Raw genomic sequence first — 53,012 nt, 5'->3', positions numbered from 1 at the left:
ATAAAGACTAAAATATTTGTGGAAAGTCACTGTTTCTACAAAAGATGTTAGCAAAAATGTTATCTCCCATAATGAGAAGTAAATCATGCTAAATTTCCCAATTAAAACATTTTAAAGAGATGTTCATTTGATTTTTTAAGTATCTTTCATCACAAATTTTCCAATTTACTTTATTAAAGACCTCTTTTTTCAAAGACATTTAAAATGTTAGTTCCTTATTCCATCAATCTGGCGTTAATTAATGAGATAGAAATTAACTTGTTTTAATTACAATCTTTTTCACTAGATAACCTTTTTTATGTCTATAAATTATGTATTTTCAACTAAATGAAAAGGTAGAGTTTCTTCAGATGATAACTCTTATAGTAATTTTCTTTTGGAGAAACCATGCAGAAACAATAAGAGTTGCTTGTTTTGAGTCCAATCTTGAAAAGAATCCTAGGTGTCCATTTAGTGATAGAAGGATTTCACAAAACTTGATGAGTATTGATGATATCCATTTTATGGTGATATATTGGTAATATACCTGTCATGCTAATATGTTTTTCAAATTAGTCATCCAATTTAGGTGCAGAAAAATCAAGACAAACCACAACATCCTAAAATTTCAGCGATGTGAATACACATTCCATTTCTCAGAAAATAAATTAATAAATTTGGGGTGCTTTGTTTTCCAAGTGCTAAGTATTTCTGAGTAGTTGTGATTCAGAGTTCTCAGTTCAGTTAGCCTCCCTATGAGATGAGCAAAATGCTGTGGGTTTTCTGCATGGTGAATTTTTGAATATTTATACAAAATTTGTAAAATTGGTTCTTGTAAATTCTCCACTTGTTGCTTATTTTCAAGACATGGACGATCTGAAAAACATTATTATATTCATCTTAATGTATATTGGAAAGTGGTAGAAGATAATTAATTCATTTTAAGACAATGCAGTTTTTAAATAACTTAACCTTTAACATATGCCAAGCATTAAGATAAGTAACTTGCCGGGCTGGGGTTGTGACTTAGAGGTAGAGCACTCACTCAGCAATGTCTGAGGCACTGGGTTTGATCCTCAGCCCCACATAAAAAAAATAAAATAAAGATATTATGTCCACCTATAACTAAAAAAAATATTTTTAAAAAACATTAAGATATTTAATCTTTACAATACTCCATTAGGGCTGGCTTGGTGGCACAGGCATGTAATCCCGACTACTCAGGAGGCTAAAACTGGAGGATCACAAATTCAAGGCCAGCCTGGGCAATTTAACAAGACCCTGTCTCAAAGTAAAATTTTTTAAAGGTCTGAGGGATGAGGCGCAGTAGTAGAATGCTTACCTAGCATTCCTGAGACCCTGGGTTTAATCCCTAGTACCTACAAAAAATATATTTTTTGGGGGGGGGCGTTGTAAGTTCTATTTTTATCACCATTTCTCAGATAATCTTGAAACTTAGAGAATTAAGTGATTTTCATGAAGTCACATAGGAAGGAAGGGTCAGTGATTAGTTTTAAGAATATAAGAGCAAGCAAGGGCTTACTTGAAGTCTTAAATTATTAATTTCCCAAGACCAACAGTAAATAAAAAGCAAAGCTTTTTAAGAACTTGCCTATAAAATACAAGTGCCAACCAAGAATTTCATAGTGCTTGGACAGCATTTATTCATCTAGTCATTGTGCCAGAGATACAACAGTGAACATAATAGGCAAAATTTCTCCCCCTCATTGAGCTTATATTCTGGGTTCAGGAGAAGTAGGGGAGAAAAGAGACATATACATATTTTTAAAAGTAAAAATACAACATAACAGATGTAATGTAAGGAAAATAAACAGGAAAAGAGATAACAATTTATTTTATTGTTTTGTTTGTTTATTTTGGATACTAAGGAATTGAACCCAGGGTGCTTAACTACTAAGCCACATCCCCAGCGCTTTTTATTTTTTATTTTGAGCCAGGGGCTTGCTAAGTTGCTTAGGGCCTTGCTAAGTTGCTAAAGCTGACTTTGAACTTGCTATCCTCCTGCCTCAGCCTCCTGAGCTATTAGAATTACAGGTGTGCACTACCACACCAGGAAGGGAAAGTAGCTATTTTTAAAAGACTGATCAAAGATAAAATGACACTTAGCAGAGATTCCAAATGGTGAAGGAGGGAGTCATATGTCTATCTGGAGGAAAACATTTCCAGGCAAAAGATTTATCAAGCATAGTAGAACCTGTGGCAAGAAAATTCTTGAAATTTCCATGGAACATCTGTGTCAAAAGCAATGTGCTAGGCAACTCTGTTGGGTCCCCTCTCACCCTGAAAGAGTTCTGTTTATATACACACTTAAATAAATACTACTCTTACACTCATCCTGGGGGAAAAAAAAGAATGTTCTAGGATGGAGTAAAACAGAGATAACAGTAAACAATAATAGAAAGAACTGTGGCTTTAATCTGTGTAAAATGGAAGTAATTGAAGGACACAACAGAGGAATGATCTGACTTATATTTTCAAACAATTCCCCTGGCTTCTACATAAAGAATAGATTCTAGAGAAGCAAGCACAGAATTACGAAAGCCAGTGAGGAAAGTAGTTTTGATTAGGGTGTTAGCTAGAGATAGTAAGAAATCATTAAGTTTTAGATATATTTTGAGGATTTAGCCAAAATGATTTGTTTTGTATTTGATATGGATATAAGAAAAAGAAAGAAACAATTTTGGTTTATGCAGCTTAAAGATAACAATACTAGCTGGGGATGGTGGTTCACACCTGTAATCCCAGTTACTAGGGAGTGGAGAGGACAGACCTAAATTTGACCATAGAGAACTCATGAGTAAGAGGAGACAAATAGAAGCAGCAGCATAGACAACCCTGTTAAAAATATTTTTTCTATAAAGTGGAACAGAAGAATGGAAGAAAAAATGAATGGGAATGTGAGGTCAAGAAGACTTTTTTTAAGATGCAAGAAATTAAACAACATGTTCATAAGCTTAAAGGAATGCTCTCATAATAAGAAAATTATGGTAAAACAAAATTGGTGCATTTGGATGCAAATGATAATTTAATAACTACCAACTTTATGATTTCATTGCCAAAATTTAATCCAGGCTTTTACTGCTTGCTGTATGGTTTTTACCTGAAAAAAGCACAGCCATTGCTGCAAGTAAAGCATATTCAGTATTAGTTATATAAAGTCCGCTGATTCTTCTGTAGAAGTAAAACAGTGAGGTAATAAATTCTTCAGTAATACCTATGAAGATTAATATAAAAACAGATTTTCATATGAACATAGTGCAGAATCAAATATTATTATTTTCTCAACATAGTGTAAGAAAATGAAACATTATGTCTAACAATTTTTTTCTATCTTATATAATAGTTTGTATTATGTGTAATATTACCAGTTAAAGTAGCCGAAGGACAGTCTTCATTCCAAAATTTGTCCATAGAATAAATAACACTTCTATCACCACTCTGATTGTGACCATTCAATGTATGAGCTGCATGATTTGATAGTCTCATAGTACCTAGTAAAAGAGAAAAATATAAAGCCTGACTTTTTTCTCTTTATATAGATAGTAAATTAAATCTCTTTCAGAATCCAGAATGGCAGTTAAATGAGAAACATTCTGTACAAATGGTAGCTCATATTTATAGAGAGAGATTGTATAGCAGGCCCTCTAAATGTGTTTTCCATGATGCCATATGCTAAACACAGTGGCTTTTTTTTTTTTTTTTTTTTTTGGTGTTGAGTATTCAACCTAGTGTCTTACCACTAAATTAAGTCCCCAGCCCTATTTGTTTTTATTTTGAGACAGGTTCTCCATACATTGCTGAGAGTCTCAGTTGCTGAACTTGATCTTGAATTAGTGATTAGACTGTCCCTTGAGTCACTGAAATTACAGGTGTTCACTACTGCCCCCAGCAAGGATGACTTTCTTTAGGTTGGATTCAAGATGGTAGACTAGAGGAAGGCTGCATACATGTTACTCTATGACCTTTGATTCAAGGAGCAGAAATACTGCTTCTCTGCAAGGTGGGTCAAAGAGGGATTTTACTAAAACTCAATATTGGACAGTCAGTGTTTTAGAGACTCAGAAATTTGGGTCCATTAAGAAAGAAAAAAAATTACATTGGAGTCAAGCTTGAAGGCTATGGAAAATAACATCCCCCAAGAAAAGAGAAATGACAGCCACCAGGGAGAAAAGTAGGACAGTGTGATCAGGGAGGGGAGGAGAGGAAGGCAAACATTAGGCCCTGAGCTATGGGCTTTCATCCTTTCTCAAAGATATTTATCCCAGTAACAAGGAGTTTCAAGCTTTTACAACTGTTTCCCTGAGATGAGTTTCAAGCTTTTACAGCTGTTTTCCTGAGTTAGATTTTAACCTGCACAACTAGTTTCCTGACTGCCCAGCCAGCACATCCCAAGTCTCTAATGATTAAGTCACACTAAACATTCTGCTATGATTAACTCTCATTAAAACCTACGAAACAGACCTCCTCTTGTAACCAGTCACCATTTTCTCCCCTGAAAATATGCCATGTGCTTAAAAAGGCAGCTTGCTGATCTGTGAGGTATGCTCCCATTTTTAGTTATTTTTGCTTACAAAGCTGGTTTGAGCAGCAGCAGTAGCAGTTCTGGTTCAACACAGGCAGGAGAACTCAGAGAAACACAATGGACAGATTTAGTATAGAAAATCCGAAGAGCAGAAAAACAGCCTTCCTTTAGCACTGTACACTGGTGCCTGAAAAGCACCTCATGTTTCCCAACTGACCATGTGGAGAGCTGAGGCAGTAGCTATCTTGAGGTGGCCATGTTGAAGCTGCTGCTGAGGAAACAGGAGATTTAAGCAAAGATGGGTTCACAGTCCTGGCAAGTGCCTGCCTCATGACCTAGAGAAGATCATACTCAGGGGGAGTGAAGTAAAAAAAGTGAAAGGGTCAAAACTCTGGCAGCTCATGAGAATAGCTGAAATTATAAGTGTGAAAACACTCAGGGACTAAGCCTGCGAAGACTGGAAAGGCTGTATTTGTGAGCAGCAGAGTAGGTGAAGGATTAGCTCCTGGATCCATTAACAGAATCCTATGGAGACTCCTGAGATCCAGACTCTCGGCAGAAACTGGCAACTAGCAGGCTTTAGGGGTATGTTGATATAATCTCTCCAGAGCAGATGCCACCCAATAAAACTTGTGAGGCCTAATTAGACCTAAACTCCACCTTCTAGAACTCCACTCATAGAACTCTGCAGCAGTCCCACCCTGGGAATACATCTTTTCTTCTGCTAACAAATTCTATTGTTCCCTCTTCCACTCTTCCTTTAATTTTTTACTTCTATTTTTTCTACTCCTTCCTTATACTATCACATCCTACATCTGTTCTGCATTCTCTCTATTCACATTTTGAAATTGTAAACTCTCTTTTCAGCCTTCCTATCACATTTTCGTTCATCTTAATTAACTGCATTCTTAACATCTTTTAGCACTAGTTGGTTTGTACAATGCCTGCCCCCACCACTAATGCTATTGCAATTATTACTGCTGTGAATGTTATAGTTGACCTGTAGTTTGATTTAATACCAGATATAATACAGGGTTACTTATTGTTTTTTTCTGATGGCAATTGCTGGTATCCTACCATTTCTTGGTTTTTGTGGCAATTAATTTATAGATGTCATAGTAGGAACCAAGTATTTAGTTAATGCTGTATATTGTTTGCATTGATTATTGCTATTATTTGCTTCCCCCTAATTGGTGAGGTACTGGAAACCTACAGGGATACTACAAGTTCACAGGGTAGAAATTCTGCTGCTGAACTAAATTCAACCAAAGACAGCACACCTTGCTCCACTTGAATTATTGACACTCAATCTTCAGCTATACTTCACCTCAAATAATAGAAAAGACAAAAACCCAAATGAAAGACCAGGCCCCAAGTAGAAACAGCTAGATGTGAGCCCCCATATCCCATCTATGGACATTCATTAACATAGAGGAAACAGTGAAATAACAGAAAGCCTGTGGATACCACATATATGAGGGGATCTCAATCCAGATCACTCTAGGACACTTTAGCAACTGAAGAATGTGCCCTAAGAAAGGAGCAATCAATGCATCAACTGAGCAAAAGAGCAAGACCTGTGAAAATAGGAGAAAATAGGCAAACAAAATTCCTCCAAAATCCACAATCCCACAACAAAGGGACCTACTGATAGTGAAGTAGATGAAAACCCAGAAAAAGATTGTAAAAAACAGCCAGGTGCTATGGTGCCCACCTGTAATCCAAGCAGCTCAGGAGCCTGAGACAGGAGGATTACAGGTTTAAAGCCAGCCTCAGCAATGGCAAGGCAATAAGCAACTCAGTGAGACCGTGTCTCCAAATATAATACAAAATAGGGCTGGGGATGTAGAACAGTGGCCAAGTGTCTCTGGGTTCAATCCCTAGTACAAAAAAAAAATAACAGAAAAAACTGATTATCGGGGCTGGGTTGTGGCTCAGTGGTAGAGTGCCTGTCTAGCACGTGTGAGGCCCTGGGTTTAATCCTCAGCACCACATAAATAAAATAAAGATATTGTGTCCAACTACAACTAAAAAGTAAATATTTTTTAAAAGCTGATTATCTCATGTTCAATGAACTAAAATAAGAATTAAGGAAGGAATTAAGAGAGCAAACATACGAGATAAAGTCCATTTTAATAAAAATAGAAATAGTGAAAAGAAGCCAAGCAGAACTCCTATAAAATAAATACAAGATTGATCTAATTATAAACTCACTTGAAGATATCAGTAACAGACAAGATGGCACAGAAAATAGAACCTCAGGCCTTGAAGTCAGAATTTCAAGCATTGAAGACTGGCTATATGATCTTGAATACACAGAAGGCAGTAAAGGGAAAAAATATAGAACATGATCAGAATATATAAGAACTCTGGGACAACTTAAAAGATCAAACCTGAGAATCACTGGGATAGAAGAGAACTCCAATGGAGATACACACCAAAGGAATAAAGAACATTTTCAATGAGACTTTCATCAGAAATAATTTAGACATCCACATACGGGACACTTAAAGGTCCCCCAGTAGCCAAATGAGAAGCTTACTGATACATATCATAAGCAAAATGCCTTACATAGAAAATAAGGAAAGAATATTTAAAACTGAAAGAGAGAAATAACAGGTCACATTTAAAGGCAAACCAATATGGCTCTCTTCTGATTTCTCTACTTAGACTCTAAAATCAAGGAGGCCCCGGAATGAGATATCCCAAACCCTAAAAGAAACCAACTGTCAGCCAAGGTATAATCAACAAAACTTAGTTCCAAATTAGAGGGGGAATAAAAACATTCCATGACAAGAATAAACTAAAAGAATTCATGATCACCAAACCAGCACTACACGGAATACTCAAACTTCACACATAGGAACAACAACAACAAAAAAAAAAAATTCCATGCCTGGTGTGGTGGTGCACACCTGCAATCCCAGTGACTCCAGAGTCTGAGGCCAAAGGATCATGAGTTCAAGGCAACCTCAGCAAAAGCAAGGCCCTAAGCAACTCAGTAAGATCCTGTCTCTAAATAAAATTAAAAATAGGGATGTGGCTCATTGGCCAAGTACCCCTGAGTTAAATCCCCAGTACAAAAAAAAAAATTCAAAAACCCAAACACAGTGGAAGTTCAATAAAAGAATGATCCACTAAATGAAAAGGCAGGATTAAAATATAGCAAAAAAAAAAAAAAATGGCAGGAAACCATGAACACATATCCATACTAACACTAAATGTTAATGATCTCACTTTCACAATTAAAAGATACAGATCAGCAAAATATATCAAAAAACAAAACCCAACTATATGCTGTTTACATGAGATGTATCTTATAGGCAAAGACACCCACAGGATAAAGGTAAACAAGGATAAAAGTGACAAGAAGTATTCCAAACATATGGTCCAGGAAAACAAGCAGGAGTAGCTTTTCTCATATCTGACAAAGTACATTCCAAGAAAGAATTAATCAGAAAAGACAAAGAAGGACATTACATTCAAGTAAAGGGAACAATCCAACAAGAAGATATAACTATAGTAAACATTTATGCCCCAAAGTTTAATGCACCCAATTACACACACACACACACAAAAAAAAAAAAACTCCATGACATTAAATTCCACATAGACCCCAACATAATAATACTGGGGGATTTCAATACACTCTTATCACAAGTAGGTCATCAAAACAAAAAATCAACAAAGATATCTCAAACCTAAACAAAACTATAAATTAAATGGACCTAACAGCTTAAGAATATTCTATCCCCAAATACCTAAATTTTCCTTCTTCTCAGCTATGCATGAAACTTTTTCCAAAATCATATTCTAGGCCACAAAGCAAATCTTAGCAAATATGAAAACATTGATAGAATACCATGTATTCTATCAGATCATAATGAGATGAAATTACAAACCAAGAGCAAGAAAAATAATAGAAACCATGTAAACTCATGGAGATTGAATTATACTTTCATAAATAACGATGTATCAAAGAGGAAAAATGAGAACAGAAATCAAGAAATTCTTAGAAATGAATGAGAACAAAGACACAACACATCAAAATCTCTTGAACAGTAGGAAAGCAGTTCTAACGGGCAAATTTACAGCACTGAATGCCCACCTTAAAAAATTAAAGGAATCCCAAATAAATAAGCTTTTTTTCTACCAAGGCTTTAGAAAAAGAAGAACAAGGTAACCCCAAAACAGTAAAAGACAGGGATTAATTACATCAGAGCCAAAATCAATGAAATTGAGAATAATAAAATAATACACCAGATCAAGGTAATAAAGAATTTGTTCTTGGGCTGGGGATGTGGCTCAAGCGGTAGCGCGCTCGCCTGGCATGCGTGCGGCCCAGGTTCGATCCTCAGCACCACATACCAACAAAGATGTTGTGTCCACCGAGAACTAAAAAATAAATATTAAAAATTCTCTCTCTCTCTCTCTCTCTCTCTCTCTCTCTCTCTCTCTCTCCTCTCTCTCACTCTCTTTAAAAAAAAAAGAATTTGTTCTTTGAAAAGATAAAGAAAATAAACAAACCCTTAGCCAAACTAATAAAAGAAAGAATGAAAAAAAGCAAATCAACGAGATCAATGATGAAAAATGAACTGTTACCACAGACCCCTCTGAAATCCAGAGTATTTTCAGACCAAATTTTGAAAATTCATGCTCCAGTAAACATGAAAATATGAAGACATGAACAATTTTTAGATACAGATATATGACCTACCCAAATTGAACCAGGAAGATATGGAAATCCTAAATAGACCAATAAAAAGTAATAAAATTGAAACAGCAATTAAAAGACTTCCAAAAAAGAAAAGCCCTGAACCTAATAGATTCTCAGCTGAGGTCTACTAGACCATTACAGAATAACTAATACCAGTCTTTCTCAAATTATTCTATGAAATTGAATGAAAAAAAAAAACACTCCCAAATACATTTTATGAGGGCCAGGTGTGGTGCTGCACACCTGTAATCCTAGCAGCTCAGAAGGCTGAGACAGGAGGATCACACGTTCAAAGTCAGCCTCAACAACAGCAATGCAGGGGCTGGGCATGTGGCTCAAGCAGTAGCGCGCTCGCCTGGCATGCGTGTGAAGCCCACATAGAAACAAAAGATGTTGTGTCTGCCAATAACTAAGAAATAAATATTAAAAATTCTCTCTCTCTCTCTCTCTCTCTCTCTCTCTCTCTCTCTCTCTCTTTAAAGAAAATAGCAATGCACTAAGCAACTCAGAGAGACCCTTTCTCTAAATAAAATACAAAATAGGGCTGGAGATGTGGCTCAAGGGTTGAGGGCCCCTGAGTTCAATTCCTGGTACCAAAAACAAAGAACCCCCCCCAAAAAAAAAACATTTTATGAAACTAATATAAACCTGATTCCAAAACCAGACAAAAATGCATCAAGGAAAGAAAATTATAGACCAATATCCCTGAGGAACATAGATGCAACTATTCTAAATAAGATATTAGCAAACCACATTTAAAAATACATCAAGAGTTGGGCACAGTAACATGCACCTATAATCCCAGTAGCTCAGGAGGCTGAGGCAGGAGGATCACAAGTTCAAAGCCAGCCTCAACAAATTAATGAGGCCCTAAGTAATTCAGTGAGACCCCATCTCTAAATAAAATACAAGAAAGAGCTGGGAGTATTGCTTAGTGGTTAAGTGCCCCTCGGTTCAAATGCTGGTACCAAAAAAAATAAAAAGTGAATCAGGAAGGTAATACACCATGATTAAGTGGGGTTCATTCAAAAGATGCAAGGTCAGTTCAACATACACAGATCAATAAATGTGATTCATTATTTAAACAAAACTAAAAACAAAAATCATAGGATCATGCAGGAAAAGCCTTTGATAAAATTCAGTACCCATTTATGTTAAAAATGCTAAAAACTATCGATCGAGGGAAGTTACCTCAACATCATAAAGGTCATTTATAACAAACCAAAAGCAACATCATACTAAATGGATAAAAACTAAAAGCATTTCCACTAAATTCAGGAATAAGACAAGGCTGTCCACTCTCACCTCTCCTATTCAATATAGTCCTCAAAACATTAGCCAGAGCAATCAGGCAAGAAAAGGAAATCAAAGGGATACAAATAGGAAAAGAACTCAAGCTATCTCTGTTTGCCCATGATATAATCCTATATCAAGAAGATCCAGAAAAACTCCACCAGAAATTTCTAGAACTTATTACTGAATTTATCAAGTAGCAGGATACAAGGTCAATACCCATAAAACAATAGCTTTCCTGTATTCCAACAGTGATTCAGTCAAGGAAGAAATCAGAAAAACCATCCATTCACAATAATCTATAAAAAAAATGAAAGAAACTTGGGCATTACTCTAACCAAGGAGGTAAAAGAGCTCTAAAATGAAAATTACAGAATACTGAAGAAAGAAGTTGAAGAAGATCTTGGAAGATGGAAAAGTATCTCAAGTTCTTGAATAGGCAGAATTAATATTGTCAAAATGGCCACATTACCAAAAGCAATATACAGATTCAATGCAATCCCCATCAAAATACCAATGGCATTCTTCACAGAATTAGACAAAAACAAATTTTAATTCATTTGGAAGAATAAGAGACCCAGAATAGCCAAAGCAATATTAAGCAAGAAAAGTGAACCAGGAAGCATCATAATACCTGATTTGAAATGATACTGTAGAGCTGTATTAACAAGAGCAGCATGGTACTGACACCAAAATAGACATGAAGACCAGTTGAATAGAATAAAATATACAGACACACCCATAACCCTCTAGCCATATGATATTTCACAAAGGTGCCCAAAACAAATCTTGTAGAAAAGACAGTCTTTTAAACAAATGGTGCTGGCAAACTAGATAGCTTTATGTAGAAAAATAAAATTAGACCCCTGTTTTTCACCCTACACTCAAATTGGAAAAGAACTGGATTGGATCAATTGAAATGGATCAAAGACAAAATACAGGGTCAACACTCCATCACAGAGGTGCTGGTACAGACTTCCTTAACAAGACTCCCAAAGCACAAGAAATAAAACCAACAATCAATAATGGGATGTCATTAAACTAAAAAGTGTCTGCACAGTGAAAGAAATGATTAAGAGCTGGCAGAGAGAGACTACCGAATGGGAGAAAATCTCAGCCAGCTACTCCTTCAATACAGGATTAATATCCAGAATATACAAAGAACTCAAAAAACTCAGTACCAAAAATCAAATAGTCTAATCAATAAATGGGCAAAAGAGCTAAACAAAAATGTCTCAATAGAAGAAACACAAAACACCAATAAATATGTGAAAAAAATATTCAACATTTTTAGCAATCAGGGAAATGTAAGTTAAAACTATACTAAGTTCCATCTAACTCCAGTCAGAATGGCAATGGTCAAGAACACAATAAATACAAGATTGTGGGGAGAAAGGAATACTTGTACATTTTTGATGGGATGGCAGACTAGTACAACCACTCTGAAAAGCAGTATGCAATTTCCTCAAAAAACTAGGGATGGAACCATCATATGACCCAGCTATCCTACTCACCAGTATTTTCCCAAAAGATCTAAATCAGCATACTAAAGTAGCACCATCACATCAATGTTTATAGCAGCACAATTTACAATAGCTAAATTACAGAATCCACCAGATGCCTGTCAATAGATGAATGAATAAAGAAATTGTGAGATACACACACACACACACACACACAATGGAGTTCTGCTCAGCCATTAAAAAGAATGAAATTATGACATTTGCTGGTAAATGGATGGAAATCAAAAATACCACACTAAGTGAAATTAGACAAACTCAGAAACTCAAAGGTCAAATGTTCTCATATGTGGAAGCTAGAGTAAAATAAAGGAAAGGGGGAAGGAATGATAAGATTACATAGAGAACCCATCTAATACAAATTAATTAATCAAAGACAAATGAAAGGAAGTCTAGTAGAGTAGAAGAAGGAGGGGGGAAGATGGGACAGAAAAGAGGGGAAGAGGGGGCATCATTAACTGAAACCTATTTCCATGCATGTATGAGTTTGTGAGGATTAACCCAACTACTATTTATAACCATAAACTCTAATACAAAAAAAAAAAAGGAATGACTTTTTTAAAATACAAAAAAGCAAGCCACGCACAGAAGCACACACCTATAATCCCAGCAACTTGGGAAGCTGAGACAGGAGGAGGAATGCAAGTTCAAGGCCAGCCTCAGCAACTTAGTGATATCCTAAGCACACAGTGAGATCACCCTCTTAAGTTTAAAAATAAATAAATAAAGGATTGGAGATATGATGCAATGATAAAGCCCCTCTGGGTTCAATCTCCAGTACCAATAAAAAAAAAAAGAAAGGAAAAAAAGCTAGACCAAACATAATATTATGTTTATAGTATTAGAACTATAAACATCTGTCATACGATATTTATTCCTATACCAATTGGTAAAATAAAATGAAAATATTTTAGATATATCATTTGTTGCTAAATTTTATTATAAATTTTAAAATTAAAAAGAAAGCCATTTTACTTTTGGAGGTTGATACTTTCTGACTGTAAAGTTGGGCCACATGAAGAAAAATCACTTCAGCTTTTGATCCCTTCTGTAGTGCAGTCTGGTCCTCACTAGTCAAATTTTCGAATCCTTTAATAAAAGATCATGAAAATATATATAGATAATGAAAAATAATTTTCAGACATAGTATTTAATGTTTTAAATTATTAATTTTCTTATGAATTCTAAATGTTCCCTTAGAATAATCATGATATATAACTTTAAATTTGAATAAAATTCTTGATTGCACATGGTAATACGTTGGGGCACTTTCATCAGATAATCCTTTTCTTCTAGCAAGGACAAATTAAACATAGTTGATTTAGACTTGAAGAATTTATTTTATAATGAATCATGTATGCATGTAAATAGCTAAGTTTTGGCCCAGAGTGGCTCCACATTTTTAATATTGTACAAGGAATCTTCTTTTTGTTTCATGTTTCATTTAAAACAACAAAAACAAATAATTTCCAAAAATTAAACATGCAAATAAATATGTTTATCTTAACTCTTAAGTGTTGACGTATTTGAATAACATTTTTAAATATTTAGATTTTCACCCACATGATTAATTGGAGCAGGCAGACATAAACATGTTTTGGCAGTTAGAAGTGGCATTGGTAGAAAACAGAGGTTTTGTTTTCCTTACAATACCCTCTTCCTTTAAAATATGGAACATTTTAAAAAATTGAAGTGGTAAATTAGTTTTTTCCAAAAGCAAAGTAATTACCTGGAAGTCCCTTGGTAAACTCCATCATCCCATGGACATGAAGGATAGCTATCTCTAAGAGTTGTAAAAAGCTCATTTCAGGATTGGTATATTCCTGCAGCTAACCCATAGAAAGAACTACAATTAATAAATTATTATATTCATTTAAACAACTGTTGAAACTTTAAACTGTTGTGTTAGTCCTTCATTTTTTAAAGAAAATATCATTAAAAAGGAAATGTTAAAGAAACATTTTCTAAAGAAAATGTTATAAAATGTTATTAAAAAGTTATGAACTATTTCTTGCTAGTAATACATACAAATTTCTTTGTTTCCTCCAAAGGAATCATATATTTTTGATGTGCAGCCACAATGTTATTAATAAGCTGATGTTCCTCTTGAGTTAATTCCATGCTCTCCTGAGTCTGTTAGAAAGTATAGTGAGAAATTATTCGTGCATACTCATTAAACAAAACATCATTAAAGAAAAAACAAAAAAATTATAAATGAAGAAGTCTTGCCACTTTTCCAGATCTAGTGGTGGATGATACAAGTTTGTTGTCTGCTCCTTCCTCTTCCACTTTGACATTATAGTAAAAACTATTCTTCTGCTTAAAGTTCTTTCGAAGCCTCTTTGATTTGCGTTGGATTTCTGTGAGTAAACCTGTGATATTATAAAATTTATGTAAAACATTTTTGACTTGGCAATACCATAATAGGATTTTTATGAAATTGTCTTATATTGTATACTTATATGACACTAGACTTGACTTTTTACAAAGAATATTTATTTGGGGGTATTTATATCACAGCAATTGAATTTATTATATTTATTTCTCCTTTTTCTTATAAAATTATGGTGAATACCTAAAAGCCCTTTATTCAAGCAAAAAATCAAAAATTAATTTTGTCTGTCCAAATTATAAATTTAAAATTTTATATAGTAACACCAACAATAATTATATCCTGAAAGAAATATAGAATATTGTTTATAGAGCAGTGGAACCACCTTACCAACAGCTTCTTGTGATTTTTCAAAATGAGTAAAGTCAAGATTTTTTCTTGTTATAAACAAGACCAAGGTACTGATACATTTTTGTAAACAATTTTAATTTAGGGTTTATTGTGTTTATGGGTTTTTTAAAATTTTTTTTAGTTGTTGATAGACCTTTATTTTATTTATTTATATGTTGTGCTGAGAATCGAACACTGTGCCTAAACATGCCAGGCAAGTGTGTTACCACTGAGTCACAGGCACAGCTTTATGTGTTTATGGGTTTTTAAATCTTCATCTGGTACCTCTACCTGAACAGCAGTCCATCAGTCACTACTAAAATTAGTCAAATATTAATATTTACCTTTTGCAATGTGAGCCATTTCTATAAGCATTTAAAACATAGCTATTATATTAAAAAACATTATATGCTGGGGTGCAGCTCAGTGATAAAGTGCTTGCCTAGCATGCATGAGGTCCTAGGTTTGATCCCCAACACTGTAAAAATAAATAAATAAACAAACAAACAAATAAATAAATCTAAAACTTGCTGGGCACAGTAGCACACATCTGTAATCCTGGCAATTTGGGAGACTGAGGCAGGAGTGTTGCAAGTTTGAAACCAGCCTCAACAACTTAGCAAGACTCTCAGCAACTTAGCATTCAATTCCTAGTACCAAAATTATTAATTAATTAAAAATATTATATCAGGAGCTATAATGGAGAACAAAAGCCTTAGTCTCTTTGTAAATGATTTCATCATTTTTGTTAGGGAACAAGAATATATCCAAATATAAAGCCATTTTAGCTGGGTATGGTAGCACTTGCCTGTAATCCCAGGGACTCAGAACATTGAGGCAGGATGATTGCAAATACAAAGTGAGCTTCAGCAACTAAGTGAAGCCCTAATCAACTTATCTAGAACATATGTCAAGATTTTAAAAGCACCAAGTGTGGTGGCACACACCTCTAGTCCCAAAAGCTGGGTTGGCTGAGGCAAGAAGGATTGGAGGTTCAAAACCAGCCTCAGCAACTTAGTGAATCCTTGAACAACTTAATGAAACCTTGTCTCAAAAAAAAAAAAAAATACACACACACACACACACACACACACACACACACATATGGCTGAGGATGTGGCTCAGTGTTTAAGCACCCCTGGGTTCACAAATATGAAGCCATTTAAAATATCAAGAAAGGGTGCTGAGTGGTTTTCAAGATGGCAGAATAGAGGAAGTTGCTTTCCTGGATGCTCCATGATATGAAACCAAGAAAGTATGTGGGAAGCCATTCTGACACGTGATTGGGCGGCTCCCGGTTAGGGCCTGAGGTGCTCTGGCTGTGTCGGAGCTTTCCCGGCCCTCTCCTGATGAGAGAACCCATCCGTGTGGGGGTGTGACTGACCACTGACCCCAGGGGCCCAATCACTGACCCTGACCTTGGAGTGCGCCCCCCCCTCAACCTTCATTGGATGGAATTCTCCCCTGAATCTCTTGTTCCCCAATAAAAGGCTACTCCCTGGCGTGCCCACTCTCTCTCTCTCCTGCTATCCCTGAGTAATCCTTGCTGCCCTGCCAGGTGGTTAGAGGTGGGAAACAGAGAGGGGAGCCATCTTGGACCTGGCAATAGAAAGAAGGTAACTGAGTCTGTGTTTTATTTCGATCTCGCTAACTAACTTTTATGCCAAGAACCTCATTAATGAAACCATTGCGCTGGCCGCATGGTGGAAAAGTAGACAGGCAACGTCTCTGCAAATGAGGTACTTGAAACCCTTTGGGACACAAGTCCACAGGATAGAAATTCTACTACCTCAGATCCATACTACTAGATGGGTAGACACACAACATGAAAAATCAAGGGAACAAATCTTCCCAAACAAACCAAGATACTCCAATAACAGAATTCATCAACACCACAGTGGAAGAAATGTCAGAGAAGGAGTTTAGAATGTACATAGTTAAACTGATCTGCAAAGTAAAGGATGGTATTAAGAGTGAAATCAGAGAGTAAATAGAGGAAGTGAAAGATCACTTCAATAAAGAGGAAGAAATGCTGGGGGAAAAAAGCAAGCAGAAATCCTTATAATGAAGGAATCAATAAACCAAATTAAAAATTCAATGGAAAGCATCACCAATGGACTAGACTACTTGGAAGACAAAACTTCAAGCAATGAAGACAAAATATATAATCTTGAAAATAGAGTTGACCACGGTGAGAAGATGTTAAGAAACCATGAACAAAACTTTCAGGAAATATGGGAAAACATTAAAAGACCAAATTTAAGATTTTTGGGGATAGATAAAGGCACAGAAATACAAACCAAAGGAACGCACAATATTTCCAATGAAATAATAACTGAAAATTTCCCAAACCCAAAGAATGAAATGGAAAATCAAATACAAGAGGCTTACAGGACCCCAAATGTACAAAATTACAACAGACCCACACCAAAACACATTATAATGAAAATGCATAACATTCAGAATACGGATGGGATTTTAAAGGCTAAAAGAGAAAAGTATCAAATTACATATGGGGGAAACCAATTCAGATCTCAGCTGATTTCTCAACCCAGACACTCAAAGCTAGGAGGTCCTAGAATAACATACACCAAGCTCTAAGAGAAAATGATGCCAACTAAGAATTCCATATCTAGCAAAATTAAGCTTCAGATTTGAAGATGAAATAAAAACATTCCATGATAAACAAAAGTTAAAAGAATTTGCAACTGAGAAAGCTTGCACTACAGAACATTCTCAATAAAATATTCTATAAGGATGAAATGGGAAAAAAAAGTGAAAACAAAGGAAGGAACTACACTAAAGGAATAGTCAATCAAAGGAAAAACTAATTCAAATTAAAGACTAGAAATGAACCCAAGTGATCAGGAATACAAATATCTCAATAATAACCTACAACATTAATGATCTAAACTCATCAATCAAAAGACATAGTCTGGAAACCTGGATTAAAAAACAAGACCCAACAATGTGCTGTCTCCAAAAGACTCATCTCATAGGCAAACACATCCACAGATTGCATGTGAAAGGATGGGAAAAACCATATCATTCACATGGATCATGTAAACAAGCAGAGGTCACTTTTTTAATATTTATTTTTTAGGGGCTGGGGATGTGGGTCAAGTGGTAGCGTGCTCGCCTGGCATTCGAGGGGCACTAGGTTCAATCCTCAACACCACATAAAAATAAAAAAAAAAAGATGTTGTGTCCACCAAAAACTAAAAAATAAATATTAAAAAATTCTCTCTCTCTCTCTTAAAAAAAATACTTATTTTTTAGTTGTGGTTGGACACAATACCTTTATTTCACTTATTTATTTTTATATGGTGCTGATAATCAAACCCAGGGTCTCGCACATGCAAGGCAAGCACTCTACTGCTGAGCCACAACCCTAGCCCACAAGCAGAGGTTTCTATCCTTGTGTCAGATAAAGTAGACTTCAAGCCAACATTAATCAGAAGGGACAAAGAAGGACATTTCATACTTCTTGAGGGAATTATACATCAATAAGACATAACAATTGTAAATATTTATGCCCCAAACAATGGAGCATCTACACACATCAAACCCTTCTCAATTTCAAGAATCAAATAGACCACAACACAATAATACTGGGTGACTTTAACACTACTCTCTCACTACTGGATAGGACCTCCTAACAAAAACTAAACAAAGAAACTATAGAACTAAATAATACAATCAATAATTTAGACTTAACAGATACATATAGAATATTTCATCCATTAATGAGCAAATACACTTTCTTCTCAGCAGCACATGGATCTTTCTCTAAAATAGGCCATATCTTATGCCACAAAGCAACTAGAGATAATACCCTGCATTCTATCAGATCATAATGGATTAAAATTAGAAATCAATGATAGAATAAAAAATAGAAGCTACTCTAACATCTGGAGACTAAATAATATGCTATTGAATGATTCATGAATAACAGAAGAAATCAGGGAGGAAATTAAAAAATGCTTAGAGGTAAATGAGAATAATGATATGACATATCAAAATCTCTGGGACATTATGAATGCTATGCTAACAGGAAAGTTCATTGCATTGAACTCATTCATTAAAAGAATAGAAAGTCAATGAATAAATGACCTAATATTACATCTCAAAGCCCTAGGAAAAAAAGAACAAATCAACACCAAAAGCAGTAGAAGACAGGAATAATTAAAATCAGATCTGAAATAAATGAAATTGAAACAAAAGAAAGAATTCAAAAAATCAGCAAAATTTAAAGTTTGTTCTTTGATAAAATAAATAAAATTAATAAACCATTAGCCACACTAACAAAGAGAAAGCAAGAGAAAACTCAAATTACTAAAATTCATGATGAAAAAGGAAATATCATGATGGACACTACTTAAATACATAAAATAATCAGACACTATTTTGAAAATTTATACTCCAATAAAATCTTAAAGACATTGACAAATTCCTAGAGACACATGGCCTACCCAAACTGAATCACAAGGACATACACAAATTAAACAGATAAATTTTGTGCAATGAAATTGAAAACACCATCAAAAATTTTTCCAATTAAGAAAAGCCCAGGACTAGACAGATTCTCAGCCAAGTTCTACAAGAACTTCAAAGGAGAATTAACAACAATCTTCCTCAAATTATTCCATGAAACAGAAAAGGAGGAGAACCCTTCCAAATTCATTCTATGAAGCTAGTATTACCAAAACAAAAAAAGACACATCAAGGAAATAAAACTTCAGACCAATATCCCTAATGAACACAGATACAAAAATTCTCAGTAAAATTCTGGCAAATTGCATACAAAAACATATTAAGGGGCTGGGGTTGTGGCTCAGAGGTAGAGTGCTCACCTACCATGCATGGGGCACTGGGTTTGATCCTCAGCACCACATAACAATAAAATGAAGATGTTGTGTCCACCTATAACTAAAAAAATAAATATTTTTTAAAAAAACATATTAAAAAGATAGTGCACCACGATAAAGTGGGGTTCATCAGAGGAATGCAAGATTGGTTCAACATACAAAAATCAATAAGCACAATTTATCACAACAATAGACTTAAAGACAAGAATCATATTATCATCTCAATAGATGTAGAAAAAGCATTTGACAAAGACAGCACCCCCTTCATGTTCAAAACACTAGAAAAATTAGGGATAATAGGACCATACCTCAATATTTTAAAAGCTAAATATGCTAAATCCAGGGCAACATCAAATTTAAAAGGAGAAAAATTGAAAGCATCCCTCTAAGAACTGGAATAAGACAGGATGCCCTCTTTCACCACTTCTATTCAACATTGTCCTTGAAACTCTAGCAGGAGCAATTAGAAGAAAGAAATTAAAGGGATATGAATAGGAAAAGAAAGCTCAAACTATCCCTATTCGCTGATGATGATTCTATACTAAGAGGACCCAAAAAATTTCACCAGAAAACTTCTAGAACTAATAAATGAAATCAGCAAAGTAGCAGGATATAAAATTAACACCCAGAGATCAGATGCATTCCTTTACATCAGTGATGAGTCCATTGAAAGAGAAATTAGGAAAACTACCCCATTCACAATAACCTAAAAAAAAAAAAAATACTTGGAATCAATCTAATAAAAGAGATGAAAGGCCTACACAATGAAAACTACAGAACACTAAAGAAAAAAATTGAAGAAGATATTAGAAGATGGAAAGATCTTCCATGCTCTTGGAAAGGCAGAATTAATATTGTCAAAATTACCATACTACCAAAAGTGTTATACAGATTTAATACAAATCCTATTAAAATTCCATTGAAATTCTTTATAGAATAGAAAAGGCAACCATGAAATTCATTTGGAAAAATAAGAAGCTCAGAGTAGTCAAAGCAATCCTTAGAAAAGTGAAAAAGGAAGCACCATGATACCAGTTCTTAAATTATACTACAGAGCCATAGTAATAAAAATGGCATGGAATTGGCACCAAAATAGATACATAGACCAATGGTACTGAATAGAAGACACAGAAACAAATCCACCTGAATATAGTTATCTCATACTAGACATAGGCTCCATAAACATACATTGGAGAAAAGATAGCTTCTTGAAAAAATGATGCTTGAAAACTGGAAATTCATATGCAGCAAAATGAAATCAAACCCTATCTTGCACCTGCACAAAACTCAACTCAAAATGTATCAAGGACTTAAGCACTAGACAGAGATCCTATGCCTAATAGAAGAAAAATTAGGCCCAAATCTCCGCCATATGGGCTTAGGAGTTGACTTCCTTAATAAGACTCCTAAAGCACAAGAAATAAAATCAAGAATCAATAAATGGGATAGATTTGAACTAAAAAGTTTCTTTACAGCAAAGGAAACAATAATGTGAAAAGACAGTCAACAGAATAGGAGAAAATCTTTACCACTTGCACCTTAGATAGAACACTAATCTCTAGGATATATAAAGAACTCAAAAATTTAACACATACACACACACACAAAAAAAAAAAAACAAATAACCCAATCAATAAATGAGCTAAGGAACCGAACAGACATTTCACAGAAGAAATACAATTGATCAACAAATATATGAAAAAATGTTCAACATCTCTAGCAATTAGAGAAATGCAAATCAAAACTACACTGAAAGCCAAGTGTGATGGCACACATCTGTAATTCCAGCAGCTCAGGAAGATCGAGAGTTCAAAACCAGCCTCAGCAACGGCGAGGTGCTTAGTAACTCAGTGAGACCCAATCTCTAAATAAAATACAAAGTAGGTCTGGGGATATGGTCAGTGATTGAGTGCCCCTGAGTTCAATCCCCAGTACCAAAAAAAAAAAAAAAAAAAAAAAAAACCTACACTGAGATTCCATCTCACTCCAGTCAGCATGACAATTATCAAGAATACAAGAAACAATAAATGTTGACAAGGATATGGGGAAAAGGCACACTCATACATTGCTGGTGGCACTGCAAATTTGTGCAATAACTCTGGAAAGCAGTATGGAGATTCCTCAGAAAACTTAGACTTGGAACCACTGTTTGATCTAGTTACCCAATCCTCAGTCTATATCCAAAGGACTTAAAATCAGCATAATACAGTGACGCAGCCAAATCAATATAGCAGCTCACTTCATAATAATTAAACTATGGAACCAACTTAGGTGGTTGATGAACAGATGAATTGATAAAGAAAATGTCATACACACACACACAATGGAATATGACTTAAGTCTTCTTCTTAAATGAAATTATGTCATTTACTGGTAAATGGATGGAGCTGGAGAATGTCATGCTAAGTAAAATAAGCCAATCCCAAAGAACCAATGTTTTCTCTGATATGCAGATGCTAATTCACAATAAGTGGGAAGGGTGGTGGCTAGGGAAGAATAGAGGTACTTGGATTAGACAGAAGGGAGTGAAGGGAGGGGAGGGGAATGGGGGTACAAAGTATAATAGAATAAATCAGACATTATTACCCTATGTGCATATATGATTACGTGATTAGTGTAACACTACACCATGTATAACCAGAAGAATGAGAAGTGATGCTCCATTTATGTATAATGTGTCAAAATTCAATTTACTGTCATGTATAACTAATTAGAACAACAACAAAAAAGGGGGTGCAGAGTGCAACTGCCAAGGCACTGTCCTTCACTTGTGTGCTATCAGTGAGAGTGCCCATGGTGTTAGGAACATGGTGTCCCTGAAGCTTGCATGTTGAAGCCTAACCCACAATATTGCACTAGTTGGACATGTGACCTTCAAAGATGTGATGAAGTCAAAATGAGATAGTTAGGGAGGCCATAATCCAACATGACCTGTCCTTATAAAACTAAGACAAAGAACGCCATCACCAATCCCAGGGAGAGGCCTCAGGGGAAGCAAACCCTGTGTGTACCTTGAGTTTGGACTTCCAGCCCTCAGATGAATAAGGAAATGAATCTCTGCTACTTGTGCCTGCCACCCCACAACCCTGCCAGTTTGCTATACATAGTCCCAGCAGCCCCAGGAGACTCAGACATACATCAGTAGGAGCTGTACTAGGATGACTGTCTTACTCTCTAAATGTTACCCCTATGAGTTTGCTTCTGGTGATATGATCATACCCAATTCTAGGAATGAGAGACCTGATGTAAATTTGTAAATATGATGATTCTTCATTTTTTTATGGAATCATTTATTTGATCTTAAAGTGCATGGTTACATTTGTGTTTTTACTCCCACTAACACATACCCCACAACACTATAGATTCTTGACTTCCAAACCTTTTATCATTATGTCTCCAAAATAAATCACACCTGGAAGCTCAAATAAAAATAATGATAATTTAAAAATAAATAAAACATATCAAGTAAATATCAAAATAATTTGAACTGACTACACATATGCAAAAATAAAGTAGTTAGAATCAGAGGGAATTAATTGTGGGAAAGCTTACTAAAGAGGTATATAAATGTTTAAGTTTAGTTGAGGGGAAAGAAGAGTCCCCTACAGGAAAAGGAAATAACAAAGAGGCAAAGATAAATACATCACAGGAGGCGGAAAAAATAAAAGTATGTGTATGAAGACATGAATTGGTGTGACTATACAACCAGAGATATGAAAAATTGTGCTCTATATGTGTAATAAGAATTGTTATGCACTCCACTGCCGTATATAAATTTAAAAAAAGAAGGGGGGGGAAATAAACTGATAAAATCTTACACATAGGCTAGAGGAAATGATGGTAAAGGACATCAACTGTAGAACTATTTCCGCCCCCACACACATTTTTTTATTGGTACATTATAGTTATACAAAATAATGGGTTTATTGTTACGTTTGCATACATGCACACAGTATAACAATATTATTTGGCCAATATCACTCCCCAGCACTTTCTCCCTCCCTCCTGTCCTCTCACCCACTCCTTGTCCTCTTCCCTTCCTCTATTCTACTGATCTCCCTTTGATTTTCATGAGATTCCCCCACCCTACCTTTCTGTTGTTTTCTTCATTAGCTTCCACACATGTGAGAAAACAAATGACCCTTGACTTTCTGAGTTTGGCTTATTCCACTTAACATAATGTTCTCAAGTACCATTCATTTTTCTATAAATGACATAATTTCATTTTTATTTATACTGAATAAAACTCTATTGTGTATATACACCACATTTTCTTTATCCATTCATTCATTGATGAACACATAGGCTGGTTCCATAGTTTGGCTATTATGAATTGTGCTGCTATAAACATGGGTACTCAGGTGTCACTATAGTATGATGCCTTTAATTCTTAAGGATAAATATCAAGGAGCTGCCTAGTATGTGTGAGGCACTGGGTTCGACCCTCAGCACCACATATAAAAATAAATACATAAAATGAAGTCATATAAAAAAGCAATGTACCTTCAGAAAAAGATAGTTGGTATAAAGAGCTAACTGAGCAACTTGATTAATGGATGAATGTCAATCTGTAGAAAGATTCTTTTTTATTTCATAAGAGTTTTATTGTGGTAAAACATACATAACATAAAAATTGCCATTTTAGACATTTTGCAGTATAATATTCAGTGGCATTAATTACTTACACAATGTTGTACAGCCATATACCACTGTGTATTACCAAAAATTCCTATCACCCCAAATAGAAACTATAGCCATTAAATAATAACTCCCTATTCCCCCAGCTTGCAGCCCTTGGGAACCTCTTTCTGCTTTGTGTCCTTATGAATTTGCCTATTCAAGATAGTCCCTTTACGTAGTATCATACAGTATTTGTCCTTTTGTCCCTGGGTTATTTCACTTAGCATGTTTTCAGAGTTCATTTGTAGAAAGATTCTTAATGGTAAATCCCAGTTTCCATCCTGCAACTAGTTCTAGTCATTATTTTAAACTACAATCTGGAAAAAGGTTTTCAATATCAGAAATCATAGGGAAATATCCCAAAATATTATACAACACAAAAATAATTTTAAAAGCTCTTCAGAGACTGAATAATACACTAATAAATAACAAAGGAAAATTCACTGAGGATAAATGTTAGGACCAGCATATGACGTCAACCTCTGACTTTTTCCAATGCTTCTTAGCCTGTGAAATCAGCTTTGCAATGTTTCTGAACTAATCTTGAATAACATGAAGAGTCACTGTCACACATTATATTTCTGATTTTAACATAGTATAATGGTTAACATATAGACATCAGAATACCTGAGTTTAAACCGTGCTCTTAGCTGTGTGCCTCTCTATGATTTACTTTCCTCATTCATTAAAAAAAAAAAGGTATTAACACTACCTACTTCATGTGGTTACAATAAGAACTGAATGAGATAATATATTGAGATGTTTGGTCCCTTTTTAGTTATGCTTATTGGTTTTCAGCTCCTCAGTGAGAATACAGCCTTGTTTTGAGCCCTAACATATTTGACCAGGTACCTAAAAACATTTAGATCTCACCACTTCTCTTCCCTGAAAGAAGAGGACTTGGTCCCCTATATCCTCAAACTTTGGCTAGGATTGTAATTCACTAGTGTTCTGAAGCCATGGCATTACAACTAATCTAATTTCAAATTTTATGACTACTGAAAACAACCTATTATAATCATACCTCAAAAAATGAACATGGAATACCTTGTCAATAAATCAAGTCTGTCTTTGACATACCACTTTTGAACACTGTAGAAAAGAATTGACCGACATCCCTCAATATTCAAGGATCCTCCTAGGTTGTTCATCCCAGCCATAAATCTTCACTAATTTATTTCCTCTCATCTTCTACCAGCCTATGCTTGAGAATTCATCATGCCTAAAGCTATGCTTCCCTGAGTTTAGTCTGAATAAGCTATATAGAGATGAGTAAATTAATAATTAACTAATTGTGGATGTAAAAGCAAAGGAAGGTAGTTTGTCAACCCTTAGCTCAACATGAGATAATACTAGGGTCTAGACCTGCTGAGCTACTAACATTGAACTGAGGTTAAAACAGACAAAAATGGATCAATAATACAGCCACCTATAAAAACCAAAATGCTTTTAACCTATTGTGTGTGTGTGTGTGTGTGTGTGTGTGTGTGTGTGTGTGATGCTGGGGATTGAACATGGGGTTTGTGCATGCAAGGCAAGCACTCCACCAACTGAGCTATATCCCAGCCTTACTTTTAATCTATTTTAATATATTCCTAGTAACTAAAAAGATAGAAGTATTTGACTTCCACTCTGTATGTAAGACCACACACTGAGTACCATATATTTGGTAATGGACGTGGCACTTTAAAATGAGAGAGCCAGACAAGGTGCACACACCTGTAATTTCATGGACTTGGGAGACTGAGGCAGGAGGATTACAAGTTTGTGGCCAGCCTCAGCAACTTAGTGAGGCTCTAAGCAACTTTTTTGAGACCCTGTCTCAAAATAAAAATAAATAAGAAAAATGGCTGGGAATATGGCTCAATAGTTAAGCACCCCTGGGTTCAATTCCTGGTACAAAAATAAATAAATAAAGAGAGAGAAAATAATTCATGAGGGACATAATACTTGAAGAATTTTCATGTGGTAAGGGAATTAAGACCAAAAGAGAAGCCAATCACCAAAAACCAAAGGTCAAATGTACTCTCTGATAAGCAGATGCTAACACGTAACAAGGGGTTTGGGAGAAAGAATATAAATTTAGTGGATTAGACAAAAGGGAATAAATGGAAGCGGGGGTAGGAATAGGAAAGACAGTGGAATGAATTGGACATAACTTTCCTATATTCATATATGAATATACCATCAGGGAAACTCATATTCAAACATCTTATATAACTATAGAATAGGATCCTAATTAGAATAAATTATACTTCATATACATATGTCAAATATACAGTACTGTCATGTATATCTAAAAAGAACAAATAAATTAAAAAAGACTCCAGAAGAAAGGAAGTAATGTTTTACAGACCTGTTTGAGTAGGATTCTATGGCCAATTATGACCAATTGTATTATCATTATTAATCCGTAAAAAACATCAATCAAAGTACTAAACATTGGATATTCTTAGGTCAATTTAAGGGTAAATGTAACATAAAAGAGCTATAATTATTATGGCAGGAATCTGGATGCATGTGAATAATATCTGAATAATGTTTATGTCCATAACTACACTCTTATCAAGTCTCTTTGACCTTTGCATAATTCATTCAAGTTTAAAGGAAAGGAGGGAAGATTTCATTTATAAATTGACACAGAAGAATACAAGTTTCCTTTTATATAGGCTTTCAGACATAGGTTACAAGGCAATTTATCAAGCCAGACATGGTAGTGCACACTTGTAATCCCAGCAACTCAGGAGGTGAGGCAGGAGGATAACAAGTTAAAGAACAACTTCAGCAATTTAGCAAGGCCCTAAAAAAGTTAGTGAGACCCTGTCTCAAAATAAAAAATAAAAAGGGCTGGTGATGTGGCTCAGTCAAAAAGTACCCCTGGGTTCAATCTTATTATCCTCATCACCCCCCGCCCCCCACACACACACACACAAAGACAATTTATCGGGAACTTCGATGGACCAAATTGTATCTCCTAAAATCTCATATGTTGAAGCTCTAATCCCCAATGTGATGGTATCTGGAGATGGAACTTTTGGAAAGTAATTATGCTTAGATAAATTGCAAGGATGGGGCCCTGATGATGGAATTAATGCCTTATGAGAAGGGACATCAGAGAGTTTATTTTCTCCTTTTCATTATGTGAGGTGCCGAAATAAGAAGGTAACTGTCTACAACTTAAGATTATTATGGAAGTTGAAGGTTGATTGAACTACATAGAATGGAGAAATGTCCAGGAAACTAATATAATAGCATAATTATAAGATAATAAAGGTTTGCATTAACGCTAGATTAGACAGGAAAAGAAAACATTAATATTACTTTATAAAAAATAACTTGAAAATCATCTGAAAATTTGAGCCAGAGAAAATGGGAAGTAATTGAGAAAATTTTGCCAAAATTTTAGTACTACTATGGGGATTAAATGACATTATTTAACTAAAGCAAAAAATACAGTAAACATAGAAGAGACGCAAAAAATTAGACACTTAACAAGACCCTGTCTCAAAAAAATAAAAAGGCTGGAGATTTAGATCAATGGCAGAGCAGTCCTGAGTTCAATCTTCAGTCCTAGGGAGATAGGTGGTGGATTATACCCTCTTCTGCCTATGCAGTTGCATTTTTTAACACCTATGTGTTAATTGTTAGGAAGCACTACATATCTAATTATCCTGTAGACTTTTGAAAATTACTAACTTAAAATTCTGCTCTTTACAGATATAGTTACAACTTTAGGTTAGGTAACATAAAAATATAAGAATTTCTAATTAAGATGAAATATGATCATTTCCAAAATTAGAGCAACGCAGTTATAGAGCAGGATTATTGGAAATAAATATTCAGATTGATAATTGGCTATCCTACTTGTACAGTTACCAGAAAAGTAGACTAAACAATATATATAAATGTTCAAAGTTATGCCTTGAAGAATGCATTAAGTTCTCAATAAGATAAGAAAATTTAAAATTCCCTCAACAAAATAAACCAAAGCAAAAAACACAATAGTACTTACATTCTGCCAACATGCCTACTGCTTTACACTTTTTCAGTCTGCACTCTTGACATTTTCTACGCATATACATGTCCATTTCACAATGACCACCATTCTTGCAACTATATACTGCATTTTTGGTGATGCTACGTCGAAAAAAACCTAACAATAAAATTTTTCAGATTTTATCATAAGTATTTTAATTGTCATTATTACTAATATATACTGTTATAGTAAATAATTAAGTTAACTAAATTATTTCTTAAATTTTTTTCTCTTGATAAAAAGTTTTTGCTTAATATGCATTTATCTGGAAAATTGATCTTTTCCTAATTGATCTATTCTATCCCAACATTGTGCCTTTAAATAGTCACACCTGAGAATTAAACTAAATAATTCTATCACATTAAGAGACTCTAGTTTTACAATAGTTATAATGTATCATCTAAAAGCCTTTTTAAAACTTTTACAGATAATCAAGTTCCCCTGAAGCATCTCTCACTGCTCTCTTGAAAGAATATGTGATCAGGTAAATAAAACCATAAGAAAAACCTTTTTTCTCATACTTTCATACCTGCCCATATCCCATCACCCCCACACCACCACCTTTGTTATTGTACTTCCCCCGAAGAGAAAGTGCTGCTAGTTTGGTTTAAGACATTAAAGAGTTCATAATTGGTGGAAGGAAGGAATGTTTTCTATTTCACTTCCTAATCCTTGCAAAAAAACAGTTCCTCTTCCCATTTCCTCCTTTATTTCTTGTTCTATGCAAGTTCCTGACCTCTTCCTCTTCTTTCCATTTCAAACAGTGAAGTTACTAAGCTTAGTCAGTGCCCTCCTTAAAGCCCTGCCATATGCTCTTGAGAATATGAGTTCCACGGCTTAGATTCAACAGAGTAAAAGTCTTAGTTTAGGTTTTCAGAACTACGCCTCATTTTTTAACCTAATTTTAATAGCAAAACCCTGCATTTCAAGAGTAGGCACACATTTGCCCCACTGTTCTATTTACAAAGCTCATTCCCTGTGGTCTTCATTTGGCTATTCTTTGAAGGGATAGGTTGAGAGTTTTCTGAGAATAAAACTTAACTTGACCTCTAACTAATATTTATACCTATGCCATATTGGCCTAATCATTTCTAGGTTCAATCCTAACCTTGATTTTTTTTTCCAGTGCTAAAATTCAAATCCAGGGCCTTGTATTTATGCTAGGCAAGTGCTCTACCTGCTGAGCTACATCCTCAATCCTGCATTTATGAATTTAAAAGTGCAAGAGTACTTCAAAACTGTTCAAAATCAAAGAATGTTTCATTCTTTGCAGATGTCAGTTTTGGTCTTCACTTTCAGACCTTCAATTTTTCTTCAAAAAAAATATTTCAAGATAAGAATGGTGGCACAGGCCTGTAATCCCAGCTTCTCAGGCGGCTGAGACTGTAGGTTCACAAGCTAGAGGCTAGCCTGGGCAATTTAGTGAGACTAAATTGTATCAAAAAATAAATTATAAAAGGGTAAAAGGGGCTAGGGATATAGCTCAGTGGTAGAACACTTGCCTAGGATGTATAAAGTCCTGAGTTTGATCCCCAGCAGCACACACACACACACACACACACACACACACACACACACACACACACACACAGAAATAGAAAAGAAAAATAGGCTTAGAATATTGAAAGTCACTTAATTCAAATCCCCTCCAAATGCATAACTTACATCAATCACATAAAAAGAAATAATGTTTAACATTCAAATCTTTTTCAAAGATCTATTCCAGCATCAGATTCTTCTAGGAATATGAAATCTTTCTGTTATATTAATATTGAATTTTATATTTAAATGTAAAAGCCCTTAGCAAAAATGAAAAGAAAACTGAACTTAAATTTTATTTTTATGTCTTTGATGCCACTGATTGATCACTTTAAACATGCCATGGCTCATTCTGATTTGATTTTTCACACTTTAAAAGGAAAAGTATTCTCATATGCCTAGGATGTCATGGCTCTTCAGTGAACACTAAGATTTCAAGTTTCTTTTAACTTTATCCTTACCTTTGCAACCTTCACAAGTAAGTGCATTGTAATGATATCCTGATGCCTTATCACCACAAACTACACAGAGTTCTTTCTGTCCCTTCATTTGCAAAGAACAAGTTGGCTTGGACCTTTTTATTCCAGGGTATCCATCTTCAACATTGTGAGCAACCACATAAGTGGTTTTATTTAATTCACAAGAATCAAGTCCACACTGTCCATCACCACTGTACTGTGGATCCAAGCCATAGGTGTCGAAATGGTTTTGTAAAGATTGGGATTGTAGAGCCGGAGGAAACTGAGCTGTAGAATACTGGGAATGAGGTGATTCTTGAAAATCAGTGTTGTACAGCTGATAATCAATTTGTTCTGGCAAAATATCTAGTTTTATTTTTTTTTAAAAAAAAAAGAGCAAATAATAAAAAGTCAAATTTTCTTAATTTATTTTCAAATTTCAAAATATTTCATGCTCAACAAAGAGTTTAACATTCCTACTATGTCCCGTTGCAATATATTGATAAATGTCACCATCCCAGAGATACACAGAGGTTGATCAGGAGCTAAAGAAAGGGTAAAGTTTCCTAATGGCTCATATACCAATTCCATCTCCCTTCTTAGTAGAAGAGTTCTCAATGGAAGAAGAGTTTCCCTATCTTCTACATTTTCCTTGTCCCACTTATACTGGTCTTAGTGCAAACAGGTCAGAAACTATATGAATTAATAAGTTATTCCACCCTCAAAAAAAAAAGAAAGAAAAGCTAACATACATTTTTAGCTTATATGGTTAAGAAATGTTTTTGTTTGAACTTCTCATCTAATATATCAATACTCTCCTTTGTCACTTATAGCCTAACTTAAATTACTATTTTCTTTTTTGTTCTGGTGTTTATCTGGGGAAAAATTTACCTACCTTGCAGGATTATATAAGAATGAAATTTTAAAAAAGAATGAAATAAAATATGATAGTTAAAAGCATATATAAACTATAAATTGACATCTATTGTATATTATTATTATTATCAGAAGTTCCCAAACACCAACTTACTTCCTGCTTTTGTTAGAATTATTGATTTAAATCCAAAATATTGGCTCCAACAGAACCCCAGGATACTTAGTTGTTCCATGTCTGTAACTGATAATAGTTGTACTTTTCCTGGTGCTTAATCACCTGGTGATAAGACTTATTCTTACCCAAAAATTTTACTACAAAGATTCGTAAACAGTACAATTTCTATTGTTTCGTATAAGTCATTTACAATCTTAGAGCATCCAATACCTCTCTAAAGGTTGAATGAATACTAAATAGCCTGATATAAGAAGAAAGGTTATAAGTAAAACAATGTAGGCTTAAAGAAGAAGAAGAAAGAAGGAGGAGGAAGAGAAGAAGGGGAAGACCCTTCTTGGATGACAGACAAAACAAACAAAAAAACTGTCTTTTTCACCCCAGTAGAACACTACCTAATGTTCCATTTTCATGGAAAACAGTTTAAATTACTTTTTGAAAATGACAAGATGAAATTTTTATTATTGCCTTGGTCTTTTGGTAAAAAATAAAATAAAAAAATCTATTGTCTCTGCATTGTTTTCTTTCTTTCCCTTTTACAAGAATCTTACATTAGGACTAAAATTTCAAGTATGCTAAATAATAATAAATAATAATAAAATTTCAAGTATATTACTGTGAATTCCATTTACTAAACTGCATAAAAACTAGTTTCAACTAACTCCTAAAAATAACTCCAATTTTTTAATTGAGTGTAATTTTAAACTGTTACATCTTTTCCTCTTTACCTTTGATTCTGGACTAACAATATATTACTGGTTTTTAAAATTATTTTTTCCTGTAGAAAATTATTTATTCATTTGTTACTTTTTTAAAAAAATCTTTAATTAACCATAATTCCTATAAAAATATTTATTGCCTTTTTTACTTTAGTTCTTTGTTACATACCATAGTACTGCATAGGTTCAGCAAGACAGTACCCATCAAATGTAGTAACATAAGTGTTTGCCATTCTCTGGTACAATTCCCACTGCTTCATTCACTTCAGGCAATGCTGAACTTTTCAGAATCAAACCTGAAGAAAAAAAATTTCACAGACTATTTGAACAGGTGATTATTAAATCAGTATGATCTGACAGTATAGTGTACTTTAAAAAAATAGTTTAGCAGAATTTATGCATAATTTATACTTTAATTGACAAAATGATGATTTTCATATCTCTAAGCATCAAATTGTTTAATTTTGCCAATTTCTTATTGCTCAGCTGTTTACAAATAACTTAATAAATTTTGGTAGGTAATCATCATTATCAGCTATAATGTTATTTGTAAAAGCGTAGCAAGTTTACTGGGCCAGGGTCATAGCTCAGTGGTAGAGTGCTTGCTTAGCACTTGTGAGCCACTGAGTTAAATCCTCAACACCACATAAAAATAAATAAATAAAATAAAGGTATTGTGTTCGTCTACAACAAAAATGTATTTTTAAATACCAAATTTATTGTTATTTATAAATGTATTAAGCTTACTAATTATTATTATATTAAGCTTATTTGTATATTTGTTAAAAAAAAAAAAAAAGCTTTCGGGCTGGGGATATGGCTCAAGCGGTAGCGCGCTCCCTTGGCATGCGTGCGGCCCGGTTTCAATCCTCAGCACCACATACAAAAAACAAAAGATGTTGTGTCTGCCAAAAACTAAAAAATAAATATTAAAGATTCTCTCTCTCTCTCTCTCTCTCTCTCTCTCTCTCTCTCTCTTAAAAAAATAAATAAATCTTCTCTGTTTAAAAAAAAAAGCTTTCAAGGTAGGCCTCATAGATTGCTTTCCCCACTCACTTATGGATTATTAATTCTGCCTGGGGCTGGGGTTATAACTCAGTGGTAGAGCACTTGCCTAGCATGTGGAAGGCCTTGGATTTGATACCCAGTATCTCCCTGATCCTTAGCTTTCTCATGTGTAAAAGTAGTAAAACCCTATGACAAAATTGTTAGGAGAGTTTAATTAGTGTATTAAAATCCAACACAATTCTTGGCAATGATTGATTTCCAAATTATTATTCTAAATAGAGATGAATTAGGAAGAAAATTTCAACTTTTTTATAATTGTAGAAGAAATTAAAGAATAGGAAAGCAATAGCTTTTTTAGCACTTTTTTATCATCTAAGTTCTTTGTAAATATTTTCATAGCACTGTGGTATGCTAAATATTAAAACATTAATTTTGGTTCTGCTTAACTAACAACAGTTCATTACCAAAAAAAAAAGTGTTTTAATTGTAAAACCTAAAAATTGTAAGTTATCATGAGGAAAAATTTTTAAAAATATAAGACTATCCTTATGGGAAAACTATTTTTGTTATTTTTCAGGAAGGAACTCAAAAAGATTACATCTTTGAATATAATTAAACAGGAAATCCCAGTTTAAGAAATTGGAAACTATTGTAAGAAAATAAAGATCACTATAGAGGCCACTGTTTATAGCTTTATGCTGACCATTAGAAGACAAAGATTATTTTCCATCTTTAAAATGAAACAAAAACGCTGGGCATAGTGGTGCATGCCTGTAATCCCAGTGGCTCTGGAGGCTGAGGCAGGGGAATCATGAGTTCAAAGGCAGCCTCGGCATTTTAGTGAGGTCCTATGCAATTTAGTAAGACCCTGTCTCAAATTTTAAAAAGAGCAGAGGGGATGTGCTGAGTTGGGAATGTGACTCAGTAGATTCAATCCCTGGCACGAAGAAGAAGAAGGAGAAGAAGGGCTTTAAATAATGCTAAAAGGTGTACACACATGAAAAACTTCTGAGATAGCTTCTGAGATGATTGGATAACGTTTTATTTTGATTTGTTACTAATGTGATAGATTCATGACTAAGATTTATACATCCATGAAGGTGATTAAATAGTAATATCTCTGAAATTTGTTTCCTTTATCATTTAATAGGATCCAGGTTCCTTTAAAAGTATTTGAATTTTCCAGTCCTCTGCTGGCATAACAGTCATGTACAGTATATACTGGATGGAACAGTGGGAACAAGAGCAGTGCCCCAAACAGCAGTGCACTTTCAACATGAAGTTTCCCTTGAAAAGTAAGGACTAATGTCAATCTGATCAGTTAATACATACTTCTCTTTTTCCTCTACTAAAACAAGTCAATTCTGAATGCTATTGGTTTAATTTTAACTTGTTTCGTTCTTCCCAAGCTTTTCTTCTGAGTTTCTTAGAAAATTACAAATGAACATGAAAATTTGAAATTGTTATTCTCTCTTCTTTTAAATTTGCTGAATTTACCACTAAACTTCACATATATAGTGTTAAATATCTGAAGGAGACTGAAAATTAAAATAGCATTCAGTACTGTTTAGAATCAGACTCTGCTGACTGAGAGTTTATTTGAAAATAATATAGAACAAACCAGAAGTAGTACATTAAACAAAACTGGCAATATATGGTAATACATACTAGCAATCACATAAAGATCTTATGGTAATGCCACTGTCAAGGTAAATATTGTAAATAACAATATTCTAAAACCAAGTCCTTCTAATAATGGTAAATAAGTGTGTTAAAGTGTTATTTTCACAGATCTGTTTTTATAAGCTTATGGACTAGTTTTACTCCAGGTTATATATGGGACATATACAAAAGTAAGCCTCTGGTAAAAAGATTCCTTTTAAAATATGAAATTTCTATCTTTTTTACAAGCTCACATTAATATTTGCACTATTATTAATGTAAGATTTTTGCTAAATTTTCTTCAGACTTTTAAATGTTTAACAGAAATACTATAATACATGTGCATAATAAAATAAACCTTTCAAAATATTCATGAAATTAGTCTAAAAACATTTCAGCAAACTATTAATAATACAGAGCAGTATATAATCAAAAATTTCCTATTAAAAAGAAAAGCTTCAATGGCTCTGAAATGGTTCTGTTTTATTATCTTTCCTAGTAAATATTTATTTAAAATAAAATAACTTCATTAGAAGAGGATTTTTTATCAAGAGGTTCAACTTGACATAGACAAAGTCTATGCTTTTTCTGTGACAAATATAACTTTAATAAAATCTGTGTTTTTCACAGGTTGTAATGGTTATTTACTGAATAAATGCTTAATTCTATAAATAAATTTGCATTTCCTCCTCCTTAATCAAAATCGTTCTCAATTAACTTTCAGATAGCTAGAGTTTTGAAAGGAAAAACATCGATTCCTGGAAACTAGATCTACATGTTAGAGAATTTCTCATTTTTTACATTTTACATTACATTTGCAATACAAGTCACTTGAATAATGAATAAATGAATCACATGGATTGATACAATTGAAAACTAGATTGCTTCAAAAGAAAAACAGTTAAGTTTTCATAGTAGCATCTACTAAAAGTGATACATAATTATAAAAACATTTTTCACGGAAGTGTTATTCTTTGATATATAATTATAAAAAGGTTTTTTTATGGTAAGGCTTCTTTGAGCTAAAATTCTCTAGTCAGAGCTTATTGGAGCCAAGGAAAATGAAAAGAATATATCTGAACAACACAAATTAAGGTCCACTGGTTCCTTTATAAGAGTTAATACTTTAGAATATAGAGGACTTTTGACACCATATAGTCTTCATATACTTTTTTTTACAAGCAGCTTTAACGAGATCTTATTATAAAATTACTCTTTTAAAGTATATACTTCAAGAACATTCATAGTATGCAACTATTACCACCACCTAATTCCAGAATACTTTAATCACCCCCAGAAGAAATCCCATATCCATTAGCAGTCACTCCTCTCTCCCTCTTCTCCCTAGTACCTGATAATCACCATTCTATTTTCTCCATGGATTTGCCTATTATAGACTTTTCACATAAATTGATTCATACAATTTCATATACAGCTCTAAATTTAAAAAGTTTTTAATTAATATTATGTCAAGTAATTTTCATGACTTAAGAAAGACAGCAAAAAGAGAAAATAGACTAATAGAAAAATAAAAGGCTATGAAATTAGTATTTTATATCTATTTCCCAAGTAGGATAATTTTTATAACTTAATACATTTTCAAGAGCTATAATTCCCTAAATATACATTTATCACAACATTTCTCAAGTTGTTTTGTTTTGGCTTTGGTTTTTTGTTTGTTTGTTTGTTTTGTTTTGTTTGGCAGTTCTGAAGATTAAACTCAGGGCCTTGGGCATGTTAAGAGAACTATACCACTGAACTATATTTCCAGCCCCGTTTCATGTGTTTTGAACTTATATACAAACTAATGTTCCAAAAAAAAAAGGATAATGTATTGATAAGCTATTTTTAAAAGAACTTAACTTTAAATTTTATTTTTTTTTTTTAATTTTTAACATGGTGCTAAGGATTGAACCCAAGCCCTCACCTGTGCCAGGCAAGCACTTTACCACTAAGCTACAACTCCAGCCCCTCAATAAGCTCTTGATTTAAAAACAAGTTATCTTTAGCAAATATTACAATAAAGATTGTGGAATAACTTAGGTTATTGTATCAAATGTCAACTAAAGTCCAACTATAGTCCAAAGTTGGCTTGACATTCTTTAGGAGGAAACCAAATTATATATATTCTACTTTTCTTAATTAAGTATATATTCTACTTTTCTTAATTAAATGTCTTTTTTAGGGAAAATGCTTTTCATGTAGTAAAAACAATCAGCTTACTCAAACTTGCAAAAATTAATTTGCAATAGTGGAAATAAAAGGTTTCAAAAATACCATTATTAACATCTTACAGTTTAATAATAGTAAACTGCCAAAATAATAGCATTCATATTTAACTTAGCATAAAATTATAAAATTTTCTCATTTTAAAGAAGACAAAATACTCACATTTAGGTGATATTATTAAAGACAGTCCTTTTCCTCACACAATGAATACAGAAAGATTTAGCAAGTACTTCACTCTTCAGTAGGAGCAAACTGGGCCTTTTCCGTATTTATCAAGGGTGGAGAGGGGGACATTGCATACACTTAGGCTCCAGACACTCTGCAGAGCAGTTCTTCAGCACTATCTCAAAGACAAACTTCCCACACAGTCCTCTCTTGGGTCAAAACAAGGGCAATTACAGGCTGACATAAATTTTAAAAAACAACCAGATTGTCAGGGATAGAGGCCTTTGGGACCTTAAGGTCATATTCTCCCAGAGGTCCTTATTATTGACTTAATAAATATTTTGTTTTCTTTATTGAGTTTGACATTCTTCCACTTTGTTTACAAAACATTGGTCTCCCCAAGCTAACAAGAATATGGTAAGTGAAGAACAGCCTCATTAATTATCTCTCCATTACTACAGGTGTTGTGACAATCCAACTTTGAAATTTAATTTTGAATTGCCTACAGATAAAAAAGTTGTTTAACCAATTAGAAGTATGAATAACAATTCATAAACTGATATAATGTTAGATGTGTACAAATTATGTAATCCACATGTCTTTTTTAGGTGTGGAGCTAACAGAAAATTGCAACACAAATATATGTGTATTACTAGTTGTTCAATATCTCAGAGCTAATTATAGTAGAGTTGAAACTATGAAAATCCAAACACTTTAACAGAATATGTAAATAACTTCATTATAGTTTTTTAAGATGTCACTTATGTAAATAAATTCTGTTGGATACCAGTAGGCTCATAGTCTCATTTCTTTAAGGCATTCCTAAGGAGGCACCGTTATAAAAGAGTTCTGCCACTAAACTTTAATTTTCCTAGTCACATCTCTTCTGACCTGGTGACTCACCTGTTTTTGTCTAATTCTAAACTTTAGTCCCAGCCCAGTTTCTGACTTTGTAACAACTATATTCATGCTGATTCTTTTTTTTTTTAATATTTTATTTTTTTAATTTTAGGTGGACACAATATCTTTATTTTCTTTTATGTGGTGCTGAGGATCGAACCCAGTGCCTCACGCATGTCAGGCTCAGGCGAGTGCACTACCACCTGAGCCACATCCCGAGCCCTCATGCTGATTCTTCAAGAGCCCTCATCTACTACAGGGAAGAGTTTATGATAAAATCATGATAAAATTTTCCATGAAGTCATGTGTACATTTTAATAATGGGCCCTGTATCTAAAAATTTTTAAATCTATGAACCAAAGAATAATGATCACAGCATTATAATTCATTTGTATTGATTCTAAAATATTATTTTTTTTAAAGAGAGAGAGAATTTTTTTAATATTTATTTTTTAGTTTTCAGCGGACACAACTTCTTTGTATGTGGTGCGGAGGATCGAACCCGGGCCGCACGCATGCCAGGAAAGCGCGCTACCACTTGAGCCACATCCCCAGCCCTCTAAAATATTATTGAAATAGACTCAGAATTATATCTTAAAAGAATTAACACTCTACCAGCAACCTTACATTGAAAAACAACAAAACATATAGTACTGGAAATTTTTTAAAGCAACGCTTAATTTCTAAAGTATTTGGCAGGAACATTTATTTATTTATTTATTTATTTATTTATTTATTTTTACTGGCAATAAAACCCAGGGGCACTTTACCACTGAACAACATTTCCAGTCCTTTCTGATTTTTACTTTGAGACAGGATCTTGCTAAGTTGCTTAGGCTGGCCTCAAACTTGTGATCCTCCTGCCTCATCCTCCCAACTATCTGGGATTACAGGAATGTGCCACCGCCCCTGACTCCAGAAACATTTATTTCTAAAGGGAATACATTTTTGGAAAAAAAAATTAGCCCTTTAATTATTAGCATATAAATATCAGCACTAATTTTTAAATTACTTTTACTGTTTGGATAAATCCCAGTTTGAACCTCTACCTAGAAGCAGAATTGTCAGTTTCTGTATTCAAGTGATGTACCTTCAAATACTCAATAAACTATTTATTAATTCATATCATCTTGATGACTCATACGCTCATTCCCACACTAACACTGCCTAAAATTAGTTTGAAATCATTATCACATAGGGCTGGGGATGTGGCTCAAGCGGTAGCGCGCTCGCCTGGCATGCGTGCGGCCCGGGTTCGATCCTCAGCACCACATACAAACAAAGATGTTGTGTCCGCCGAGAACTAAATAAATAAATAAATATTAAAAAAAAAATCATTATCACATAAATAATTTGAGTGAATGAAGCCTGTACAATAAACTTCTTTAGAAACCCAAAGTATTGTTATGACCATTATCTTTAAGCTAGAAATATACACACCTGAAACTACTGTTACAAATAATGCAATTCCTTAAGACCCAGGTTATATCTGAGATATTCCAATTCAATGATAATCAGCTTCCTTTAGTTTTACAAAGGATAATTCATTCAGAATTATGCAGTTTCTAATTTCAAAAGTAATTATGCTGGTATTCAGGGGAAAAAAAAACAGTGAAAATAGAACATATTTTAAAATTCCACACAGGCTCCAACCACCTGAGCATGCGGGTTTTGTTTTGTTGTTGGTTTTTTATTTTTCCAGTATGGGGATTGCCCCCAGGAATGCTCTTCCACTAAGATATAGCACCAGCCATTCCCGCCCAGTTTTTTGTTTGTTTTTTTTTGTTGTTGTTGTTGTTGTTTGTTTTTTTGAGACAAGGTCTCACCAAGTTACACAATCTGGTTTTGAACTCGTGATCCTTCTGCCTCAGCTTCTCAAGTCATTAGAATTACAGGCATGCCACCACACTGGCCATGATCATTCTATTTATACTCATACAGTTCACTGATGTACAATAATATGCATAAAAGAGAAATCTTTTGAAGTTTATTTTTATTCTATTACTCAATACACAGCTATCCTCAATAGCTACATACTACTTAAGATAAATATTAACACTATTGGGCTGGAGTTGTAGCTCAATGGTAGAGTGTTTGCCTAGCATGTGTGAGGCACTGAGTTAGATTCTCAGCACTGCATATAATTAAATAAAATAAAAGTCCTTCCACAACTAAAAAAAAAAATTTTAAAATATGTATTAACTCTGTTGCCTTCCAGCAAGATTCTAAAAAGTTACAAATGTAATCCACTTGTTTTATTTATTTACTTTTAATATTATTTGACTAATGAATATGTAGAAATATCTCACTGTAGTTTTGATTTGCTTTTCTCTCATGATTGAACATCTTTCATTTACTTATTTGCCATTTTCTCTTTTCCCTGTTTTTTAATTGGATTGTTCATATTTTTACTATTGACTTTTGAGATTTGTTTATATATTCTTTATAGTCTTTTACCACAATTTTTCCCAGTCCATCCTTTTTACAGGTTTTTTGAGGAAGTTTTTTGGTTTGTTTTTGTTCTTTGTAATCAGGACTGAGAATAGGGGTCTTTTACCTTTGAGATAGGATCTTGCTAAATTTCTAGGGGGAGGTCTTGCTAAACTGCTGAGCCTGGCCTTGAACTTTCGATCATCCTGCCTCCGCCTTCTGAGTCACAGGATTACAGACATGCACCATTGCACAGCTTCACAGGGCCTTTTGCAGAGCAAAAGTTTTTAATTTTTTTAATTTTTATTTTTTATTTATATATGACAGCAGAATGCATTACAATTCTTATTACACACAGACAGCACAATTTTTCATATCTCTGGTTGTATACATAGTATATTCACACCAATTTGTGTCTTCATACCTGTACTTTTGATAATAATGACCATCACATTCCACCATCATTAATAATGCCATGCCCCCACCCTTCCCCTCCAATCCCTCTGCCCTATCTAGAGTTCATCTATTCCTCCCATGCTCCGACTCCCTATCCCATTTTGATGAACTTTAATTTATGAAATTATTCTCTTGTGGAACCTACTTTGAATGTTAGAAAAAATCTAAGAACTCTTTGCCTAGTCCTAAGTCCTAAAGACTTTTCCTACATTTTAAAGCTTTTCTTCTTTTTACTTTTTTGTAGTTGTAGATGGATAAAATACCTTTATTTTATGTCTTTTACTTTTATGTGGTGATGTGGATTGAACCCAATACTTCACACATGCTAGGCAAGTGCTCTACCACTGAGCCAAGACTCTCTCATCTGAAAGGATAAAAAAGAAATTGAAATGTAAAGGATAAGGTTTGTCCTGAAAAGTTTTTAAGTTGCATTCGGAACCTGAAATTCATGTGGCAGTAAAACAATTCCCAAAACTGCCCATTAGATGTGTGTCGAAATCTCCCCTGACCACCTAGTTGCTCAACGAGAACAACCCGAAACCGTGCAGTCCAGCACGTATACACCTCAAGGCTTAAACCAATCAGTTTGAATGTATACCCCTTCTTAGTATTGACCAATCACCCCCACCCGACCTGATCCCGCCAGTGAATGTGCTAATCATGTTTTAGAGTTGTTATTTGATTTTCCCTCGGTATGTGATGATTTGCTAAGGGATGCTATGATGTATGTAAAGTCCCTGCCCTTTCCAAAGAATGTATATAAGCTCTGCTTAAGTTGTTCTCGGGGCTCTTTGTTCTCTGCTCCTCTGAAGTGAGCTCTGAGCCCCAGCATGCTGGACCCCCAATAAACCCTTTGCTGTTGCATGAGACAGTCTCTTGGTGGTCTTTTCCTCCGATGTTCGCCCGACCTTTTCACATCCACATTCTTTAAGCTCTCTTTTGGCCTTTCCTAGCTATTCCTACAAAGTTCTCACTGCAACCACCATCTTCTCCCTGCAGCAGGCTTCAAAGGTATTGTTTTTAATTTCAGCTACTTCATGTTCATTGTTAGTGCACAGAAATGTGTTTCCATTTTTTTTTTTCTGTGTTCGCTTGAATCTTGCAGACTTCCATTTTTAATGGAAAATCAATTCAATTTTGGACATGTGGAGGTTTAAATATTCATGAAGCATCTAGAATGTCAATGAAAGTATTAGATATTTGAATCTGGAATTTAGAAAAGATTTTTATTTTTTGTTTTGTTTACAGTACTTTGGATTGAACCCAGGGCCTTACACATGCTAGGCAAATGCTCTACCTCTGAACTATCCCCAACCCTTTTTTTTTTCCAAGACAGAATCTTGGGGGGGGGGAGTGGGGGGTGGAGGGGGGCTGGAGATATAGGTCAATTGTTAGAGTGCTTGTCTTACATAAACAAAGCCCTGGGTTTGAGCCCTAGCAACAACAACAACAACAAAAAAGACTCTTGCCAAGGTGCCCGGGCTGGCCTCAAACTTCCAATCCTCCTGCCTCAGCCTCCCAAGTATGTATAATTACCAATGTTTACCATGGGCCCAGCCTTGTTGTAATTTTTTTATCATGAAGCAATAGGCTATTTTAAGGTGTTGGGAATGACCTCTACTGAATACAGGGAGAGACTAATGATACAGAGAGGCATGGATACAAAAAAAAAAAAAAAAAAGACTCCAAACAGCTCATGTCTGTGGGTTTCATCTTGCTTGTGATCTTCCATTCCCAACCACCTGCCTATAAGTTTGAACTTGCTTAGCCAGCCTCCACAATTGTATAAACCAATTCCTTGTTATAAAAGCCTTAAAATCCAGGTTCTGCTTCCATGTAAGGTTGGAAGGAGATGACATTGTCAACTGGCATAACTGTTGTGAGTTCATACCACTGATTAGAAGTGAGTAGGGAAAACATGTACAACAGAAAAGTAAACAACAAACTTCTACAATACACTGTATCAGGGCAAAAATCTAGGGGACCCCCTTCCAAAGAATTAAATTTTTAGAATATTTGTAATAAGATGGAAATGTCCACTTGGTTTTGCTGTCATATAAAGGCCAGGCTAGGGCTGGGGATGTGGCTCAAGTGGTAGTGCGCTCGCCTGGCATGCGTGTGGCCCGGGTTCGATCCTCAGCACCACATACAAACAAAGATGTTGTGTCCGCCAAAAACTAAAAAAAATAAATAAATATTAAAATTCTCTCTCTCTCTCTCTCTCTCTCTCTCTCTTTAAAAAACAAACAAAAAAAATATATAAAGGCCAGGCTAGAGCCAAGTGTGGTGGCATGTGCCTGTAATACAAGTGACTAGGGAGGCTAAGACAGAAGGGTTGCAAATTTGAGGCTAGTCTGGGTAACTTAGTGAGAAACTGTCTCAAAGTGAAAAATAAAAAGGACTGGGGATGTATCACAGTGGTAAAGTGCCCTTGGGTTCAATCTTCAGTACTAAAAAAATAAACAAAGAAATAAATAAAAAAGCCAGGCTAGGTTGGGACTGTAACTCAGTAGAGTAGTACTTGTCTACCATGAGCTAGGGCCTAGCTTCAATCCTCAGATCTGAGGAAAAAACAAAAACAAAAACAGGCTCCATCCCATACATCTATGACTATTTTTATCAATGGTTCTAAGACCACACAATGGAAAAAGAAGAAGTCTCCTTAACAAATGATGCAAGAACAACTAAAATCCACATGCAAAAGAACAAAGTTGGACCCCACCTCACACTATATTTAAAAAAAAAACTCAGAATGGGTTAATTACCTAAATATAAGAACTAAAACCATAAAACTCTTAGAAGAAAACATAAGGTAAACCTTCATGATCTTGGATTAGGGGGCAGTTTCTTAGATATGACACTAAAAGCATGAGTAACAAAGAAAAAATAGATAAATTGAACCTCATCAAAATTTAAAACTTTTGTGCATGAAAGAATATCACCAGGGGCTGGGGATGTGGCACAAGCGGTGGCGCGCTCGCCTGGCATTCGTGTGGCCTGGGTTTGATCCTCAGCACCACATACAGACGAAGATGTTGTGTCCGCCGAGAACTGAGAAAAAATAAATAAATATTTAAAAAAAAAAAAAAGAATATCACCAATAAAGTAAAAAGATGATCTGATAATATTTGCAAATAATATATTTCTAAAGGTCTATTATCCATAAAATGTAAAGATCTCTTAAGACTCAACAACAAAAAGACAATCTGAGCTTAGGGATATAGCATAGTAGTAGAGTACTTGCCTAGCATGTGCAAAGCCAGGAAAAGAACTTGAATCCACATTTCTCCAAAGACAATGGTAAGCAAAACAAAACAAAACACACATACATGAAAATATTATACTAGGGAAATTGGCTACTAGGAAAACCACTATAATGTCTATAATTTTAAAAATAGAAAATAAGAAAAGTTAGTGAGCATATAGAGAAACTGGACGCCTCATACTTTGCTGGTGAAAATGTAAAATGGTGAAAAATATTTTGATGAAAAAGACTCTGGTTCCTATTCAAAAAGTTAAACATAGTTATCCTGTGACCAAACATTTCCACTTCCAAGTACATAACCAAAATAACTGAAAACAGATACTAGCACAAATAAAGGTTCACAGCATCACTATTCATTATTGCTATAACATAAATGCCCATCAACAAATGAATGGATAAACAAATTGTTGGTATATACATATAATTGAACATTATTTGGTCATAAAAACAAATGAGGTACTGATGTATATCACAATGAGCACAATCCTTAAAAACATGTTGGGCTGGGATTGTGGCTCAGCGGTAGAGCACTCGCCTAGCTCGGGCGGGACCCGGGTTCAATCCTCAGCACCACATAAAAAAATAAACAAATAAAGGCATCTACAAAATGTGTCCATCTATAAAAACGATTCTCTCTCTCTCTCTCTCTCTCTCTCTCTCTCTCAAAAATGTTAAGTGAAAGAAACTAGACACAAAAGGTCACAGGCCGCAGTCTGGCTGGGCAAACGAATGGGGGCAGGGTGACAAGCTACTTGTGAAGCAGGAGCGGGAGCCGCTTTATTGTAGGAGAGTAGGGGTATATATACATAACTGAATACACAGCTTGTTCTTAATTAACATACACTAGATACAGCAGTCAACCAATAAGGAATCCTCTTCATCTTAATGATTACACACAGTTTAACTTAATTGACATAATCTAGACACAGCAGTCAGTCATTAAGGAATCTCCATTATCTTAATGTCTCGATGGCATTACTCAGAAACTATTCCTCCTAGCATACTGCCAGGCGCCATCTTAACTTGTCTGTGGCCCTCACTAGTCACATATTGTATAATTCCATTTATATGAAATATCCAGAATAAGTAAATCCACCTTGGTGGTTTCCAGGTGGTTGAGAGAAATAGCTTAATGGGTATGGTCTGGTCCCTCCCATAGGAGTGATAAAAATGTTTTTGTTTTTGTAAGTTTCATATTTGGGGAATTTTGGATTTTTTTTTTAGTTGCAGATGGACACAATACCTTTATTTATTTATCTTTTTGTGGTGTTGAGGATTGAACCCAGTGCCTCACAAATGCTAGGCCGAGCCACAACCCCAGCCCTTGATAAAAATGTTTTGAAACTAGACAGAGGTGGTAATTGTACGACATTTTGAATGTGCTAAATGCCGTTGAATTGTTCACTATAAAAATAATTAATTTTGGACTGGGGTTGTGGCTCAGCGGTAGAGTGCTCACCTAGCATGTTCGAGGCCCTGGGTTCGGTCCACAGCACCACATAAAAATAAATAAATAAAGATATTGTGTCCAACTAAAATATTTTTTTAAAAATCATTAATTTTCTCAGCAGCTCTGGAGACTGGAGGCAGGAGGATTGCAGGTTCAAAGCTAGTCTCAGCAAAATAGTGAGGCTCTAAGCAACTTAGTGAAAACCTGTCTCACAAAGGGGTGGAGATGTGCCTCAGTGGTTAAGTGTCCCTGAGTTTTTAGGGCTCAGATGTGGCTCAGTGGTACAGTGCTTGCCTAACATGCATAAAGCCCTGGGTTCAATCCCTAGTACTACAAACAAACAAAACCCTCTGTTTACACCAGGCATGATGATGCATAGTAACTCTGGAGGCTGAGACAAAAGGATCTCAAGTTCAAGGCCAGCCTCAGCAATTTAACAAGTCCCTGTCTCAAAATAAAAATTTTAAAAATGGCTAAAGATGTAGTTCAGTGGTAAAAAGCATCAAATCTCCGATACCAAAAAAAATAAAAATTAAAAATAAATTAATAATATATATTTTAAATATTTTTTTGTCTAAGAGAGAGAGAGAGAGAATTTTTTTACTGTTTATTTTTTAGTTTTCGGCAGACACAACATCTTTGTTTGTATGTGGTGCTAAGGATTGAACCCAGGCTGCACGCATGCCAGGCGAGCGCGCTACCACTTGAGCCATATTCCCAGCCCAAATAATATATTTTTAAATCATTAATTTTATATTATATGAATCTCACTTGAATTTTTTAAAAAATAATTCAGGCTTTATAGATGGAGTTCATAGTAAGGACCAAAAACAATGTTTCTTTAAAGTACTGATTTTCATAAATTTTATGTTCAGAATTTCATTCCAAATGAATTCCATTTGGGGTTTTGAGGTTATTTCACTGAATTTGAAAAACAAACTAGATGTGACTTTCAACCCTAAACAAAAAAGTAAGAATTACAGTTAAAAGATAGGTGACTTAGTTGTTGTTTTTTTTCCTCAAGTGTTTTAAAACACATTTGAGGTTTCTGATAGCAAAAGGAAATCTTATTAAATACAGCTGGATCATTTCTACATAATTGGCTTTTCATTCTTAATCTGGTTTTGAACTGTTTACTCCAGTTTAGTAATTAACCATATCAGCCTCATTAATGAAACAGAAACTGCCACTTCTATTCATTTATAAAAGGCTTGTCACACAAAATTTAAACAAAGAATGAGATCTGGACAAAGCAATAGCCCCTTAAAAGCTACTTCCACTAATTACAGGAATATTCTAGCTATTTTGTTGCTATTTTCCATGTATTGTGAAAGATTCTTGAAGACCTACAGCATTTCTCGTAGCATAATTGGTTAATCTAAATTGTTTTATGCTAGGGTAATTTCTTGGGGGTTGGGGGTTTGGGGGATCAAACCAAGGGCCTTGCACAAACTGGGCAAATGAGCTACACCTGAGCTATATCCCTAGCCCAAAGGTAATTATTTTAATAGTACTTTTTATCCATTCACTTGAAAAGCTGAGTTTGGGCTACTTATTTATATCTATAAATAAAAACCAGATTCCTATTTAATCAAACCACTCTTAGAGATGTTAATTTCTATTCTAACTAGTTTTTTCCCCAACATGAAAAAGATGTATTTCTTAGCTTAACATGTATTTCTTGTGAAATAGCACAAGCAAACTTAGCAGTTTATGTACCTAAACACAAAATTATATTTAAATATTCAATGTTAAAAGTTTGCTTATAAGGATTTAATGAGAATGCCACAAAGTTTTAAGTGACTTATAGGAAATCCAAAGTCACTGTGATTACAGGTTCATGCCACCAAGCCCTAATATTTTTTTTTCATAACACCAGTCAAAATCTTCTGGGAAAAATATTACTTTTTCTGAAGTGAGAAGATGTATGAGCACCTATTAAGGGTCCTCACTCCTAAAAGAAACAAAAACAAAACCCTTGTTTAAATAGCCAAGTGGCGTTGGAGTTGTGGCTTAGTGGTAGAGAGTTTGCCTAGCATCTGTGAGGCCCTGGGTTCAATCCTCAGCACCACATAAAGATAAATAAATAAATGTATTGTGTCCATCTACAATTAAAAAATATTTTAAATAAATAAATAGCCAAATGAATTATCTTTGTATACGTGAAAGAATTGAATAGTATCAAAGAATCTGGGATTTCACAATGTATGTATGATTCTAATACTCTTTACCTGAAAATCTCACCATTGTTTTCAAAATGTCAGCTGTTTTTGTGTAAATGTGCTTTAGAATGCAAAATTAAATACTCTAAGATGTCTTCCATTATACCCCCCCTTTTAAAAATCAATCATATTTTGGCATAATAGTATAGAAATGCACATGATTTGTCCAGTGTCTCTGTCTCTCTCTCTCAGCAGTGTCAGTCTGCTTTGTGTAACAGGGCACTGACAGACCAGCTCAGGCTCTAACTATAAAGGGGAAAAATTATTCACATTTTTCACATTTTTAACGTAGTGTTTGACAGAGTTTGAATGGGTATTTTTAAAGTTATCTATGGAAGAGGATGTTTGCTTTTTCTTGTTTTTTAACTTACTCAAGTAATTCTTTGTTAGTAGTTCTTCTGGCTCCTGCCAGAATGAACTTGTATCATTCTGACAAGATGCAGAAGTAGTGCTAATAGTTAGTAAAAGCATTAAAGCATTAACCTTTAGCAACCTCATTTTTCATTTGGCACAAGTATATAAGTATTTTATCAAGCTAAAGTTAAACACTAAAAATTAGAGTGAAAACTTGATCCATTTCCTTTAGCCTAAAAAGAATAAGTGATAAAAAGCAAAGACATTAGAAGAGACAGTGTTTTAGTGTTGATTAGCATAATTCTATTCACTTACAACTGGTGAAACTAAAATTTCAGATACGAAATTGCTTTAGAAACATTCATGACAATCATCATTTGAACTTCATCATTTCAAGATTATAGAACTGATATTAGCAGTAGTTGATTTCTTATACATTGCATAAGAACTCTAGATTCAAGAATTTTCAGATGAGAATAGATTAGATAGCAGTCTCCCCCAAGTGATAAATTTAATTCAGTTCAATTTACAGTCATTCACAGCATACCCCAATAGTAGATTCTCAACAGACATTAATGACTAGCTGAAACCTCTTGGCTCATGACTATAACCCAGAAACTTCACTGGCCACTGAAAGAATGCAAAGATAAATACAACTTAATTCCTTTCTAGGTGGAAAGTAAGAAATGTATACATGTAATTTTACCAAGGATAGAATGTAATAAATACTATGCAATGTGATGAATACTATTGGGACATGGTAAAGGAAGAAATAAAAATTAGCACAGCTCACAATAAACATTTGTAATTGATATCATCATTCTTTCTGGCTACCTATTATCTGAGACTTTTGACCATGTGTGTAGAATTCTCTCACCTTATGATTCTGAGTAAAGCAGAGCTCGACTTCTGCTATGGAAACTAAAAATATGGTTTATCAATTCTCCCTTGTAGCTAAAACACAGGCCTATGACTTAAGTTCAACTGCTCAGACATCACTCCCTAACCCTGCCCAGTAGCAAAGACTTCACAGAACCCTGTCTATAGTAATAACTGCAATTGCAGGTAGAATTCCTGGGTAACTATTGTACATCTATTTGAACATTGTGGAGTAAGCTGGATCATCTAGTGATGACGATGGTGGCTGTAATGTCCTGAGGATGGTGGCTGTAATGTCCTGAGGATGGTGGCTGTAACATCCTCAGTAGACCAGGTCGGCAACACAATTTTGACTGTTGTTTCTGGTTTTACAACTGTAAACCTGATTCTTCAGTCTACCTAGTCATTCTGTAAGCAATCCAAAAATCCTTAAAATAAATGACTCTCTACTCAAACGAACCAGAATTGATGATGACCAGAAAACTAATTTGGAGACACAGCAATTAATGAATGGTGGCCATATTTTTTTCTGTTCTATTTCCACCCATTTACCCTGCCCAGTATATTAAGCAGGACACTTGGTAGTTACAGCAGTTATCTCCAATTCAACTAACCTTATGAATCAAACTGAAGAGCTTTTTAATTCAGGCTAATGGATTTGATCAGAAGACCCAGAGGATACCATCCATTTACTCCATAATGTTTATTAAGTACTTACACTATTTTTCAGGCACTACAATTGACCTGCAATCAATAGTAGTAAAAGCAAACATTGTCTCTACTCTCATGAATGCTATTATCTTGTAAGAAAAGTGGTAATCTTGTAATCACCCAGGTTAACATATAATTACAAATGAAATAAGTATCCTGAAAAAATATAATTTATGACAATATGTAATAAAGGAACCCAACCAAAACTGAGGAGTTTTAGAAGGCTTCCTTAATAAGGGATCCTTAAGATAAAGTCTAAAGAATGAGAGGAATTTGAGTTGAGCCTTGAAGGATCTCAGGCAGAGATGAAAGAATATAAGTGTCGGATTAGTGATCAGATCAGAGTGGATGTCTCATTTCCTGAAATTGTGTCAGTGGGAAACCAAGAAAGAGCACCTTCCTCTTTAAAGAGTTCAGAGGAACTATTTTCAAGGAAAAGTCAAGCCTGAAACATGGAAGGGAGATGGAAAATATAATTTGAAGAATTCAGACGACCAAAGAATTTAATTTTAACCAAAGAAATGTTGATTATTTTTAAACTGGGGATTGAACCCAGGTATGCTCTACCACTTAGCTACATTCCCATACCTTTTTATTTTTTATTTTGAGACGGGGTCTCAAACTTGCAACCCTCCTGCTTCAGCTTCTTGAGTTGCTGCGATTACAGGTGTGCTTCACCATGTCTAGCAGAAAGGATGATCTTGAGGGGACAATGGATGTTTGTCTCCAAAATGGAATACTAGTACCCCTAAACACACATGGAAATTTTCTTATATCACCAAAGACGTTTTTGTGAAATCAAATTCTAAGTCTTCAAGAAAATTTTTCTACAATTGATCTGTCTGAAAATGAGCTTATATTCATACTAGTTTTCTCTCATTTTACAGAAGAAATATATGCCACACCCAACCCAAATTTCAACATGGTACTTTGCCCTGGTTTATACCTACAAAGCATCAAACAAAAGCATAAATGAAAATACTAGTTTGGAAGAAATCACTCTTAACAATGAATCAAAAGCACATTAATCCAGAGGGCTTCTTATCTTTTTTAAGAAAGGCTTGGCATTAGAGATTAAATATTTGTTCCACTTTTGAATGGTATGAATTAAGAACAGGTAAAACAAGTATAAATTGGGATTATTTTACATATAAATGGAATATTTTGTGGCCCTTCTAAATTTGTTCAAATTCACTGATGAAAGTCTAAATATACATGGTATGCTTTATTTAATCAGGTATTAAAGCCAAATTTATGAAACCACATAATTAAATATTTACCCCAGTCAATTCTCATATTATAAAATGTTTACTATTTCATACTCCCAAGGGCAGTGACATGGCATCAATGTAAGATTAGAATTTAGTTCGAATCTACTGAGACATGCAAATATCCATCAGGGAAAAAGCCATAGAAAGCTACAAAAAGGAGTAGCTAGGGGCAGAAGTCCACATGTCTTGCCAACTCCAGGAGGCCAAGTAACAATAGGGTCTAGTTAAATCAATAAAGCCAAAAGTAATAAAGGCAGTCCAGGCCGCTGAATGTATCAGAGATGTTCAAACCTAAAATGAATTCATTACTTGAGAGTGATAGAATATCTGAGATGATTTAATCATCCAAGATACATTGGGGGAAAAAAAGCATTTTTTTTATGGTACCAGGGATTGAACTCAGGGGCACTCATCCACTGAGCCACATCCCCAGCCCTATTTTGTATTTTATTTAGAGACAGGTCTCACTGAGTTGCTTAACTCCTTGTTTTTGCTGAGACTGGTTTTGAACTCACAATCTTTCTGCTTCGGCCTCCCAAGCTGCTGGGATTACAGGCATGTGCCACCCCAGCTGCTGGCCAAAAAAAAAGCATTTCTTAACAACTGAAACACAGGAAGATAAGATCTTCAGGATATAATCAAACAGAGAGATTAGACTGAAGTCTCAAGGGAACACTAATATAAATAATCTAAGCAAATGGCCTCAATCATGTTATCCATAACTTAAATGTATGTTGTATTTCTTTTTTCTAGATAATTCAGAATAGTTGTTAAACAATTCAGCCGAAATTCCACCATGCTTCAACTGATGGCATTATATATCATTCATTGAACCAATTTAACATAGCTTTAAAAAATTAAATATGTTCCTATATGTCAATGGTCATTTAAATTTCAAATAATATGCTAAATAATAATATTGCTGAAGGAAATAGGAGATAGTTTTTAAAAATTATGTAAAATAATTACTTAAATATTCTAAAAGTAAAAGCTAACTGAACATTTTTTAAAAAGGGCTGAGGATGTATCTCAATGGTAGAGTACTTGCCTAGTGTATACAAGGCCCTGGGTTGTGTTCCCCAGAATCATAGAACAACAAACAAACAAACTCCAGTGAAATCTTTTGGCAGAAAATTAAGGATTTTGACACAGGAGGTTGAGGCAAGAAGATTCCAGGTTCAAGGCCAGCCCCTGGGCAACTTAATGAGACTTTGTCTGAAACTAGAAAATAAAAAGGGCTGGGAACGTAGCTTTGTGGTAAATCATCCCTGGGTTCTATTCCCAGTAACCCCCCCCCCCCATACACACAAAATTTAATTTGAAGAATTTCTGTTAATTTGAATTTGAATGGAAGATATTTACTGTAAAAAGGAAACAACAAAAATATTGATAGAATGGCAAAATAACAGATTTTTATTATATACTTTAATATACAGCTTGTAAAGAATGTCTGAATGGATAATACTAGGTAAGTGCTCTACCATTGAGATACATTACCATCCCCAAGAAAGTTTTCAGTGTTGCTATTTCTTTGTTTTGGGGAGGCAGGGCTTCATTATATTGCCAAGGCTAGTCTGGAACTGTGAGTTTAAGTGATACATCTCAGTATTAGAAAGTTTTAAAACTCAACCATTACCCTTTACTAGCATTTAATTCATATATTTTTTAATTTTTAAAACATTTGTTCTAATTAGTTATACATAAAACATACATTTTTGAAGAGTAAATGAACTAATGCTTTCAAATGCTTATCTCATGCCTAAAACATACAAAGCAGCCAATGAATGTCTGCTATTGTTGTGACTATTATTGTTTAGATATTTTATGCTTTGGGGTAAATACATTCAGTTTAAGTTTTGTTGCTGCTTTTATTCTATTTAACAAAGAT

At 34.5% G+C, this 53,012-nt stretch overlaps 1 protein-coding gene across 1 annotated transcript; it reads right to left on the bottom strand.

Moving 5' to 3' along the window:
- Positions 1 to 607: 607 nt before the first annotated feature.
- Positions 608 to 32,355, bottom strand: LOC113186642 (bile acid receptor-like). Its single transcript, XM_026394146.2, has 10 exons — positions 32,292 to 32,355; positions 30,359 to 30,721; positions 28,335 to 28,475; positions 14,282 to 14,424; positions 14,081 to 14,185; positions 13,782 to 13,881; positions 13,028 to 13,141; positions 3,366 to 3,491; positions 3,101 to 3,214; positions 608 to 855 (listed from the first exon to the last, which is right to left on the bottom strand). Exons 1-10 carry the CDS (start codon positions 32,353 to 32,355, stop codon positions 608 to 610), a joined length of 1,518 nt encoding a protein of 505 aa, XP_026249931.1.
- Between the last annotated feature and the right edge of the window lie 20,657 nt (positions 32,356 to 53,012).

Source organism: Urocitellus parryii, chromosome 11, assembly GCF_045843805.1.
Source record: "Urocitellus parryii isolate mUroPar1 chromosome 11, mUroPar1.hap1, whole genome shotgun sequence".
NCBI classification, from domain to species: Eukaryota; Metazoa; Chordata; class Mammalia; order Rodentia; family Sciuridae; genus Urocitellus; species Urocitellus parryii.
Note: the sequence above shows the minus strand (reverse complement) of the source record. Positions and strands in the feature narration are given on the sequence as shown.

What these genes read in the sequence shown, in the direction of transcription:
- LOC113186642 (XM_026394146.2), bottom strand. Translation starts at nt 32,355, where the DNA reads ATGGCAAACACTTATGTTACTACATTTGATGGGTACTGTCTTGCTGAA. An exon ending in TGAACCTATGCAGTACTATG is followed by an intron (nt 30,722 to 32,291) that starts GTATGTAACAAA and finishes AAATAAAACTAG; the next exon opens with ATATTTTGCCAGAACAAATT. An exon ending in GAAAGTATCAACCTCCAAAA is followed by an intron (nt 3,492 to 13,027) that starts GTAAAATGGCTT and finishes CTCTTTTACTAG; the next exon opens with GTACTATGAGACTATCAAAT.